Below are 72,089 nucleotides of genomic sequence, written 5' to 3'. Positions count from 1 at the left end.
GCACTTAAACAGAAACAGAGGACACAAGGTGTGTGTTTTATCGATAGATTGTTAGAATATCTGTATCTGTGCAGTTCTTTGTCATATAAAAACAGTTTACAAAAGGTCACGAGGGAGCAGTCGGTTTCTGTAAAGTTTTCGCTTGTCACCGCTCATCACACCACAGCTGTTTCCTCCAGCGACAATCTAGCCCTTAACACATATAAACGAACGCATACTTCAATTGTACTTATTTAAATATACTGAATTAAATCATACGTACTTTATACATACACTACTGTGTAAAAGTCTTAGGCACGTTAGTGTTTTCACCCCAAAGAATGGTGTTCGGACAGTTATTTATATATTTTGCTGTAGTGTGTCAGTAGAAAATCAGTTTACATTTCCAAACATTCATTTTGCCGTTGTCAGACTGCTTGTGCATTCAAAATCACACTAGATTATTATTTAAAATTAATGGCAAACTGATATTTCCTACTGACACACTACAGCAAAAGATATAAATAAATGGCTTAAACCCCTTTTTGGTTTTTGAAAATACTTATGTGCCTAAGACTTTTGCACAGTACTGTACTTTACAAACGACATTGTTGCTACTTTATAAAGAATGACCATACAGTCATTCACAGAACTGCTTAAAGACAGTGACAGACACCACTCATTTTAACTAAATATCAGAGTGATTGACAGAGATACAGTAGAAACATTATGTGTGCTTTTGTATTAAATAATGACCCAGATTGTGAAATACATTTATTAGCCTTAGAGTAAGGGTAAGCACAACTTGGCAAATGAGAGCATCCAAGGTGAAAGCTATGGATTTATTTTAAATATTTGTAATGTTCTTTATTGTTAATCCAGTTTTTTTTTTGTGCTTTTTTTTTAAGTATCGTTTCAGGCACCGTTTAGGCACCGGTACCATTTTAAAAGTATCAAAATGGCACCGGACCCTACTTAAAAGTTATTATTTCTCAACTACTGGCTCATTTATCAAATGGGTGCTTTCTCTTCATCCTCCGCAAATTAAGCTACTGTAGATAGTCCGGTAACTAGACGTTTGAATAAATTAGCGTTTGCGATTGACAACGCGATTGACAATGTGAAAGTCGTGACATTTGCCAAGTATGGTAACCCATACTCGGAATTGGTCCTCTGCATTTAACCCATCTAAGTGCACACACACAGCAGTGAGAAGTGAACACACCGTGAACACACACCCGGAGCAGTGGGCAGCTATATATCCAGTGCCTGGGGAGCAACTGGGGGTTCAGTGCCTTGCTCAAGGGCACTTCAGCTATGGGTATTGAGGGTGGAAGACAGCGCTGTTCATTCACTCCTTCCCACCTACAACTCCTGCCAGCACCGAGACTCGAACCTGCGACCTTCTGGTTACAAGTCCAAATCTCTAACCATGTAGCGAATACAGGGAAGCTATCAATCAAGAAGGTATTAGGATTATGAATTATTTTTCATTTTTTTTATTTTTGATTAATCACTTGGATTAATCATTCATTTTGACAGCAATAATGTTTATTGTAAAGAGACAACCATACAAGGGTAATTGTTACTAAGCCTGCCCTGGGTACACCAATTTTCTTGTTCATTGCCCTCGCAGATTCCTGCAGCTAAGCTTGGATGTACATTAAATACATTCCATTAAAGGTTATTGATGACATGCCTCTGAAGTTTGACTTTTTGCACCATTACAATACTTATAGGCAACTAGTCATCATATCTCTAGTTCTTTAATGTATTTGCATTGTACTAAAGTGCGTTCATTTCAATGGGCATATATGCGGCTGAAACAGGTAATCTAGTGCATCCCAAATTTTTCAACATGAATATTTTAATATAACATTATAGTCATAATGGCCTATAGCCTTTAGAAAAATGTTTTTTTGAGGAGGTGGGGTAGTGCACAATAGGCCCCTGTGGCGTGGCCTAAGCTTTTGTTCTTAATGGCCAATTTTTTTTTTTCCTTACATAACTTTTACTTTTATACTTTAAGTAGTTTTGAAACCAGTACTTTTACACTTTTACTTGAGTAAAAAGCTTGAGTTGATACTTCAACTTCTACAAAAGTCTTTTTAAACCCTAGTATCTATACTTCTACTTGAGTAATGAATGTGAATACTTTTGACACCACTGAGAATTTATAATAGATAATCTGTTAACGAATACACAGCTATATTGTTTCTAAATGTGCAGGCTGTTTTTTTTTTTTTCATAACAAATGCTAGGCCTAAATTTATAATAGGCCTAATATATATATATATATATATTATATATATAACTTTTTTTTTTTTACCGTGTATTGTTAAAAATAACTGGAGGTGAAGAAAATACAAAAATTGTCATATTCACTCAGTATTCATTTAATTCACAACTATAGGCTATATCTAAATTACAATTAAATTAATTGTATTCAGTTGTGTTTTAGGCACTAAAAACAGTCCAGTACGTTATTCTATATAAAAGTAGCTATATTTTTGAAATTTTGAAATAATGAAGGTTTCTGTGCCACCCCAGACTGTTGCTGGCCCCTTCCTGGCCCCTGTGAAAACACCACTGTTTCCGTTTGCTCTGTTTTGTGTCAATTATTATTTAATCGCTGACATGAACTTTTCTGTGAACAGTTTTGGACTGCTGTCTTGATCTGTTCTACACGCAGCTGTGCTTCGAGTCCGGTGTGCGACTATCTTCACCCATCTATTAATTAATAAATGTGCGTCCTTGAAAGCATGCCGTTTTCTAACGTATTTACTTTAACTTAATATCAATGGTATGACATATTTCAGATAAGTCCGAAATTACAAAAACATATTTAATTGTTTGATCAAAATTATTGCTAGGAACAATTTTGTAGATACTGTTAGGATATTCTATGCCCCTGCTGTAAAAAAAAAAAAAAAAAAAATAAAAAAAAAAAAAAAACTGTTTGCTTTATTCTATATAAAGTATATTTTTGTGTTGGTTTTATGAAGTTTTACTCTGAATCCCCATGTGCAAGAATGAACCGTTTTTTTATGCATTTAAATATGGTTTAATTTCGTACTTTACAAATGAACGAAAAATGTGCTTCAGTGTTACTTTAACTCTCTGTAGATTGGGACAATATGTACTCCGAGCAGAGCTGATTTTGCTGTGTATGCTCATAGTTTCTTGTGTGCTTTATTTAGGGTGCGATTTCTGAAAAAAAGCAGGGGGAGAGGATGTGCTTTTGAAAAAAAAAAAAAGAGAAAATCTCTCTCCATAGGTGGAGGGTAAGGATAGTCTAGGTAACCTAATGGAGGTTCTATTAAAACTTTGTAAGTTAAGCCTATTATATTGTAATGATTTCATTTCCACGGTTATTCAAGCAACGAATTAATTGTATAGAGAAAGCGAGCAAAGAACAGTTTCCATCCACCTATTTTTCTGGATTTTGGATTATCGCATTAAAAACGCTGGATGAAAAAGCCAAGATGCCCATCAATTCTAAAAATTCTAAAAATGCGCATAAAATTGAGTACGATAAACTTTTTATCCGGTAAGAAAAAATGCGCATAAACTAAGATGGAAACACGTTTACCGAATAAATTCCTCATGCGCATTAAGTCATGTGTCTTTGCGCTATGAGACTGAATAACTTGACTAACAGCGGACTGATTTCGTTCCCAGCATCTATATGTTGTGTTGGTCGTTCTGCAATGACCGCATTTATTGTGTTATGTCTGCACTCTCTCTGAAGCGCAAGTAATTTATTACATATGAAAATTATGATATTCAGTGGCTTCTGCTAGTTTTCTTATAGTGCCAGTTTATCAGGAAGTGACGGTTTTGTTCTCTTTGACTCGTTGCATGGAAACGGTGCTTTATTCGCAAATGTTTTATGCGACATTCGAGTTTTGCGCATGAATTAAATGCGCATGTTTTGATGGAAACATGGAGCTTTTTGAAATTCCTAATCAGTTAAACCATTGAGTCGCAAAATGATTCACTGTTTTGAAGCGCGGTAAAACCGCTGACAGGACAGGAAAGTTTGTTTTTCTAAGTTTTACTAACATTTAGCCTAAAAACATCTCACCAGAGCGCGGTTCACTGTTGTTTGAAGCTCATGTGGCAGTTGGCACCTGTTTTCTCACCGAGTGAAAAACTGTAGTTTGCAGTGGTCGAGATACAGAGGCCCCAGGTCTTCATATAAAAAATTTTTTGTTGTGATGATAAAGAGAGATGTGGTGTTTTTAGTGTTTTGGTATAGTGTGGAAAAAGAAAGCGCGATAGTTTATGGCTATAATTATCTTATAAACAGAATGTATAAAGATAACTAGCTGAGAAAAAAAACCCACAACCCTGAAATAAGAGCGAGCAGTTTATCTGTCAGTCAGAGGTGTGAAAGTCGTGCTCGTTCCTGTGTAACTATAGCAAGAGTTGTGACCATACCATTAACACAGTTCATGTTGTTTTCACACAATATTCAGTCAATTAACACGTTTCTAAAATGCTTACATTTTCTTTTCACACAAGCATACCCCATACCAAAATAAAGGGTCTTTCTTCACAAATGCTTAAATACAGCATGACAGAAATGAAGACCTAATGTTCCAAACTTTAAATAGTGTTAAGCCTCTATACTTTTGCAACAACAGCAGCTAAAAGTATTGAAAAAAAATCTCTGCATATAAAATAATGTAACAACTGTTAAGCATGCTTTAAGGAGCAGATCACTGCAATATTTAGAAATAGCTGATTGGAGTTTGAGTAAGGTTTTGTTGATATTTAATTTTGTTAAACATAGAGTAAAAAAGACCTCTTTGAATTGGTTTTGTGGATGCAGAACAACACAACGAATCAGAGAGAGAGAAAAAAGAGAATAATAATGCCTGGAGAGGGAGAGGAATAATTGTAGGAGGGAGAGGAGTAGTTGGATAAGAAAAGGGAGAAAGTAAGAAGAGTAATCTGGACTATGCAATTTTACGTTTGTTTGTTTGTTTTCCCTCTTACACATGTGGAACCTATTTAAGCTTATTTCTGCCATGGAATATAAAGGGTTATGGGTAATTGTGACTTTTTTATCTCACAATTCTTAATTTTTATTTTTCTTGCTATTGTGAATTTATCTCACTATTTTGATAAAGTCTGAATTGCACGATGTAAACTCACAATTCCAAGAATAGAAGTTCAAATTGTGAGATAAAAAGGTCACATTTACAGTTTTTACTTTTTTTTTTTATTCTGTGACAGAAACTAGCTTGCATAGAAACCAAAGTCCATGTATGGTGGATTTTTTGTTGATCTCTGGCATCAGCTTCCATGGGGCACCACCCACATCCAACCCCTACCCACTGGAGAGCAATTTCAAGGTTTCAAGGTTCTGACTAAATTTCTACATAGGGGACCCTTTTTTTTCTATTGTACATTTTATAAAGTAGTCACTCATTCAGTTTTAGGCAGTATGTTGCTAAGAATTAACAAATTACAGTTTTTTACAATTGCTTACACACTAAAATTAAACTTTTCCCACAATTAGCAAAACCTTACACTCAAGGAGCAAAACACAAGGCTAGATTTGCACAACTGTAAGAACATTGTCAGCTTCGCACTATTTGCAAAACATTACACACATTGTTTTGCAAAAAACTAAACACACTTGTATACATTAGACACAGAAATCTAACATTATGTCACTTTGCTATTTCAAGACACTGCTTTCCAAAATACTCCACATATGAACCTATTAATCAAACACAGCCATCTGGTGTGCAGACACTTATGTGGTTAACTGTAAACTTGTATATCGTGGTGTAAGTTATATAGGGAGTTTTTAGGTAATTTTTTTTTTTTTAATCAACATGAAAGTATTGAAGTGTTTTAGGGAGAGGAAAAGGGAGAAACATCTTTGGCCAGAGAGCTCTTTTGACTGTCCCGGGTCAGTGTGGTGGTAACATCACAATATATGCTGCAATAACACAGAATGGGGTCCTCCACTGCCATGCCAAAATAGGTCCTTACAACACCGACCACATACCTTTTTAGACAGACTATCCAGTGGACAGAATAGGTGTCTGGTTCCATTATTCCAGAACCTCCCACAACACTCTCCCTTAGTTTGATTTTCCAGTTGTGAGTGTCAGTGGAAGGTTTATGATCTCTGACCCTATGTTATACCCCTCATTCAAGCAATGGAGGAGGCCTGTGACCAAGTCGACGCCGCAGCTGTGCAAGGATGGATTCGACATTCAAGACAGTTCTTCCTGCGTTGTCTTGCTAATGAGGATATTGCTTGTGATGTTGATGAAACTCTCTGGCCAGATCCAGCTAGGCGAAGAGATAATGTATAGTATGTTTACTGTAGTATTTTCTGTACAATATTGTCATTTTTTTCAGATTTTTTTATGTTTGTTATTGTTATTTACTGTAATTGTAACCTGTACTGAATACAGTATTTTACGTTTGTCTGTTGTTTGCTGAGCTAACAGTGTTATGCACACTACTGTAGTAGCATGACAACTGGGACATGTTTTGTTGTGATACTCCATGTTGACTGATTTGGGTATATGGAGAGAAATCAATGATATTTTCCTCAGTCTGCAGCATTGGTCTTGTGTAGTGTTTGGTGAACTATTGTATAGTTGCACTTTCTCTGTGTACTTCATTTACAGTACTCTAATCACTGAGAATTAGACTTGCTAAAAGTGTTTTAGGTTAGCAACAGCAGTGTGTAACTGGTTCAAAAAGATTAAAGTTATATGAAATGTGTGTGTTTCGTATGGTAACAAAATATTGTTTTTATAAAGTTGTTTTTTGTTTTTTTGAAAGTGTTGTTTTTTTTTGATGATGTTATGTGTTGTTGTGCTTTTTTGTTGGGTTGTGTTAATTGTGTGTAGTGTTTTAACAAACCGGGTCCTGTTTTCAAAATTGTGCTTAAGCAATCATGAAAAACTGTAAACACTTAAAAATGTAAAATGGGTTTCAGTTGAAGGTAACCAAATTACAGAAAACAATGGATTTTTATATTGTCTAGAACTGAAACATGACAAGAAGCAGATTTTGTAAAGTTAACAACTGTTAGTATTTTGACAGTCACTGTGCTATGATTGACTATCTAGTGCTAATGTTTTGACTGAATTACTCGATTCGATTCGATTCAGGTTTGCTGTGTTTTGATAGAGATAGCGTACATATGTAGAAAAAGGTATACAGCATTTTGAAATGTAGAGTTTGTATTTATTTAACAAAATGTGGTTTTGGCCAGAAAATTAACCTGTTGGGTAATTGTGTGATGTATTAAACATTACATTAACATTAATTAGGCTATATGTTTTATCATCTTTCTTCTATTTTGTAACCAATTCAAGTGTAACCGTAATGAAATACTGTTATTAAACCAATTCAGTAATGTGCTTACTGTTCTTGATTCAACATTAATCTATTGCACAATATAGTCACTCAATAGCAACACCCACATATTTCTTTATTCTAACTGTACTTATTTCTGTCATTGATATAAGTGGCGGTGGGGGGTAATAGACAAGAAATGTACAGTTTGTCATGTTAATCTGAGTTTTTGTTCTAAGCGGATTCTATTTTAGAAACAGGTACGTCACATCTGGAACAACAACATACAGAATGTGACAGTGATAAACTCATGAAACTGATCATGTGCTTCATTTAATGTTAAAAGCATTCATTGTGAGGTTGAATATCATATCGCATAAACTTTATAACCATAATGAATGCAATTGCAATAGATAGTTATGATATATCATTTAGATACTACTGTCATTTTCTTTTTCTTTTTTTTTTGTATATTTAGCTTTTTCATTAAAGTTTATTTTTGTCTAGTCTGTCATTTTATTATATATAGTTTTTAATATATATAACTATAACTATATATATATACATATATATATATATTTTTATTATATATAGTTTTTATTTTAATATATATATATATATAATATTCACTGTGAAGGTAAAATGACATAAATGTTAAAATGGCCTCATATTTACCATCAACTTTACTGTTACAGTTTTTCTTGATTGCTTAAACACATTTCTTGAAACTATGCCTTGTATTCTCAAAACAGTAAACACGAATCCATAACTTCTAACTCAATTCCCCAAACGTCCTATATTCAGTTCAAAATGAAGCTCTCCACTCAAAACAACTCAATCTTGCTGAAAAACCAAACTTTGCTCTCAGATATGACACACAAACAGACAAAAACACACACACTTCAACACAGTTTTACACACCGATGAGATCAATTCAAAACAATACTACAAAAAACGGTAATAAGTGTGGTACTCCCCAAATGTTTTATTCCTTAATTTAATGTACTGTAGAGTACAGTACAATACAGAAAACAACAACGACATAATTATTCTGCCCCAGTATCCCGTTTTTGGTCCGGAACAGGCCAAAGAACCTCTTCAACATCACAGACTTTACTGGGCTTGGACAGCCAGCGGGGGTAAAATCCTCTCGCATGTCTGATGTCCTTGTGTCATTGTTCACAAACAAGAGAGTCAATGCTTAGTCATGTTGTCAGTATGACACTGCACTCTGTAACTATTACCTGATGTAAACTGTGACAACAGTCTGGATGACAGTTACTGTACTGAAATGCAGAAGGCTGCACTTCTTATGAATTTGATTTTTTTATTTATTAAGTTTTATTATTTATTGTTGTAATGTACACATTACTGTATGTGGGATATTGATTGAAAAAGACGGATATGATTCACAGTTACACTTTTACTAGCGGCCTGAACACACACACACAAAAACCTATTACAATGTCATTGTGAAATAGAAAAGAGAAAGAAATATGTGCACAAAATAAAGGCAAAAATAAAAATAAGAAAGTCCTCTGTCAGAATTTGTAACTCTTGTGTTGTCCTCTGTCTATATATGCTTTCCAATTGAAGGTTCATGAGATGTACCTTTGAGCTATTTCATAGAATTATATAATACATTTTGAGCAACATGACAATATAGCGGCTGATAATGTAGGAAACCACAGACAAATGTACATAATCAGTTGCATGAATAAGCAGTCGCAACTTGATCAAAAAATCTAAACGTTTTATGATGTGCACAAGTGACTAAATAAAATGGAGGTTGAAAAAGTAGTTCTGAGAATTTACAGTTTTTCTCGATTGCTTAAACACATTTCTTGAAACTATGCCTCATATACTCAAAACAGTAAACACAAATCCATAACGTCTCACCCAATTTCCCAAAAAACCTATTTTCAGGTCAGAATGAAGCTCTACACTCTAAACCATTCACTCTTTCTGAAAATCCAAACTTTGCTCTCAGACATCACACACAAGCCCTCAAAAACACACACACTACAACATAGTCTTACACACTGGTGAGATAAGTTCAAGACAATACTACAATAACCAGTAATAAGTTGTTGCTTGTGGTTCTCCCCCTCAAGGAACATTTCACATGATGAACGCATGTGTACACATTTGCACATTTTCTATTCCTTAATGTACTGTACAGTACAATACACCAAACAACAACAAAAACATATTCTGCCCCAGCATCACATCTTTGGTCTGGGACAGACATCACAGGCTATACTGGCCCGAGCCGGGCAGCGGGGGGGAAATCTGTCACACATCAAGTGTAATGTCTAGTCAGGCTTCTTCCGTTCCATCGTCTCTGTGTCCTACAATAATAGAAGTACTGATTTTACAAAAGTACTTTTTACAAAATGGAAGCAGACAGAAACTCTTTCTGTATGTAAGGCAATTTGATGCATGTGTTGTTAAAGAGTACAGCTCTCAAAAGTTACAGTAGAGTACACTGAGGTACACCTCCCTGAATGTTTCTATGATTGAGGCGACGGTGAAGCAACTTAAGTTTAGCTGAACTCATTGCCCAGCCTCGCTCACAGTCATACCATGGACAAGGACATGGTCAACTAGTGGCACAAATTTCATCTGAGACTCCTTGTCTCCTTGCCCTTCATCCTCGTCCTCGTCCTCCTCCTCTTTCTCTTCCTTCACCTCTTCCTCCACTCCTTACTGCTCTTGCTCATCCTCTTCCTCCTCTTCCTCCTCTCTGGTGTCCTCTACCTTTTCAATCATGTCTCTCTGGATCCATTGTTTCAAAACTAAATGAACTGAATGGGGCTGTTTTATCTATCTATTGAAGGTTCTGATCGGTGTGTGATAAATTTTGACTCTTGGTGTCTCCACGTGGGTATCTGTGTGCTAACTGAGCTCAAGCTGTGCAGACTTGAGTGAATAATATTGAATGCTAGCGCTTTCTAAATGACCACATGATGTAAGCACTGAGAAATGAAAGTAAGAGTTCAGTAAATCTGACTCATGTGTTTAAGCAGGGGAACGGTGTTTATAGTTTACACTTGGGTGTGCTTTTTGAAAAATGGCGTTATGGTTTTGAAATTTTAGTTCAAAAGCCTGGTTATAGTGTTTTAGCAATCGAGAAAAACTGTAATTCCCTTCAGATCACTGTTATGAGGTTATGACAGAATTAATCATTTCACTTACTCGTGCAGGACAAACAACACTTCATAACCAAACAAACATAAAACAAGGTGATTTCCAGGTCATTCTCAGTGAGAGCTTTAAGACTCATGCTTGACACTGTGTTGTATCACACATCTTTGTGATGTAAAGAGCTTTTTTTATTATTAACTCTGGACACTATGATACTTCATATTATATCCATTTATATTATCTTCATTTTTTCAACAGATAATGAAAAAAACTAAAAGAAATTCATTCATGGGAGGAGATCTGTGGAGCATCACAAACCGAAGGAGAATTAAACGAAGAGAAAAAGAAAAATGCCAAACAAAGAGAGCAAGAGACAATCTACTGAACCAGGAGAGAAACAGACACAGAGACTAACCAGAACAAACAGCATTAATAGTGGAAAACCAAACTGTGAGTGTTTATGATATTAAATATAAAACAATATAACATGTCTTTCATCAATACATAATCTACAATAGCTTTAATATTTATCCACTTTATGAAAACTACAAGGATAATCAGATGATTGTGTTTTTAATGTCTAGTTTCTGATGATCCAGACAGTTTTATTCAGAGAGACTCACAGACGAGGTGAGATTCTCACTGATCACACACACACACACACACACACACACACACACACACACACACACACACACACACACACTAATAACACTCAGTCCTTACACTGACAGTGTGTGTGCTGTATTATACCGACAGTTACTGTATGTGTGTGTTATAGTTCTGAGAGTGTGTTTTCTCTTCAAACAGGAGCAGCTTCTTTCACCGGACCAGCAGAATATACTTTATATTCACTGATTACAGTTCTTTACAATCATTTTGCAATGATAACAGAACCATCTTGTAATTTTTCAAAAGACACAAAACATTATTTGTAACACAGGCTGCCCAGTATCCAAAACTTTACATATTGTGTTCATATCTTTAAAGAAGCCTTTTATTTGCAGAAGAAAAAAAATAAATAAATTGTTTTGGTTAGATACCCATAGTTTCACTGTATTTGTTATTACAATCATTAAATAGAGTTGAACAAAATATGTGATTCAGGTTTCATTATTGTACTGTAGATTAGGGAGAATAGTACAGACACAGTGGTATCATTGAATTACTGTAATGTGAAATTTACAGATGAAATAAAAAAATCACAACATAGGTTTTCCAAATTAAAAAAAAAATTGATAAAAAAGAAAAAAAAAAAACAATGATGTACTGTAAACTTAAGTGTTCCATTAGAGGATGATGAAACTGAACATTATCCCAAACTATTACGTAGGTCACACCATCAGCTCTACAGACCTGATTTAGCTCCTCAAGGAAGGCTATGAGGTGAGCTGCATTATATGACCCAACACGAGGTCTGCGTCCAGCCACTCCATCTTCTGATATAACTGCACACATGGTGACCTCTCCTCCACGTCTTGGCCAGATTAAAGCCTGCCTTATCCAAAAATATGAATTTGCGATGGTTTTCCTCAGCATCCAGCTCCATCACCCTCTAAAAAGACAAAGACAAGTCGTCACCTTTATTTATATAGCACTTTTAACAGTACAGATTGTGTCAAAGCAACTGTACAGCATTAATTAGGAAAATAGTGTGTCAATGCAGAAGGACAATATTAAACACTACTTTTTCAGTTAAAGGCAGTTCATCATTGAATTCAGTGATGTCATCATGCAGCTCAGTTCAGTTTAAATAGTATCTGTGCAATCATTTGCAATCAAGTCAACGATATTGCTGTAAATGAAGTGTCCCCAACTAAGCAAGCCAGAGGCGACAGCGGCAAGGAACCAAAACTCCATCGGTGACAGAATGGAGAGAAAAAAAAAAACCTGGGGGAGAAAACAGGCTCAGTCGGGGCGTCAGTTCTCCTCTGACCAGACGAAACCAGCAGTTCAATTCCAGGCTGCAGCAAAGTCAGATTGTGTAGAAGAATCATCTGTTTCCTGTGGTCTTGTCCCGGTGGTCATCTGAGACAAGGTCTTTACAGGGGATCTGTCTCTGGGGCTCTAGTCCTGGTCTCCGCTGTCTTTCAGGGCTGTAGAGGTCCTTTCTAGGTGCTGATCCACCATCTGGGCTGGATACATACTGGATCCGGGTGACTGCAGTGACCCTATGACCTGGATACAGACTGGATCTGGTGGCTACGGTGACCTCTAAATAAGAGAGAAACAGACTAATATTAGCGTAGATGCCATTCTTCTAATGATGTAGCAAGTATATCGGGTGTTATGGGAAGTGTTCCCGGTTCCGATTGTAATAATTAATGCAGCCTAAAAATCCTTTAACCACGTTCCTGGAGGCCCCCCAACACAGCAGGTTTTCTATGTCTCCTTAATCAAACACACCTGATTCAGATCATCAGCTCATTAATAGAGACTCCAATCAGTTTTCATAAAAGCTGTGCATCAAGACTAATGCAACAGTTACTCATCATTTTCAGCAATTGTATCAATTGATAGTTAGATCTTTGTAAAGAAATTAATAGACACTCCACTAAATTGTAAATGAGTTACATTAGCCTACATTACAAATTACAAATTATATTACAAATGATATTTGGCTTAAATGTATCCAAGCATTTGAAAAAAAGTGTTAAGTGTTTTGAAAAATGTGCATTTTAATCATTGGTTGTGAATTATGTGTCTAAAGTTTAAAAAAATTACATGAAGGTTCTGTTATTAGTGCAAACATGATTGTAAAAAACCTGTAAGCATTGTATATTTTATATTGTTTATATTTTATTGTTATTATATAATAAGAAATTTTAGACCTGTGTAATCAAGCCTTATCAGTTTTATTCACTGTAAAAAAAAAAAAAAAAAAATTTCAATGTTGTCACATGGGCTTTTGTATTTTATAACAGATCGGCTCATTGAACCGGTTCAAAAAGCAGATTCATCGGTTCCTGACGTCATCAAGCAATAACGTCACTAAGCATTTCTTTTCTAACATCTCTCAGTGCCATGTTGTATCAATGAAAATTTCAAATAAGTAATTTGTGTAAACACATATTGAAACATTAAAAAAAATATAAAGTTATTTGTGTTAAAGCATAATGCTGATTATTGCCATAATTCATGGTGTTTGTGGTCACAGTTTCATTCGCGGATCATTTGTCAGATATGACTGACTGACCAGTATTGACTAGCCTACGACTTGGATATGATTCCTATAAGTTTCACACCTACAGCACACATTACAGATTCACAAACGCGGATACATGTCTACAGTATAAAGAATGAATAAACCAGTCTTATAAACTCGATTTCGCTGAAGCAACTATATACTATATATAATATATATAATACAATACTATATATAATATACATGCACAATAAACTATTGTAAAATTTATTTACATCACTCGACAGAAAGGTCATAATAAGCATATTTCCAGGCTTGCACAGTGCCGTCAACTCACTCATCAGAATCTTCGGTAATCCTCGGCAAACTTCGCCACGGCTCATTCGGATCTTATTGAGTCCTCGGTAATCCTCGGCAAACTTCGCCACGGCTCATTCGGTTCTTATTGAGTCCTCGGTAATCCTCGGCAAACTTCGCCACGGCTCATTCGGTTCTTTTTGAGTCCTCGGTAATCCTCGGCAAACTTCGCCACGGCTCATTCGGTTCTTGTTGAGTCCTCGGTAATCCTCGGCAAACTTCGACAGTTGGTTGAACCGGCTCATTCGGTTCTTTTGAACTGGACGTGCTACTTCGGATGTGTGTCCTACGTCATCAACCCGGAACTAAAGTTCGATTCAGTTCAATTTCTGAGTGAAAATTGTTCTACTCTAATTGTTTTTCAGTGCAGATATGACTGACAGTAGCTTATAAAATAAATGTGTAAAAATGGGTTTTGTGTTTTCTGAAATAATCTTATTGCTGATATCATAGCTTTTTACTCTACAATGTAATACATAATACAAACATATTTTTGCTTTTTACTCTATTATGCAATACATATAACAAAAAGAACTTATTTTTTTTTTATGCTTTATATTTTTTACCAGTATGTGTGTTCCCTGGGAATCGAACCCACAACCTTTTGCGCTGCTAACGCAATGCTCTACCACTGAGCCACAATTATTACACTTCATATTGATAAAAATGACTTTTGGAAAATTGGCTTTTACTGTAACAAATTCACAGTTCTTATAAAAATATTTTTCTTATCGATTTTTGATTTTTGCTGTATTGTCTATTTTAATAGACAAGTGAGAGGGAGTTCATCATCATGCACGAGCTTGAGCGCAGAATGGCTATTAAAGTATGGTTAATATATTATTATATTAATCAATTTTAATAAATCTTGCGACTATTTAACTAGAAAAATCTTTAGTAGAGAGCAGGCCTACTTAGCACAAGGAAGCGCTCCATTTTTATGCTCCATAAAATGCATAATGACATTGCGAAAAGTGCGACAGCAGCAAATCACGTCATTGTACTGCATGGGTTATGCATGCATAAGGAGTCAAATGTTTTGTTTTTTTTGTTTTTGTTTTTTTATCACCCCAAATATATTATGAAGAATGATTTGTTGATCATGTTTTCCCTTTAATTCATGCCTTCCGCAATATATTTTTCAATTAGGCTACTTTCAAAAAGTGGTAGGGACAATATCGACCCTGGCAAAAAGTGGTGGGGACATGTCCCACCCATCCCACCCGCATATTATGATCGTTAGTATTTAATAAATTACCAGTACTGTTCTCACTGATTAACTAATATTCTTATAGAAGTTCAAACTGTTGAAATGATTTATACACACACACTCAAACACACCACCCATATCTGTAAATGTATTTCATCTGTGTTGCTGTGACTTATACATTTGTGGATAATTGAATTCAAAATCATTTATAGGCATCCATTGATCAGTTTATGTAATCAAACCCACAGCCTTGGTGCTTCTGACACATGATCTAGTCGAGCTGTAGAAATACTGTGATGTTGGAGATGGTTGTACAGGTGAAGCTCACAGATGTGATCCATCACACAAACCTGCTGTAATTCTGATGATCACCTGTAGAGGGAGACTCCTCACTGTGTTACAAGGCTCAGAGAGGGATCATCACACTTTATCTTCTTTAGTACAGGATGTCCTTTAACATTTATTCTTGTGATCCTGCTTGTTAAAAATAAATAAATAAATAAATAAAAACGTGGAATAGCTCTTTATTTATTTGAATTGCTAAGATGCTCTAAATTTTAAGAACACATTCTTAAAACATTCCCAGTATAAACTCAGTTATGGACATTAAATATGAAACACTTGTAACAGTACAATGTAAAATAACATGCACTATAAAACCAAACATTATTTTGCCAAGAGAACTAACTGTAATTAATACTGAACATTGAATAAGAAAAAAAAGAAACTTAGCAAGATACTGTTATCCTACAAACACAGTTCATCTCTGCACAGTTCATCATCATGCGCGAAAAATTAATATATTAATATAATAATATATTAACCATACTTTAATAGCCATTCTGCGCTCAAGCATATTTATTAATAATAAAGTGCTTTCTGAGTCAGTGTAGGGTGCAAAGATGAGGTTGCCGAATGCTGACGCTGACTAGCCATCTCCACATGGACGTGCCTTTAAATGCACCTTGTCATACGGACTACAAAATTAAAGAATATTACAAAATCGAGTTTTCCTTACATTTATTTTATTATTCATATATTAATTGTAATTTTTATTATGATTACATGTTTTGGTTGTATTTAGATATTGTTTTTTGCAGGTCTCCAGACTGCGACCGACTAAGTTTTGTGAGCAGTGTCGCTGATCCTGACTGGCCCTCTCCTCTTTAGACGCGCCTTTAGAGAGAAGTGCATCTTTACGGATTTTTATTATAATGAAAGAGGTTTTAATTTTGATTAGTTTTATTTCGTTAAGTAGTAATTTAAAGCTTTCTATATATAAATCATATTTATCATGTCTGTGAGGCATCTATTCGCTGAGTTTTTGTTCATTTTTGTGAAGTGCTCCTGTTCAAGACTAGACGCAGAATGTCTCCGCACAATATATAGATATAGCGCACAATTACCTTGGTTTAAAGTTTAAACAATGTTATATGCTTGAACTGTTTTATATCAATAGATTTTATTTTAGGCAAGCCGTGATGATTTGAGAAAGCTAAATTGATCAAACATAGGCTCACTGTCTGCGGCTGGCCGTTTGGTCATTACTTTAAAAAAAAACAAAAACAAAAAAACTTATATTTAACAAACAAAAATGCTCCAAACATTTTTGTAAATTAATTTAATAAAATAAATTAAACGAAATATAATCACGTTGCAGTTACATACAAAACTGTCGCACTGGCGCGATCACCAAGTTGTTCAAGGCATAAAAGCTGCGATTTCTGTTGCATATGAGAAACATCAAAGGACAGCTCCTGTGAACTGTGCAGCGCTTGGAGTGTAGAGCCTGGTTTATACTCGCCGCGTCAGCAGGAGCGCAAAGGCGCGGGCAGCAAAAATGACGCGAATATTGATGGTTTTCACGCTAAAGTAAAGTAAAAGACCACTTCTTAAATGAGAAGGTGAACATGATGGTATTCATGATGGTATTCTGTCACCAGCAGCAAGTTTTGTGAAAAAAGTGAAGGTGACGTGACATACAGTCAAGTATGGTGACCCATACTCAGAATTCGTGCTCTGCATTTTACCCATCCAAAGTACACACACACAGCAGTGAACACACACACACACACACACACACACACCGTGAACAGCCATTTATGCTGCGGCGCCCGGGGAGCAGCTGGGGGTTCGGTGTCTTGCTCAAGGGCACCTCAGTCGTGGTATTGTCGGCCCGAGACTTCAACCCACAACCTTAGGGTTAGGAGACAAACTCTCTAACCACTAGGCCACGACTTCCCCAGTTGTACTTTTAGTTTTCTGATTTGTTTTCATTTTGAAAAGCTTATCTTTGCTGCGTACCTCACATTACGCTATGGATGCTCTCTTTTATTTATTTATTTGTATTTGATTCCTCAGTGTTTGCTAAACGTTCTGTAAATTATTAGTCATTAGGCTATATAGCACATAGCCTACAGCATGTAGTGTAGGCCCTGCCTCATCTTATTCGTCTTTGTTAATAAACGTTGTGATGGCTAGTTTGTCATTGAATCTGACTTTTTTTATTGTTGTTGTGCATTTTAATTTAAAATGACAATGAAGGCAGCTTTTTTTTTTCTTAAAAGGTGTATACGTGTAAGCAAAACAGACAATTATCTTTTATTGCAAAACGTGACAAGATCGCGAAATCGAAAGTGAAAGCATCCGAAGCCGGGCTTATAACATAGAAAAAGAGGGACTCCCATTCACAAAATTCAAATCACAAATAATACTACTGATGAAAAAAAACGGGTTGAATGTTAACCACATTCGTTTCCATATAACTATTAACTATGATAAAAGTTCATCAGCATGCATTGATTAATAGCATGTTGTAGCAAAAAAAAAAAAAAAAAAAACACAGCTGTGCTCTTGCGACCAACTGAGAAATTATTTGCAAAAGAGCGACCAATGGGAAGAATGAGTCTCCAGCCCTGAATTGCCCAGCTCCCCGTAAAAATCTAGCACCCCCTCATCACCTCCGTTCAAAATTCTCTGGCACCGCCCCTTGTAAAGGCAAAGGTTCTTTAAAGAAGCATCGCTTTCTAATCTTTTTATAATCTGAAGAACCTTCTTTCACCACAAAGAAGCGTTTGTGAAACAGAAAGGTTCATCGGATGTTAAAGGTTCGAATCATTTAGACACAAAGGTTCTTCTATAGCATCGTGAAGCACCTTTATTTTAAGAGTGTATTGAGTAATTTGAAAAACTTGACAGTATTTTAAAAAAAGATAATAGGCATGAAAACTGGGATTAATATCTCATGCATTTGTACAGCAAAATGGCTTATAATTAATATATTTTTAACATGTACAGTTAAAGTAACACACTATGAACTTAATGTAAAAGTTCTGGTGAATAAAGATGCACCAAATCTATTATGTTAAATAGAGAAACAACAGCGAAATAGGCCTAGAAATAAAAACAAAGCATCCACAGAATCTCTTAAAGGGTTAGTTCACCCACAAATGAAAATTCTGTCATTAATTACTCACCCTCATATCCTTCCAAACCTGTGTGACCTCCGTTCATCTTCAGAACACAAATTAAGATATTTCTAAAGAAATCTAAGAGCTCTCTGCCCCTTCTTAGACAGCAACACAACTGCAATGTTCCCAGACCCAGAAACATAGCAAGGACATCATTAAAACTGTCCATGTGACTTCAGGAGTTCAACTAATGTTATGAAGAATGAGAATACATTTTGTGTGCAAAGAAAACAAAAATAACAACTTTATACAGCAACTGAAGGTCTGAGAGCCCTTGGATTCCATCAAAAATATTTAAATTTGTGTTCTGAAGATGAACAAAGGTCTTACTGTCATGGTCCTGCCATCATGTCCTGACTTTTCTCTAGTCTAGAGGCAGGATCATGACAGACCCGTGTTTTGTGTACAAGCACATGGCCTTGTCTTTGGGCCATGTGCTTGTGTTGTCTCGTTCCCTTGCCCCGCCCCCCTTGTTATCCTAGTCTTGTCGTGATTGTCCTATCTGTGCCACCTGTCGTGTCTTGATTAGTTCCCCTATTTAGATCTCCTAGTGTGCTCTGTCTTTGGTCGGTTCATTGTGATTGTTTCCTCAAACTGCCCCTCATATATGTTGCTACCTGTCAGCCTCGTGAGTTTATCCTTGTCATCCCTGAAGAAGTCTTTGTAATACCGTGAGTGTTTGTTTATAGTTAGTGTTTAGTGTCTTTATCTGGTCAGCCCTGTCTTGTTTGGTTATTTAGTCCTTACCCTAGCTATTGTTTTCCCCCTCGTGGGTTTTGTTTTCCCCTGTTGTCATCAATAAACCCTTTGTGTTGAGAATCCTGTCTGCACTTGAGTTCCTCCCTTACCAACCCATAACAGAATGAACCGACCCCACCCTGGGGGATCAGGCAAGTCCCTCCCAAAATCCTGAGGCACCTCCCACTACCTTCAGTCTCCCCAACAAGCGAGGGAGACGGTTGTCGTGGGAGTCAGCTTCAGAGTCTTCGGCGTCCGAGTCTGCCCTGCCCGAGACCAAACTCCCCCAACCCGCCTCTGACCCAGCTGTGGCCTCTGCACCGTGCCCAAGGAGGAAGAGGAAGAAGAAGGGGCCTGCCGGTCCTGTGACCCTGTCTCCTCCCGTGCCAGCAGCGGAGAGCGCTGGCGTGCCCGAGCCAGCAGCGGTGAGCGTGCCCGTGCCAGCAGCGGTGAGCGTGCCCGTGCCAGCAGCGGTGAGCGTGCCCGAGCCAGCAGCGGTGAGCGTGCCCGAGCCAGCAGCCTTGAGCGCTGGCGTGCCCGTGCCAGCAGCGGTGAGCGTGCCCGTGCCAGCAGCGGAGAGCGTGCCCGAGCGCGAGCAGCGGAGAGCGCTGGCGTGCCCGAGCGAGCAGCGGAGAGCGCTGGCGTGCCCGAGCGAGCAGCGGAGAGCGCTGGCGTGCCCGAGCGAGCAGCGGAGAGCGCTGGCGTGCCCGAGCGAGCAGCGGAGAGCGCTGGCGTGCCCCGAGCCAGCAGCGGAGAGCGCTGGCGTGCCCGAGCCAGCAGCGGAGAGCGCTGGCGTGCCCGAGCCAGCAGCGGAGAGCGCTGGCGTGCCCGAGCCAGCAGCGGAGAGCGCTGGCGTGCCCGAGCCAGCAGCGGAGAGCGCTGGCGTGCCCGAGCCAGTGAATAAGAGAACAGGTTTCAAGTCTGCTGTCGTGAGGGCGGATGAGAGAGCCGCGGCCGACTCTGCAGCAGAAACTTTGATACAGTCTGTCTCGTCTCGTAAGGAGATGCCGGTTATTATAGCCGCCAAAGCCTTGTCTGATTATTTGTCCCGTCTTGTCCAGATCCTGGAAATCCCCGCCAGGTCTGGGTGGTCTAGGGTGGGGAGTGGTCTCAGGACCATTTACAACAGAGGACATGACAGGAGAACTCACGAGGCTGACAGGTAGCAACATATATGAGGGGCAGTTTGAGGAAACAATCACAATGAACCGACCAAAGACAGAGCACACTAGGAGATCTAAATAGGGGAACTAATCAAGACACGACAGGTGGCACAGATAGGACAATCACGACAAGACTAGGATAACAAGGGGGGGCGGGGCAAGGGAACGAGACAACACAAGCACATGGCCCAAAGACAAGGCCATGTGCTTGTACACAAAACACGGGTCTGTCATGATCCTGCCTCTAGACTAGAGAAAAGTCAGGACATGATGGCAGGACCATGACACTTACAGGTTTGGAAGGACATGAGGGTTACTAATGACAGAATTTTCATTTTAAGGTGAACTAACCCTTTACATCTTCACAGCAGATCTCTCTCTCTCTCTCTCTCTCTCTCTCTCTCTCTCTCTCTCTCTCGTTTTTTAGTAAATAGGTTCATGTCTCTGTTCTTTCACTGCAGCAGAGTACTGCTCTTTCTGAAAGTAAGGAACGCATTTATAGTGATTTTTCATGTCACCGCTCAAAAATAAATAATTTCCACATGAGCATACAGCACCAGCAACATGTCCTTTCTTCTCTACCTGTTTTTTCACTTTCCAGTCTGAGTAAAATCTCTTTTTTTGGGGGCTAATTTTATCTGTAAAAGAAACCTAGTTAATAATTATGCACACCTGAATATAAGGAGTTTTTTTTACTTCCAGCCTTCATGGACAATTATATCTCACTTATAAATGATTATATACAAAGTCAGTAGTAGTTATAAAGATTGATGTGGTTTGGAATTGGTAAAATGTGCTTGGGAAAAAAAATATGATCAGAATATCAGTGTGATATATAATAATTGTGCACGCACTGTAGTTAGTTGCACTTGTGTTATCAACCAGCTTTGCATGTGTGGATGATAAGAAAACTACCACAAAAGATTATTTTGCATAAATAAATTAAAATGACTTTTAAAGTTATCAAATGAAGGAAGCATGTCTTGGGGCAGGGGTTCTCATCTCTGGCCTTCAAGGTCCACTTTCCTGCAGAGTTTAGCTCCATCCCTGATCAAACTCACCTGAACAAGCTCATCAGGGTCTTCAGGATCACTAGAAAGTTACAGTCAGGTAAGTTTGAGCAAAATTGGAGCAAAACTCTACAGAAAAGAAACCCTGTACAGGGCATACTCCTTCATTAAAACTATTAAAATTCATTTATTTATTTATGCAAAATGATCTTTTGTGGTAGTTTTCCTATCATCCACACATGCAAAGTTGGTTGATAACACAAGTGCAATTAACTGTTTACAATTACTTGTTTGCATAGAATATATTAGGTAAAAACATAAATATACAAACTGACATTGTGTTGGTGTTGAATGGATTTGTCTGATTCTAAAATATATTGGTTTGTTTAGATGTTAAACTTGATCTGAAACTCATTTACACTTTCACTTCTCGTGCACTTTCACTGGATACATCCTGAATAACAGCAGGTTTATTTTGCTCCGTCAATCATTGTGTCACACCATCACTCTGTTTGGATTTTTGTTGCCTGTCTTGTTCTTTGACCTAGTTTCTGTCTCCCCTTTGATTACTCGAGTTAGTTCACCTGTGTCTTGTCAATCATCCTTATTTGACTGTGTACTTAAGTTCCTGTCAGTTCAGTGTGTGTTTGTCAGATCTTAAATGTCCATACCTTGTGTGTCTCCACCTGTCCTGTCTGGATTATACCTGTGTGGATTATTAAAACCGTCTCGTTATCTTCATCTTCATGTCTGTTCCTTCTGCACGCTCGTGTGACATTCCTTTTGTGGGACATTTATAGACTAAGTGATGACTACAGAAATTAGTTTTTTTTTTTTTTTAGGAAATTAATATTTACAAAAGATGGAAAAGCATGAAAGTAATGTACTTAAATATGAAATGTTGCATGAATTGCATCAAACTGCTAATGTCACATTTCCTTAGATTTTGGCCACTTGATTAAAAGATCTGTTCATCCTCATTCTTGTGCTGTTTCAAATCTGTGTTATTTTTCATGTGGTACAAATTTATTTTCTTATTTTCATACAACAACTGTTTATAGTGAGCATGTCTGTGGTCAGACACAGACTTGATCTGTTTTCCAACTGCAAAATAGTTCTGCTTTTCTGACTTTCTCCTACTTTTGTTTTCAGACAAGAATTCTCACAAACACTTAAACACTTCCCCTAACGGCCGGTTATCCTAAACCTCTGAACACACACAAGGATCCCCTTTAACTTTCCCACTTCTGCTCGAATGTTCCTGGTCATGGAGTAAACAAACTATCATTGTGTTTGTGTGTGAATGTTTTTAGATGAAAACATAATGGCTCATACATTTAATCTGCATGTCATGCTGATCTGGTCACTGAATCAATTTCTGTAACAAAACCTACTGGGAGAACATTAATGCTTTATATAAGATTTGTGTCTGGATAAACAAGGAAGAAATGTCCCTTTGAATGAATTATTGCATGATGATTGTACCCTGTGTTTATATTTATGTTGTAGTTTAGACTAGAGCTAGTTGTCACAGAGTTCTCACAAGGTTTTTGTATCTCAGTAACTCACACTAAAGGCTTTGAAACAAATGTATAATTACTCAAGATAACAATATAACTCTTATTAAAATGTAATGTTTTGAAGGAAAACATTGCTGTGTGAGCCAAGAATACAAAACACACATCAAACCAACATTATGTGTGTTGTGTGTCTTCCAGATCACTTTCAGTCTGTATTCATGATGTCCAGAAATGAACTCACTGAAACGAAGATGCAGTCTCTTGTGAAAACAGCGTAGCATGTGATGTTTAAAATGTTTTATATGTGATCCAGAGAAATATACACTGAGGAACACGGTTTCTAGAAAAAAAGTAGATTAATGTGTATTTCTTTTTTCTGTTTAGTCAATGAATCTGCAAAAACATGGGCACAAAAATATTTAAAAAAGAGTCTTTTCACTATCAGTGTTTAGTATCACTGACAACTTTTAGTAATTTTTTGTTTTTGTATTTTTTTTTTTTTATTCATTTTTTTTTTTTTTTTTTTGTTTTTTTTTTTGTAGATAGTTTTATTATATGTGAGTGATACATATTTCCTTGGCAACTCTATGAAACTAAACAAGTTTAGGTTTTTTATACACTTCATTTTATTACAGTTTATTACAAGGTTTCAGTTTTAGTTATCTATAATAACCCTGCTAACTGTGAAGATGAATAAACATCGAACATTACAATGGCCTCATATTTACTGCTTACAGTCTGTGTATGTAATTTTACACTACCTCACCCTTGAGGAACATTTCTGCTGTTAACTCATGCAAATACAACCACAAGACAAAGAGTCACGATTGGGGAAGGTGTACACTACAGTTTTATATAATGTTTTGTGAGTGCTTAGAAGTAAAGACAAAGCACTCATCAGAGTGCTAAAGAAAAGCCCTCATCTTATTGAGGGGCAGTCGTGGCCTAATGGATAGAGTCTCTGACTTATAACCCAAAGGTCGGGGATTCAAGTCTCAGTTTATATTAGTTAGCATTGGTTACCCACTGCTCCGGGTGTGTGTTCACGGTGTGTGTTTGTTTACTACTCACTACTGTGTGTGTGGACATGGATGGGTTAAATGCAGAGAACAAATTCCAAGTATGGGACCCCACACGTCACATCCTTTCCTTTCCTTATTGATGCTCATGATCAATAGTCACCAGTTCAAAGAATACCACCAACACACACTAGTTCTGTCTTTGTTTAGGCTCAGTGCCAGAAGAGACGTCACCAGTGCACACTGTACTTCTCTAAACCTCTTAACCTCAGACACTTCAACATCAGACATCAGAGCTGCACCGGAGATTCACTAGATTCAGATCATCACAAGGTAATGACACCATTAACTTTATTTGTGTTAGATGAAAGACTTTTATTATTAATTCTGGATATTGTATTATAATGAAACTAAACTGAAAGTGTATTTATTTATGTAAGAGATAGTGGAAAAAAAATGTTTAAGAGAAATAAATTCATTGGAGAAGATCTTTGCTGCAACACAAACTGTAGGAGAATTAAACAGAGAGAAAAAGAAAATTGGCAAACAATATAATGTAATGAAACAGGAGAGAAACAGACACTGAACCGAGTCTGATGGAGCAGTATTAAATTCGTATATCCTCTGTAGAAATCACAGATCAGACCAAAAGTTTATTTTCACGTCTGTGATCAAAGGGGCAGGGGCTTTTGTATGTATAATCTTTTATCTCTTCTCCCGAACCAAATTAATCAGTTATGTCTATCTAGAAACAGGAGCACAATGGCAGAGGGAGAGTGCCACAAAAAAAAAAAAAGTATAAGACACATTTTACGGCAGACTACACGAAAGTGTACCCCTGTCTTATAAGTGTCAAACATAATGACAGTCTTGCTCGCTGCACTATTTGTAACAGCGACTTCAGCATTTCCCATGGTGGGTTAAATGATTGCAAAAGGCATGTTGAGATGAGTTGACAAGTTTCATCTCATGTGCATATTATTCAGGCTAGTTCCCAAGGCTACATGAAAACAACAAACTGCACTTTTGCAATATAGCCCAGCAGAGAGTACAAAAGCACTGTCCAACATGTTGGATTTCTTTGGGAAAAGGTTTGGACCATCTGCTCAACCAATGGCCAGCCTTTAGTTCTTATTTTGAATCACATAGTGAGAATCAGAAGTCCTGTTACATTCAGAAGAGGCTGACAGACCCCACTATGAAACTTTACACTTGTTTTCTGCACAGTGTCACACAGTGCTTTGATAAATTTAATTTGATATTTCAAAACAAGACACCAGTTCTTTTCAAGTTAAATGACAGTGTAGAAGAACTCCTGCATGACATGGCAAGCAGATTTATTGTGCCAAAGGTATTGAGAGAACTGAAATTGCAGGAGATAGATGTGAGCAACCCTGAAATTCACTGTCCAGATGAGGAACTTTTTGTTGGGTTCTTGACGAGGAGGCATTTGCTAAGTGAGGAAGCACTCTCCACTCACAAAACGAAGCAGTTCTTCAAAGATGCCAGAGCATTCTATGTCAGAAGCTTTCAAAAAGTAAAAGAAAAGTTCCCAATGAGAGACCAAATCTTGACAAATCTGTCAGTGGTCAATCCAGAGAACCAAGATGATGTGAAACCAGAGCAAATTTTGACTTTGGCAGAGAGATTTCCAAATGTGATGAAGGTAGATGCTAGAGAACAACTCAATTTGGAAATCATGGATTATGTCTCAACTAACCTGGAAGCACTGGTGCCAATTTACAAGAATTTACCAGTCGATGAGTTCTGGGGGAAGCTGTCCAAAGTAAGATCTGTAAGCTCGGGGCAGTTGAGATTTAGGGAGATCAGTCAGCTGATGAAGGTGCTATTGGTGCTGCCAAATTCTAACTGTGATGTGAAAAGGGCATTCAGCATTGTGCGTCACATCAAGACAGAATTTAGGAGTCAGATGTCTCACCAAACACTTGTGAATCTGATGTCTTGCAAGATAAACAAATTTATTGACAGAGTGCTATGAGGTTGAGGTTTCTGGAAAGTTGCTTAAATCTGCGAAGCAAGCATCAACAAAGTACAACGAAAGCTTGCAACAAAAGTAAAAGGCATAGGAAATAGGCCTAGGCCTATATGTAGGCTACATTTGGCGTGTATGCAAATAGTTACTTCATTGTTCTGTTATACTCAGCTGTATTTCGGGATACAAGTAAAGTCATGCTCTGTGGTGAAATGGCATATCCTTGTCCTCCTTCCTCTTTTTTTTTTTTGGGGGGGGGGGGGGGGGGGGGGGGGGGGGGGGTGGCTTCGTGATACCTCCCTGAAATGACTTTTTGCAGGTTGGGATGTCTGATGTTGCATGAGTCTGAAACAGTAATGAAGCAAATGAATCAGCATCGAGTGCATTTCATCAGTGATTTACATTATATCTTGGAATATCTGAAGGCATGTTTTTAATAATATATCTCATCATTAAAACAACAGATTTTACAGTAACACTTTACAATAAGGTTCATTAGTTAACAGTAGTTAACTACTTTAGTTAACGAACTAAGAATGAATAATAGTTCTTCAGCATTTATTAATCTTAGTTCATGTTTATTTCAGCATTTACTAATGCATTATTAAAATCAACAGTTGTGTCTGACAGTTAATACAATCTGAACTAACAGTGAATAACTGTATCCTCATTAACTAACATTAAGAAAGATTAATAAATACTGTAATAAATGTATTGTTCACTGTTTGTTCATGTTAGTTAATACATTAACTAATGGAACCTATTTTACACATGGGGAAAAATACTGTACATTGTAGTTTTAAAAACATTTATAGGGAGTCGGGATTCTATACAAGAAGCAGCAAAGCACTTCATTATCACAGTGATCAAGAAAAGCCCCTATGTTAATGATTTTGATGATCATGATCAGTGGTCACTAATTCAAAGAACGGAGCATCACAGACTAAAGATGATAGTCTCAGTTACCATGGTTTTAAATTTGTAACAGATAATATAAAGAACTAGAAGCTCAAAATGATTAATCAGGATGTTGAAATGTGTTTACTTAAAGACAATTTTATGTCATATTATTAGGATACCAATTAGTACAGAAAAATGTGCACGTAAATCCCAATACATGACTGTTTAAACAAATCCACAATTATCAGTTATATTTCTCTAGGCTCAGTGCTCAGCCTCTGACTCCTCAACATCAGAGATCTTTTTGCTTTGAGAAAGCCTGTTTAGAAAGTTTGAAAAGTTTAAGAAGTTTAAAAAGTTTAAAAAAGCAAGTGATTAGCATATTGCTAGCATTACTAGCAAGTGACTAGCATGTCATTAGCATGATTAGCAAAGTTACTAGCATGTTTCTAGCATGATTAGCATGTCGTTAGCATGATTAGCAAGTTATTAGCATGGTGCAAGCACATTTCTAGCATGATTAGCATCAGTCTGAAGATCTGGGCTGAGTTTGGAGTCTGTAGAGTTAAAGCTCTAGGAGGAGTTAGTTTAAATTGTTTCTCAAGCCAACTTAATAAGTAATAATGCGTTGTTTCAACTTTAAAAAAGTAAGTGTTCCTGCTGACTTAAGTTGGATATTTACTGTAATCTCAACCAATTTTAAGTAATCTAAACTAAAGTTCATTTTAATTTTAAGTTGATAACTAATTGCAGCAGTATTTTTTACAGTATAAATATTACAGCATATTAATTACTATATCATACTGTATAAAATTGTTAGACATGACACAATGTGACTTTTTATTAAGTTGACACTGTTTTTATCTACAGTGTAAAAAACCTGTAGATGACATCTATGGCTGCCATTTGTGATTATACTTCATTGAAAATCTTGAATTTATATAGTATTTTTATTTTTTTATTAATTTTCTCTGAAATTTAGATATTTTCAGCGTTCTATTAGCTTCTCATAGTTGGTTTAAGACGGTCACCGTGATTTTGCCAAGTAAGACATGTTCCTGAACTCCAAAAAGTGATAGTGAAACATAAACCTGTATTACACAAAAATCCCTGATAAATGTCAAACTTCACTTGAACTCTAAATTGTAGATTTTGCTGTATAAATGAATGGCAGAACATCAGTGGAGCGTCACAAACAACATGAGCAGCAAAGAGAACAAGAGTCAATCTACTGAAGCAGGAGAGAAACAGAGCAAGACACGAGTCAGACTGAACAGCTCTGGAATACACAGACCAAACTGTGAATGTTTATGATCTTTATGAGAAAACACTGTTACATGTATTTATTTAATCCTCAACTCTGTTTCATCTTCTGTTATCTGAACACATAAAATTAATCCTAAACTTCAACATTCATCCACTGCTAATAAACTGTCTGAAAATAATCAGATGTTTGTGATTTGCAGTTTGTCATGATGCAGACAGACCTGCAGAGCTTCATTCTGATGATACAAAGACAGACGCTCACAGATGAGGTGAGATATTAATAACATACAGAGAAACCTGAAATACAGTGTTATACTGACAGTCCTGACAGATGTTTTCTCTTTTTTAGAAAGCAGCAAATATTGTATCTTACTTAAGATTGTAAGCTTAGATTTAATCCAAAGTTTGACTGAGTGTTTAAGAAAAATTAAAATTTTATAGTACAGCTAAATACAATGCTAATAGTTATATCTTCATCTCTTCACTTTCAGATAATATAAACCATCACACTTTTATTTTGGAGAAAGCAGCAAGAAAGCCCTTAAAGCTTTTCTTTTGTTGGCAGCAGCTTTTTAAGAGTTTATGGAGAAACAGAGCATGGTGTGCATCACAGACTGACTGAGAGACAGGACTTTTATTCTGACAAGGACAACATTGGGCATGAAACACAAAACTGATGGAACAATATCCCATCTTGGTGTGTTTTATCTTACGATTCAGTCATAAGCTCACAGAAGGTGGTAATGCACAAGACTTGATCTGAAAAAATGAAGATAATGAAGAAGAAAGAAATGATGACGAAAAAGATGATGTGGAACATGTTTGGAGATTTTAGGATTATGATTTTTTTGGGGGACTGTATATTTGCACACTTTTTTTCGCCTTGATGAATAAGTCAGTCTGTTGTCTGACCGGTTTATCCTAACATTTTGTTTTCAGATGCATTTTAAGTGTCTCAAACTGAGCCACACACAAAGAAAAGGATGACTTTTGTGTTAAAATACCGGCAGCTGCGGCTGCTAGAACTTCACCGGAAAAAAAATATGGTAGCAACATTTTAGGTTTTAGAGGCTTAAAAAAAGATGCATTCCATTAACTGATAATGTTAATATACCTACCTACTTAAGTAGTAATATGTGTATTGAACTATTATAATAAACTGATAACAACCAACAACAGGTGGTGATGAGAAAGTCACATGATGAACCAAAGCTCATAACAAACAGCTTTTTCCACAAGCTGAGGAGAATAATACTAACGTATAGAGAAGCTGCACACACACTCACTAAACACCGTCATGGTAACACACACACAATACTAAAATAGTGGAATAAACATTCATTTTACAACATTAGATGTAAGATAACCCTACACATCTGATAAGAGAGAAAAAAAGAAGAAGAAATTGTTATTTCAATCAAAAACATCTAATAAGAAGTGTCATTCAGGGAATTCCTGGAGTGTCAGTTTATGTTTTTTTTTTCACTTTCAAAAACTCTAACTACAGTTATTCAGCATATATAGTGTGGAAACTTACCGTTAACTAATTAACCGTTTTTTACTGCATTTTTAGTCTTTCAATGTTACAATCAGGATTATAATGTTATAATCAGGTTGCCAAAAGAATAAATAATATTTAGAACTTGACTTTAACTCATGTTTCTAATTGATATATCTTTTGTATTTAAAGGTGAATATTGTTGATACGGTCTCGTTTGGTACTAAAATATACATTGATTAATTCTAGGAAGGTAATTAAAAAGAATTGGGGATTGTTTGGGTGTTGTCTCACAATGTTTTGAGGTGTTGTTTTAATGTGATATACTGTAGCTGCTCACTTGATTGATTTTGATTGTTAAAGGTGTCATCAAATGAAAATGTTTGAATCTTTGAGTACTTACTGAACTATTACCTTTGCTTGTGTGTGTGTTTGTCTGACGTTGCTATTTTTAACTTTTTGAATAAAGGGAGTGTAACAGTGTGCAGATAATTTCTTTTTTTCCATTTTTTTTCTTACAGAGTTTAGCTCCAACCCTGATCAAACTCACCTGAACAAGCTCAGCAGGGTAAATTTGAGCAAAATTGGAGCAAATCTCTGCAGGAAAGAAAACCCCATATAGGGCATACTGTACTCCCTCATTAGAACTATTAAAAGTCATTTTAATTGATTTATGCAAAATGATCTTTTGTGGTAGTTTTCCTATCATCAGTTGGTTGATAACACAGGTGTAGTTAACTATGTTTACAATTACTTGTTTGCATAGAATATATGAATATAGAAATTTGTTTTGAGCAGTAGAGCATGCTTGTTTGTTATTTCTCCGATCACAAATGCAGACATGGTTTTATGTTTACGTGTCGCGATATGCAACGCACTGCATAAAAGACAGTATAAATCATTATAATCAGTAATTATGTCCCCACTGGATGCAACAAATGCCTTGTTTGTAATGGGTTTTATTGATTTTGTGTCTCGTTGTGCTGGGAGACATCATAGTTTGTTGCAAGTTTTTCGTAACATTTCCGTCACATGCTTGAGGTATTCGGCCAATCACAACACACTGGATAGCTGGCCAATCAGAGCACACCTCGCTTTTTCAGAACGATGAGCTTTGTAAAAATCGCCGTGTTTCAGAAGGCGGGGCATAGAGGAGCAACAATAATATACATTATGTGGAAAAAACTCTGAGTTCTTGTCATATTTGATTACAATTTTCTAAACTATAGCAAATACACTGTGATAATGTGAGAAATGTTGAAGGTGTCTGAATAAATTTTGGTTTGACTGTATACTTAATTTTTACATTGAAGACTATGCAGTGCTATTTTACATTTGATTATTCGGCTTCTGTACCTGGACACCTACAAACTTGAAAAAACTTAAACATTGTGTAAATAGCACAAATAAATAAATAAAACGAACAATCAAATTAAACAATTTCAAGCAGGGCCCACTAGTACAACCTGCACCGGGGCCCCGCAAACCCCAGCTACGGCCCTGACTGCTGCTCATGAAAATGTGTGATTGAAACACACCTGATTCACATCAGCAGCTCATCAATGACTTTAACAGAAACACAAGACTCCAGACTTTTACACCAGACTTCTACTGTTTACACAACAGACTCATTAGAGAAGAAGGTGATCAAAGATTGCTACAAGTTATGATGCTTTACACAAACGTGTGAGTTGATAACTAAATGACATTTAGTGAACTGACCTGGAAGAATGTCACATGTATTAAATACAATTTAAGGCATTATAAATCAAATATGTATCAGTGTGTTTTGTGTAGAATATAGACTGCAGTTATCATCTTTGTCCACTAGATGGAAGTAGATCTTCAGTCTCAAAGGTGTTTAGTTTCAGGTTCCAGTATGAGAAGAATCTGATCTGCAGCTGAATGAGGATCATAATGACACACATGGAGCATAAAGAGACTCTCATCACACACATCTGATGAATCTGAATCATATTACAGCATCAGTGATATGCTATTTAAACTGCAAATAGCTCAATTGTATTTATACACATAGGCGTAGCTTGACGCTTGTCAGTCAAATTTTTAAATACATTTTAGCATTTCTGTAGTAAACGTACAAAGTCACAATCCATGTGAGTTACCATTAAAAGCGGTTTTACTGTGATTAGCGCAGCAGCAAGCGCGTGAGGCTGTCATGGCAACCAGATACATTGCATGCGAATTACTTGTAAAGGCTGCGATGTCTATTTCTGCTTCAGCAATAAACATTTTGAATAGAATGCACCATAAACATGTTCGCCAACAGAATCGCAAAGTAGATTTTAAGCAAATCAACAGTGAATTATCCACTGCTTTAAAATAGATATCTGTTGGACATTATTCAAGTTAAACGCACAGGCATACAAACACATTTAGTAACGTTAAATCTTACTGAAAATGGCCGATTAAGCAGTTTATATTCTGAAATATATTGAAAGATTGGCCCTTATGACTGGTTTTGTTCTCCAGGGTCACATTCATGATTATTGTCTGAGTTCATAGAGTTCTGTGTTTTCTAGTGGATGAATATTTTAACAGGCTCTGTCACATCTGTCCAGGTGAGAACGGCTCTTGTGCAGTGCATCAGTCTGTTAGTTGATCAGATGAGTCTGGAGGAGATCTGTCAACTCATCTCAGATGTATTAAAGTATGAAGAACAGATCTCTGAAAGAGTCCAAGATCTGAACAGACTGTAGTCTGGAGCGATGGAGTCTGAGATTTGTGTGTTCTTTAGAACATGCTGAAGATCTTTTGACATCAGAATGAAACTTTACAGGTCTGTCTGGATCATCTGAGACTAGATTAGTATCTTGAGGCCATGAGTTTCTTATTTTGAGGCCACGAGTTAGTATCTTGAGGCCATGAGTTTCTTATTTTGAGGCCACGAGTTACTTATCACAAAGAAGCGTTTGTGAAACAGAAAGGTTCTTCAGATGTTGAAGGTTCTTTATGGAATCATTTAGACACAAAGGTTCTTCTATAGCATCGTGAAGCACCTTTATTTTAAGAGTGTATTGAGTAATTCGTATAAGCAGAAGTGTGTGTTGTCACACAGTTACAGTGTTACCACATCCTAGACTACAGGACCATGGCAGAATTATGAAATATCCATGATAAGGATGCAACACTCTAGATATTTCTAAATGAAAGCGTGATCAACAGACAATTAATTTCTCACTGGAGCAGCAGGGCCTTGAAAACAGTTTGAGAAGAAAGACACACATTAACTGTGAAAAACTTGAAATATGTCATGAAATACATGAAGACCGATTCTTTAAACGTTTATGTATGAATAACTCTTGAGGGATGAGCACCAGTTCAAGATATGACTTTCTCTTGGGCATTTCATCATTTTTGACAGTTGTCTCACTTAAATCTCTTGTTGGCCATTTTACTTATTAACTATAATAATTATGCACAGCTGTATATAATATTTTTCATTTTAAGATACTCATGAATTACCGATCACCTGAATGACCACACAGAAATCCTAATCCTAAACTGTCATTTCATGTTATATAAACTGTATGAAGATTATCATATGTTTGTATTTGTGATTTTTTATACTCATGATCCATGCTGACTCACAGACAAGGTCAGATATTACACATCATATGCAGACAATCAAATTAATTCAAATAGATTAGACGCAGTAACTTGTAATATCGACAGCTGGGTGTGTTATAGTTCTGAGAGTGTTTTCTCTCTTTAGAAAGCAGTGGTTCATTTTGTCTAACCAGCAGAACATTCATCAGATTCAGTCCCTGATCAAGCAGTGCATGTCTTGTAATAATAATTCATTTATACACACAGTTTAGACAGGATGAATGAGTTGTACTGTACTACTCTTTTCATATAATGCATGTTTTTTTATAAATGAGCAATAACAATGATTATGTATTATTAGAACACAATGTAGCATACCTCTCAGAAATCACAGAAATATGAACTGTAATGAAGTAAGTTTTTTAAATGAATTTCACTGTATTTAATCAGTACTACTGAATGACATTCAGTTCACACACTGCTTCAAATAAATATGAATAATACTTCTGTTAACTTTTTGTGTTATTTTCCATGTTGTACGTTGTGATTTTAAAAAAAGAATGTTACTGTAATATTGTATGCATTCATAAAAAAAAACAATACATGAGAAAAATAGCAGCAGGCAACAAAGCACATTGCAAACCTTTAAAACAGCTGAGATTACACTTTTCAATAAATTATTGAATTTAAAAGGTTGTAGATCAGTATATATTTATTTTTATTTCAATTTTTTTAAAGGTGTTTGGTTTGATAACTGTTATATATATATAGAAGAGAAAGAGAATAATGTGTCTACACACACTCACACACACATGATCTTAATCACTTTTATAATATCAGAGGTCAAAACTAGCAGAAAAATAAGTAATTGAACTAATGATTTTTATTTTATTTATTTATTTATTTATTTATTTTTTTTGCCAAAAAAAAAAAAAACAAAACAAAAAAAAACCTTTAAGCATAAAAGGTGGGTTCATTTCCACATATTCTAGTGATATTTTGACAATCAAACGTTCTCTAACCTGTTGCATGTCTTAATTAGCGTAATGAAAAACTTCTAAAGGGTTCACAAAGGTTCAAGCAGCACTGTTTCAGTAAGCAGAGGAATATGTGTATTATAATATACTCTGAGAGCATGTAGCAGCTGTTCCTTTACTCCACTGTGTAGTAACTTTACTGTGCAGCTGATGACGATGTACTAACTGTGTAAAAACAGCATCATGCTCCAGTTCCTTCTTTTCTTTTCGGCTCAGTGTCAGAAGAGGCATTAACCCGTGCTTCTCTGTAACACTTACAGACACTTCAACACAGACAGCTCATCACAAGGTAATGACTCCCTTATCTTTAATTGTGTTGAAGATGAAAGACTTTCATCATTAAATCAGATTTATATTATAATGAAATTAAACTTTCAATTGTATGTTTTCTTGTCCAACTAAATTGCTCACATCTTAAAGGGGTTGTCTAAAGGCTTGCTTGTGTTTATGGGGTGCACTGTAACATGGATTCATGCTTCTTGTTATTTAACTTTTAAAAAAAAAACAAAAAAAAAAAACATTATTTTTCACATACTGAGACCCAGAGAATATTAGTGAAGCGGACTGCGCAGAACTTGTGCAATCACGGCTCTTACAGGATGTTTCAGAATAGTATGGTTTTTTTTGTAGTTATCTCATTTTTAAGATACACTGTTATTTGTAAATGCTATTGTTGTTTCTGTTATCTTTTGATATACGGTTTTATCCGTACTAAAGCTTTATCCATACTACAAATTATGATGGAGATATTAACAGAAAACAACTTAAAGAACATACAACAATTCTTCCTCTTCTCTAAAGCAGCCCGACATGGCCCCTCCCACTCTGTTGCATGTTCCAGGGGGCGGGGTATATTTAAATTTCATGGTTTATGATGTCACTAATCCAGGAAGTAGCTCACTGTAGTCCGTACCAGCAGTTTGTTGTAGGCCTTAAAAAGCGAATTCTGAAAAAGACAATTTCTCACTTTGCATTGAACTTTGAGCATCATAACTTTGCAGATGTTGTTTATGCTCTAACAGCAACATTACACACTAACTAATATAAAAAAAGTGAAATCGTAATCTATGACTCCTTTAAAAATAAATATTAGTGGTTTTTCAACTTAAGTGTTCATGCTTGACTTAAAATTGTAAGTTCATTATTTTAATTTCCTTTACTTAAGTTTTTTTAAGTTATCTCAAAAATTTTGAAGCTGTTATAACTAACTGAAGCAGTATATTTTTACAGTATTTTACTGTATAATTATGTATACAGTAGTTAGTTTAAGAATAAATCAAACTTTACACAGATTTTACAGATTCTTAAATATGATGCTATATGTATTTTATAAGTTGACACTGTTTTTATCCAGAATTATTGCAGTCAATGTATAAACCTGAAGACAAACATACATACAAGATCAGACATGGCCTCCATAAATATATTCCAAAATAAAAAATGTAAAACAGTTATATGTAACTAAACACCTTCACAGGTGTTAGTCTCTCAATTTCATTCCCATCTACAAAGAGGAATAATGTTGAACTGCAATGAAGCATCCTGTAGTGAATTCTGAACACTAGAGTCTCGTTCTTGTTTTCTAAACACATTTTATGATAGAAATCATTGTATAATGCTATCTGTTAGTGTTTGTCATGTCATTGTTTTATCTGTGAGAAAGTGTGTTTGTTTGGTGAAAACCTTTGCTTGTGTTATAAAGAATGAGCTGATTTGAGACTGTATGAAGTGTTTTTGTAGTTTTAATGCATTTTGAGTGTGAAATTACTGCTGTGTCAAACTTAAGTTAGTTAGGAGTAAGGCTTTAGATCTGATTTTATCATCGTATACTGTACATACAGTAACAGCACACAAGCCTAAGGTGAAAGTGAAACATAAACCAGTATTACACAATAATCACTGATACATGCCAAACTTCATTTTAACTCTAACTGTACATTTTGCAATACAAATTAAAGGCTGAACCTCACTGGAGCTTCAGAATCTGCAGCAATCACAAAATGATCAGCAAAGAAGACGAGAGTCAATCAACTGAAGCAGGAGAGAAACAGACACGGAGACAAGTTACACGGAACAGCATTTATGGAGACAGACCAAACTGTGAGTGTTTATTATCTTTATGATAAATCACTGTTACATGTATCTATTTCACCATCAGCTCTGTTTCGTCTTCTGAATGCATACGATGAATCCTGAGCTTTAACATTCATCCATTGTAAATGAAGATGTGATTTCTATAGTTTGTCATGATTCGTGATTTCTATAGTTTGTCATATTCAAAGACAGACGCTCACAGATGAGGTGAGATATTAATAACATACAGAGAATAAATATCTAAAACTGAAATACAGTTCTGACAGAAGGTTTTCTCTTTTTAGTAAGCAGCAAAAAAACTAATATTGGACTTAAGAACTGTAAACTTAGTCAAACGTTTGACTGTTTAATACAAATAATTGTATTTTATATTACAGCTGTAGAAATACAATACTATTTGTTATATCTTACTTTCTTCACTTTCAGATGATAAACTATCAAGCTCTGCTCTGAAAACACTGGATCATGATCTGCTCTTATGTCACTGAACACAGATCAATGAAGTGTAAATATTCACAGCCTTTGCCATTTCATAATCAAACTAAGCAATATTGTGATTTAGATTTTATTTTGATTTAGAATGCTGCCCTAGAAAAAAAAAAGTTTTTTTTTACAACACAAATTTGTCACACACACACACACACACACACACCACACACACACACACACACACACACAATAATGCATAAAGATTGATTTATACTGTGAAAAAAAAATACACTATAAAAATTTAAAATATTATCTGGCGAAGCATTGCCATTTATGACGTTGATACTGCTTTTATCCAGCATTAGAGTTACTGCTTGATGTATAAACCTGAAGATCTGAGCATCTGTGGTTGTCAACAGAATAAAGCAATTGCAATTAATCTGCATTTCTGTATATTACATCTTTTAAGCAATTTTCAAGCCACTATTACATTTTTACAGTAAAGCACAATTCAAATGTTGTGTAATGCACAACATAGTACAACTGTCTTATCATCTGTGCAAACTGAAAGTGTTTCTGAGACTTAGTTCTCTTTTTTTCTTTTTCTTTCTTTTTTTTTCCACTGTTGATTTTGTAATTTGTGCTTTAAGTTGTGAAGTTTTCATGGTCAAACTCCCACACTCACTATCACAATAAAGCAGTTAAATGATTAATGTTAATGCATAGTACATCTTTTTCCCTTTGAATTTAGTATATAATTAAACCTAGGGCCAGCTGGACAAATATAGCCACTAAGTTAAGACTGTGTCTCAAGAACTAGTTTAACCAACTAAGTTTACCAAGAGTTAATCAGTCTTACCTTTCAGGTCCAGATTGGGTCAGTCTACCTTTTATAACTGACTTTAAAAAGTTATGACCAGTCTTTAATAAAAATTAAGTAATCAATTTATAAGTATTATACCTTGGCTATAGATGTCTTTTTTTTTCCGATACATTATTATTAGTATTAGTATTATTAATAATTTATATTCACTTTATATTTAAGGGTTACAATTTACAGTGTTTAAAATGTCCAAAAAACAACAACATCACTGAAACATCTAAAGATAGACCCCCCTAAGAGTTAAAGGGATCTACAAATGCAAATGAAAGTTAATGTTAAATGAAAGTAACTTAGACTTTATCCACTTAATTTTGTTGTATTTAAAGCGTTTCTTAGAAATCGTTGAACAGGGACAGAACATTTTGGGAAACAGCATTTAAGTCAAACAAAGATGTGAAATTTAAGTCAAACAGCTCACTAATATATATATATATATATATATATATATATATATATATATATATATATATATATATATATATATATATACATTTCACTGGATTCTGTGTGTATTTTGTTAAAGACTCAATCAGACGTTTGGTTTTGTAGCTGATGGTGCTCATGGTTCAATGGGTCTGATCTCATTATGCAGATTTATCTCCAGTTTCACTCAACAATGTAAAATATCTGTTTCTGAATGTCACTTTCTTTAAAAAAATAAAATAGGAAACAGTAAATTATTTCTGTTCTAACCAGAGACTCTTTCTGGATTCATCTGTCAGCTGATGATGTCTTTCTGGATTCATCTGTCAGCTGATGATGATGTTTTATATCTAGCAAATCTCCATAATCTAAGAATTTGTGTAAAATCACCTGTTCAGAGAATATCTGATTTCAGACGCAGTCAGATCATCTTTAATATAAACTGACATGCATTAAACAAAAAAATCTACTGTAGGAAAATCACCTTGACATGATGACCTGATCCACATCAGCAGCTCATCAATGACTTTAACAGAAACACAAGACTCACCTGATCCACATCAGCAGCTCATCAATGACTTTAACAGAAACACAAGACTCACTCAATCCTATACATATAATTTAAGGCATTATAAATCAAATATGCATCAGTTGATGTGTTTTGTGTAGAATATTGACTGCAGTTATCATCTTTGTCCACTAGATGGAAGTAGATCTTCAGTCTCAAAGGTGTTTAGTTTCAGGTTCCAGTATGAGAAGAATCTGATCTGCAGCTGAATGAGGATCATAATGACACACATGGAGCATAAAGAGACTCATCACACACATCTGATGAACCTGAATCATATTACAGCATCAGTGTTATAATTAGCTTCATCACACTGCTTGAGAAAGGAGATGACAAGCTTGACAATATTTTAAAAAAGATAATAGGCAAGAAAACTGGGATTAATATCTGATGCGTTTGTATGGCAAAATGGCTCATAATTAAGACATTTTTAACATGTACAAATAAAGTATCACACTATTAACTTAAAAGTTCTGGTGAATAAAGATGCATCAAAACTATTATGATAAATAGAGAAACAACAGCGAAATAGGCCTAGAAATAAAAACAAAGCATCCACAGAATTTCTTTTTTTTTTGTTTTTTGATGTGTGTGTTTTACTCTAAATATATATAGTGTATATTTTGGTGTGGGTGTTTGTTGATTGCATTTTGAGACACAAAGTTAGATATTTCAAGATGTTTTAGATGTTTTTGATGAAATCCGAGAGCTCTCTGACCCTCCTTAGACAGCAACACAACTGTAAACAATGTAATCAAAAATATCTTAATTTGTGTGACTTCAGGAGTTCAACTAATGTTATGAAGCTACGAGAATACTTATGAGAATACAAAGAAAACAAAAATAACAACTTTATACAACAATTGAGGGTCAGAAAAATCCCTTGGATTTCATCAGAAATATCTTAATTTGTGTTCTGAAGATGAAAAAGGTCTTACAGGTTTGGAACGACATGAGGGTTACTAATGACAGGATTTTAATTTTAAGGTGAATTATCTCTTTACATCTTCACAGCAGATCTCTCTCTCTTTTTTTTTTTTAGTAAATAGGTTCATGTCTTTGTTCTTTCACTGCAGCAGAGTACTGCTCTTTCTGAAAGTAAGGAATGCATTTATAGTGATTTTTCATGTCACCGCTCAAAAATAAATAATTTCCACATGAGCATACAGCACCAGCAACATGTCCTTTCTTCTCTACCTGTTTTTTCACTTTCCAGTCTGAGTAAAATCTCTTTTTTTTGGGGGCTAATTTTATCTGTAAAAGAAACCTAGTTAATAATTATGCACACCTGAAAACAAGGATCCCCTTTAACTTTCCCACTTCTGCTAGAATGTTCCTGGTCATGGAGTAAACAAACTATCATTGTGTTTTGTGTGTGAATGTTATTAGATGAAAACACAACGGCTCATACATTTAATCTGCATGTCCTGCTGATCTGGTCACTGAATCAATTTCTGCAGCAAAACCTACTGGATGAATATTAAACTCATTTAATGCTTTATATAAGATGTGTGTCTAGATAAAAAGTGAAGAAATGTCCCTTTGAATGAATTATTGCATGATGATTGTACCCTGTGTTTATATTTATGTTGTAGTTTAGACTGTAGTTGAGACCAGGGCTAGTTGTCACAGGGATCTCACAAAGCTTTTATCTCAATATCTCACATGAGACAAACGTATAATTACTCAAAAGCTTCTTTTAGCTCATTTTAACCCTTCTTAAATTAGGACATAATTGTTTGTTTGTTTGTTTTTTAATCTCAATTACATAGTTGAGTTTGTCAGTCTACCTATTGTCCATATAAGCTATACGGAACTTCAGTGTTGGAAAAATGTTGTCTAAGATAACAATAAAAATATAAGTACTGGTATTAAAATTTCATGTTTAGAAGGAAAACATTGCTGTGTAAGCCAAGCATACGAAACACACATCAAACCAACATTATGTGTGTTGTGTGTCTTCCAGATCACTTTCAGTCTGTATTCATGATGTCCAGTTTAATCTGATAGCAGATTGTGTAGTTTTTATCTAGAAAACACAAGCAGATCATTGATAGAGGGAAAAAAAGCACTAGCTTATTTATGAGTACTGCACAGTATGCACTATTCTCTATTTTAAAAACAACAACAAGTAATTATTTTTAACATCACCTTAACTTATTATTGACCAGGGCTGTGTTTCACAAAAGCATCGTAAGCTTAAGAACATCGTAGACCCACTGAACCCAATGGAGCTACGATCAACTTAGACTCACAATGCTTTTTGGAAACGCAGCTCAGACTGTTCTGATCTGATCAAAGCTCTGACATTTTCACAGAAAACTGCATTACAAAGGCACAGTCCTGATTTGTTTTTAATTACTGAAGTGAAAACAGCGTAGCATGTGATGTTTAAAATGTGAGATATTAGCCTTCAGAATAACTGCAGTGTTATGAATACAGTGTATTTATTTTGTGGATTAATGTGTATTTCTTTTTTCTGTTTAGTCAATGAATCTGCAAAAACATGGGCACAAAAAAAGATTAGGAAAAAGAGAGTCTTTCCACTATCAGTGTTATTTTAGTATCACTGACAACTTTTAGTAATTTTTTGTTTTTGTATTTTTTTTTTTTTATTCATTTTTGTTTCATTTTAAGTTTCTTTTAGTACATCAAGTTATACTAAATGAAAGTGATACATATTTCCTTGGCAACTCTATGAAACTAAACAAGCAGTTAATGTTAATTTTCTTTCAAGGTTTCAGTTTTGATTTTAGTTTACTATAATAACCCTGCTGACTGTGAAGATGAATTGACATTGAACATTACAATGGCCTCATATTTACTGCTTACAGTCTGTGTATGTAATTTTACACTACCTCACCCTTGAGGAACATTTCTGCTGTTTACTCATGCAAATACAACCACAAGACAAAGAGTCACGATTGGGGAAGGTGGTTATTTTACCTCGACTGTCTGTCTCACTGATAGCTTTCAGACAGGTGTGATGCAAGATCCTCAAGTAAAGCTGTTTTTTTTAAACATGGGCCCTTTGCAAACATGATTGGATAAATGAATGACGTGATACATTATGACGTGCCCTAGTATAATATCAAGTACAAATAATGAAATACAAAAGGAAACAAAGTGAGAAAATACTGAGCGGTGAGTCAAACTCAGGATCCTACAGACCTGGAGATCCGGTTTATCTTCAGCAGGATTCTGTGAAAGAGCTGTTTGTGCTGCAGTCGTGTTTAGAAGTATTGTTTGTAAGGGCTTTTTGTTCTGGTTTATTTTAGTCTGGTTTATGTGTCACTTTATTTAACCTAAACATTGAATGTGTAACAAATAAAGAGCCCTCATCTTATTGAGGGGCAGTCGTGGCCTAATGGATAGAGTCTCTGACTTATAACCCAAAGGTCTGGGATTCAAGTCTCAGTTTATATTAGTTGTGTGGCGGCTTGGGACTAGAGGTACACCAAAAATTTAGGAGAGTCACAGACTACGCCACCCCGGGGCCTCTTTCCGGGGAAATGCCCTTTAAACAAGAACAAGGCTCAGAGGTTTGTTATATCAGAGTCAAGTATCAGACATGGGTTGAGTGTAAAAAAAAAAAAAAACAAAAAAACTACTTTCATTAATGAGAAAAGTATCAAATTTTATTTAACACGACAACAATAAATCAAAAGAATCTACACACAAAATGACACACAAACACTCACTTCAGAATGGGGCGCTGGCTCTCCTTGGCAGAAATGATACAGCAATCATACGTGCACACTCACTGCACAACGCTCACACACTCACGTGAGACTGGAGCGCTTGCGCAGAAATGATGCAGCAGTACAATCGGGAAGAGACGCTGCAACCAGCTGCCCCAATTCTGAAAGTAAGAGGAACAAAAAATAACAAAACACACGCAGTAAACCAATCATATCCACAACAATAAACAGAGCCCCAGACAATCTAAAACGATTTTAAGAGTTCACCACATCAGTTTTACTCGTCGAATCAAGGTGCCGCGTCCGGTCACCAGACAATGCTAGGATGGACAGAAATGGGCAAACACCACTAACAATATCACAGGGAAGTCATGGCCTAATGGTTAGAGAGTCAGACTCCCAATCGAAGGGTTGTGAGTTTGAGTCTCGGGCCGGCAGGAATTGTGGGTAGGGGGGAGTGCATGTACAGTTCTCTCTCCACCTTCAATACCACGACTGAGGTGTCCTTGAGCAAGGCATCGAACCCCCAACTGCTCCCCGAGCACCGCAGCATAAATGATACCCACTGCTCCGGGTGTGTGTTCACAGTGTGTGTGTGTGTGTTCACTGCTGTGTGTGTGTGCACTTCAGATGGGTTAAATGTTTAGCACGAATTCTGAGTATGGGTCACCATACTTTGCTGAATGTCACGTCACTTTCAAAGAAAAACACATTCTATAGGCTGCCCTTAGGTTGCCCGCACATAAGAAATAAACAAACAAAAATAAACTTGAATCACACAAAATCTATATATGGATAATATACCCAGCACAACTCAAGTCAATAGGAAAAATATAAACCACACAACAACAATCAACTCACAAGAAAATCAAATAATGTTTAAAAAACAAACTGCCGAAAGGAATGGTGTAAGTTAGTTGGCTGATCTAATATGTGGACGCCACTGGAGGCTTTTGATTCAAATTGGTTACTCACAGCACAGAATCGATGATACAAGCACCACGCCAACGGCTGCAATCATCGGTCCAGCTGATGTAGTGGGTTCAACACCATGAACATGACCAATGGACGAGAGATCAAGCACAGCGCGTCAACACGCGAGCGGAAAGAGTTAATGCTCGTCTGCCGGTTCAATCATGCAGACAAACTAGTACAGTCCCGTCTCACTTTAGATCCTGAAAACAGGATATAATCACTGCGACAAATCCGATGATGTCGAAATCGGCAGCAAAAAACAATGCAGACAGCACAAGGAACATCTGCATAGAGGTTTAGATGAACCAAGAGCCCCACTGTAATGTCCCTTTCACATTGGCCCGCACCTTAAATATAAAAATATAACAAAATATGAATTTGGCCAGCCCGGCTACTAGCAATCATATATTCGTTAATGGTTAAAACATACCTGTAGTGCGATCCACACGGCACCAAAACTGCGGTGTACTAAACACACATTAAATTGACGACATCCCACACATTTCCCCTGTCCAACCTTTAATAAGAAAACCCATGTAATCCCTGTGAGACAAGCCCACGAGCAAATCATGCTACAGTCACTGCCAACAGCTCTTACCATTGTTGGGGGTAATGCATACAGGTAACGCGAGTTACGTAATCAGATTACTTTTTTCAAGTAACTAGTAAAGTAACGCATTACTTTTTAATTTACAAGAAAATATCTGAGTTACTTTTTCAAAAAAGTAATGCCAGTTACTTTGTATTCCCATTTTTTGACTGACAAGCCTCCTGTTCCCATATTGGGAGAAATCGGAAGTATGGAGGCGTTGTGTGCGCTGTGTGAACATGATGTTACTGTAGTTCTAGACTAAATGTGAATGTGCATTAATTCATCCCACTCACAAAAAAAAAAAAAAACGTGAAATGCAAACTCAGAATATGACGCAAACCTGCAATAATTAAATATATTAAATAACACAAATGTATCTATTCCCATTTTATTAACAGTGTCTTTGCTGCTGACCTTTAATGATCCAGTTCAACCATACTAATAATCAAAAATGACTTTAGATAAACTAACAATTGTGCTTCATTGTTTTTTTTTTTATTGCTGAAGAGTGTTGAACCTTCTTCTCCTGTGTTCTACTGTACAGACGTGAATTTACTTCTCCTTCAGCCTGAGGTTTATTCATTACACTTTTTGGTGTGAAAGGGCTTTTACATTTGCTATAAATAGAACTTCTTATATTAAAAACAATCAAGCCCTGCTCATATTTAAAAAGGAACGTGAAAGTATCGAGAAATTATTGTATTTAATTATTTTCAATTAAAGGTAAATTAGTAACGTATTTAGTTACTTTTTTAGGGAGTAACGCAATATTGTAAGGCATTACTTTTAAAAGTAACTTTCCCCAACACTGGCACTTACCATACAAACATTCAAGCGTCCCGCCGGAAACACGGTGTCGTGCTCAAATGACGCAGACAGAACACACACTCATAGCGACACCCCTATATGCGTAAGGGAGGAAACACGGTGTCGTGCTCAAATGACGCAGACAGACCCGGCAGAAATAAACAGTACTGCTACAGTCAGAATTGGTTGCCCACTGCTCCGGGTGTGTGTTCACAGTATGTGTTTGTTTACTGTGTGTGTGGACATGGATGGGTTAAATGCATAGAACAAATTCCAAGTATGGGACCCCACATGTCACAACCTTTCCTTTCCTTATTGATGCTCATGATCAATAGTCACCAGTTCAAAGAATGGAGCAGGACATCAAGAGCACCACAGACAAAAGCCTGTAGCTTCAGTTACCGTGTTTTTAAATCTGTATTCCCACAGACAATATGAAGAACTTGGAAGATCACAGATTAATCAGGATTCATGAAACAATCAGACCCAAGGGAAAACTAGGTCACAATGAGCACATGGAGATGAAAACACACAAAACAGTTCATGGGTATGACAACTACTATATCAGCATTATATCAGCTATTGGCTTTTTAGCTATCAAGGGTAGTGTATTTTTTATGCGAATATGTAATGGAAACGTGTTTAATGTTATATTAGTTATGTAGTGTAAGATAATTTTCTTTTTTTTAATGTTTGCCACTGATCTAATGGGTGAATGAACCATGCAGTTAATGTCGATAGATAGCCGAACTGTGCAAACACCACCAACACACACTAGTTCTGTCTTTGTTTAGATTCAGTGCCAGAAGAGACGTCACCAGTGCACACTGTACTTCTCTAAACCTCTTAACCTCAGACACTTCAACATCAGACATCAGAGCTGCACCGGAGATTCACTAGATTCAGATCATCACAAGGTAATGAGATTCACTAGATTCAGATCATCACAAGGTGTTGACACTGTTACTTTCAGCTGTGTTGTAGATGAAAGCTTTCATTATTAATTCTGGACATAAATCTGATGCTTGTGTTAAAAAAAAAAGTTTAAGAGAAATTAATTCATGGGGAGAAGATCTGTGCAGCATCACAAACTGTAGGAGAATTAAACAGAGAGAAAAAGACAATTGGCAAACAATATAATGTAATGAAACAGGAGAGAAGCAGACACTGAACCGAGTCTGATGGACCAGTATTAAATTCGTATATCCTCTGTAGAAATCACAGATCAGACCAAAAGTTTATTTTCACGTCTGTGATCAAAGGGGCAGGGGCTTTTGTATGTATATGTATAATACATATACATATTACATATTTTATGCAGAAGTAATATACATACTAATTGATATAATATTTGCCTGTTGTGTCAGATTTAAATATTAATGTTGCATGAGTCTGAAACAGTAATGAAGCAAATGAATCAGCATCGAGTGCATTTCATCAGTGATTTACATTATATCTTGGAATATCTGAAGGCAGGTTTTTAATAATATATCTCATCATTAAAACAACAGATTTTACAGTAACACTTTACAATAAGGTTCATTAGTTAACATTATTTAACTACTTTATTTAACAAACTAAGAATGAATTATAGTTCTTCAGCATTTATTAATCTTAGTTCATGTTTATTTCAGCATTTACTAATGCATTATTAAAATCAACAGTTGTGTCTGACAGTTAATACACTCTGAATTATTATGAATTAACAATGAACAACTATTAACCATCATTAATAAATATTAATAAATACTGTAATGAATGTATTGTTCACTGTTTGTTCAGGTTACTTAATACATTAACTAATGGAACCTATTTTACACATGGGGAAAAATACTGTACATTGTAGTTTTAAAAACATTTATAGGGAGTCGGGATTCTATACAAGAAGCAGCAAAGCACTTCATTATCACAGTGATCAAGAAAAGCCCCTATGTTAAGGATTTTGATGATCATGATCAGTGGTCACTAATTCAAAGAACGGAGGATCACAGACTAAAGATGATAGTCTCAGTTACCATGGTTTTAAATTTGTAACAGATAATATAAAGAACTAGAAGCTCAAAATGATTAATCAGGATGTTGAAACTTGTTTACTTAAAGACAATTTTATGTCATATTATTAGGATACCAATTAGTACAGAAAAATGTGCACGTAAATCCCAATACATGACTGTTTAAACAAATCCACAATTATCAGTTATATTTCTCTAGGCTCAGTGCTCAGCCTCTGACTCCTCAACATCAGAGAGCTTTTTGCTTTGAGAAAGCCTGTTTAAAACGTTTGAAAAGTTTAAGAAGTTTAAAAAGTTTGAAAAAAAAAGCCAGTGATTAGCATATTGCTAGCATTAATAGCAAGTGACTAGCATGTCATTAGCATGATTAGCAGAGTTACTAGCATGTTGCTAGCATAATTAGCAAGATACTAGTATGCTCATGTCGCTATCTAGCATGATTAGCATGTCGTTAGCATGATTAGCAAGTTATTAGCATGGTGCAAGCACATTTCTAGCATGATTAGCATCAGTCTGAAGATCTGGGCTGAGTTTGGAGTCTGTAGAGTTAAAGCTCTAGGAGGAGTTAGTTTAAATTGTTTCTCAAGCCAACTTAATAATAAGTAATAATGCGTTGTTTCAACTTTAAAAAAGTAAGTGTTCCTGCTGACTTAAGTTGGATATTTACTGTAATCTCAACCAATTTTAAGTAATCTAAACTAAAGTTCATTTTAATTTTATGTTGATAACTAATTGCAGCAGTATTTTTTACAGTATAAATATTACAGCATATTAATTACTATATCATACTGTATAAAATTGTTAGACATGACACAATGTGACTTTTTATTAAGTTGACACTGTTTTTATCTACAGTGTAAAAACCTGTAGATGAACATCTATGGCTGCCATTTGTGATTATACTTCATTTAAAATCTTGAATTTATATAGTATTTTTATTTTTAAATTAATTTTCTCTGAAATGTAGATATTTTCAGCGTTCTATTAGCTTCTCATAGTTGGTTTAAGACGGTCGCTGTGATTTTGCCAAGTAAGACATGTTCCTGAACTCCAAAAAGTGATAGTGAAACATAAACCTGTATTACACAAAAATCCCTGATAAATGTCAAACTTCAACTTGAACTCTAAATTGTAGATTTTGCTGTATAAATGAATGGCAGAACATCAGTGGAGCGTCACAAACAACATGAGCAGCAAAGAGAACAAGAGTCAGTCTACTGAAGCAGGAGAGAAACAGAGCAAGACACGAGTCAGACTGAACAGCTCTGGAATACACAGACCAAACTGTGAGTGTTTATGATCTTTATGAGAAAAACACTGTTACATGTATTTATTTAATCCTCAACTCTGTTTCATCTTCTGTTATCTGAACACATAAAAGTCATCCTAAACTTCAACATTCATCCACTGCTAATAAACTGTCTGAAAATAATCAGATGTTTGTGATTTGCAGTTTGTCATGATGCAGACAGACCTGCAGAGCTTCATTCTGATGATACAAAGACAGACGCTCACAGATGAGGTGAGATATTAATAACATACAGAGAAACCTGAAATACAGTGTTATACTGACAGTCCTGACAGATGTTTTCTCTTTTTTAGAAAGCAGCAAATATTGTATCTTACTTAAGAATTGTAAGCTTAGATTTAATCCAAAGTTTGACTGAGTGTTTAAGAAAAATTAAAATTTTATAGTACAGCCAAATACAATGCTAATAGTAATATCTTCATTTCTTCACTTTTAGATGATATAAAGCATCACATGTTTATTTTTGGAGAAAGCAGCAGGAAGCTCTTAAAGGTTTAGTTTGCAGCAGCTTTATAAGAGTTTCTGGAGAAACAGAGCATGATGTGCATCACAGACTGACTGAGAGACAGGACTTTTATTCTGACAAGGACAACATTGGGCATGAAACACAAAACTGATGGAACAATATCCCATCTTGGTGTGTTTTATCTTACGATTCAGTCATAAGCTCACAGAAGGTGGTAATGCACAAGACTTGATCTGAAAAAATGAAGATAATGAAGAAGAAAGAAATGATGACGAAAAAGATGATGTGGAACATGTTTGGAGATTTTAGGATTATGATTTTTTTGGGGGACTGTATATTTGCACACTTTTTTTCGCCTTGATGAATAAGTCAGTCTGTTGTCTGACCGGTTTATCCTAACATTTTGTTTTCAGATGCATTTTAAGTGTCTCAAACTGAGCCACACACAAAGAAAAGGATGACTTTTGTGTTAAAATACCGGCAGCTGCGGCTGCTAGAACTTCACCGGAAAAAAATATGGTAGCAACATTTTAGGTTTTAGAGGCTTAAAAAAAGATGCATTCCATTAACTGATAATGTTAATATACCTACCTACTTAAGTAGTAATATGTGTATTGAACTATTATAATACACTGATAACCACCAACAACAGGTGGTGATGAGAAAGTCACATGATGAACCAAAGCTCATCACAAACAGCTTTTCCACAAGCTGAGGAGAATAATACTAACGTATAGAGAAGCTGCACACACACTCACTAAAAACACCGTCATGGTAAACACACACACAATACTAAAATAGTGGAATAAACATTCATTTTACAACATTAGATGTAAGATAACCCTACACATCTGATAAGAGAGAAAAAAAGAAGAAGAAATTGTTATTTCAATCAAAAACATCTAATAAGAAGTGTCATTCAGGGAATTCCTGGAGTGTCAGTTTATGTTTTTTTTTCACTTTTAAAAACTCTAACTACAGTTATTCAGCATATATAGTGTGGAAACTTACCGTTAACTAATTAACCGTTTTTTACTGCATTTTTAGTCTTTCAATGTTACAATCAGGATTATAATGTTATAATCAGGTTGCCAAAAGAATAAATAATATTTAGAACTTGACTTTAACTCATGTTTCTAATTGATATATCTTTTGTATTTAAAGGTGAATATTGTTGATACGGTCTCGTTTGGTACTAAAATATACATTGATTAATTCTAGGAAGGTAATTAAAAAGAATGGGGGAGTGTTTGGGTGTTGTCTCACAATGTTTTGAGGTGTTGTTTTAATGTGATATACTGTAGCTGCTCACTTGATTGATTTTGATTGTTAAAGGTGTCATCAAATGAAAATGTTTGAATCTTTGAGTACTTACTGAACTATTACCTTTGCTTGTGTGTGTGTTTGTCTGACGTTGCTATTTTTAACTTTTTGAATAAAGGGAGTGTAACAGTGTGCAGATCTTTTTTTCCACTTTCTTACAGAGTTTAGCTCCAACCCTGATCAAACTCACCTGAACAAGCTCAGCAGGGTAAATTTGAGCAAAATTGGAGCAAATCTCTGCAGGAAAGAAACCCCATATAGGGCATACTGTACTCCCTCATTAGAACTATTAAAAGTCATTTTAATTGATTTATGCAAAATGATCTTTTGTGGTAGTTTTCCTATCATCAGTTGGTTGATAACACAGGTGCAGTTAACTATTTTTACAATTACTTGTTTGCATAGAATATATGAATATAGAAATTTGTTTTGAGCAGTAGAGCATGCTTGTTTGTTATTTCTCCGATCACAAATGCAGACATGGTTTTATGTTTACGTGTCGCGATATGCAACGCACTGCATAAAAGACAGTATAAATCATTATAATCAGTAATTATGTCCCCACTGGATGCAACAAATGCCTTGTTTGTAATGGGTTTTATTGGTTTTGTCTCGTTGTGCTGGGAGACATCATAGTTTTTTAAGGGGCGTAACATTTCCGTCACATGCTTGAGGTATTCGGCCAATCACAACACACTGGATAGCTGGCCAATCAGAGCACACCTCGCTTTTTCAGAACGATGAGCTTTGTAAAAATCGCCGTGTTTCAGAAGGCGGGGCATAGAGGAGCAACAATAATATACATTATGTGGAAAAAAACTCTGAGTTCTTGTTATATTTTATTACAATTTTCTAAACTATAGCAAATAAACTGTGATAATGTGAGAAATGTTGAAGGTGTCTGAATAAATTTTGGTTTGACTGTATATTTTATTTTATTATTATCTATTTTTCATTTGATTATTCAGTTTCTGTACCTGGACACCTACAAACTTGAAAAAAACTTAAACATTGTGTAAATAGCACAAATAAATAAATAAAACGAACAATCAAATTAAACAATTTCAAGCAGGGCCCACTAGTACAACCTGCACCGGGGCCCCGCAAACCCCAGCTACGGCCCTGACTGCTGCTCATGAAAATGTGTGATGAAACACACCTGATTCACATCAGCAGCTCATCAATGACTTTAACAGAAACACAAGACTCCAGACTTTACACCAGACTTCTACTGTTTACACAACAGACTCATTAGAGAAGAAGGTGATCAAAGATTGCTACAAGTTATGATGCTTTACACAAACGTGTGAGTTGATAACTAAATGACATTTAGTGAATTGACCTGGAAGAATGTCACATGTATTAAATATAATTTAAGGCATTATAAATCAAATATGTATCAGTGTGTTTTGTGTAGAATATTGACTGCAGTTATCATCTTTGTCCACTAGATGGAAGTAGATCTTCAGTCTCAAAGGTGTTTAGTTTCAGGTTCCAGTATGAGAAGAATCTGATCTGCAGCTGAATGAGGATCATAATGACACACATGGAGCATAAAGAGACTCTCATCACACACATCTGATGAATCTGAATCATATTACAGCATCAGTGATATGCTATTTAAACTGCAAATAGCTCAATTCTATTTATACACATAGGCGTAGCTTGACGCTTGTCAGTCAAATTTTTAAATACATTTTAGCATTTCTGTAGTAAACGTACAAAGTCACAATCCATGTGAGTTACCATTAAAAGCGGTTTTACTGTGATTAGCGCAGCAGCAAGCGCGTGAGGCTGTCATGGCAACCAGATACTTTGCATGCGAATTACTTGTAAAGGCTGCGATGTCTATTTCTGCTTCAGCAATAAACATTTTGATTACCATGCAGTAGGTACTCAAGTTGTTACCAAAATTAACTAGGCAGCTATGCCCGCTACACAGTGAATTATCCACTGCTTTAAAATAGATATCTGTTGGACATTATTCAAGTTAAACGCACAGGCATACAAACACATTTAGTAACGTTAAATCTTACTGAAAATGGCCGATTAAGCAGTTTATATTCTGAAATATATTGAAAGATTGGCCCTTATGACTGGTTTTGTTCTCCAGGGTCACATTCATGATTATTGTCTGAGTTCATAGAGTTCTGTGTTTTCTAGTGGATGAATATTTTAACAGGCTCTGTCACATCTGTCCAGGTGAGAACGGCTCTTGTGCAGTGCATCAGTCTGTTAGTGATCAGATGAGTCTGGAGGAGCTGAAGGAGTCCAGGATCTGAACACACTGTAGTCTGGAGTGATGGAGTCTTTGATGATGATGATGATGAAGATGATCAGGACTTCAGCTGATGGTGTCACAGGGATGTTGTGTGTTCTTTAGAACATGCTGAAGATCTTTTGACATCAGAATGAAACTTTACAGGTCTGTCTGGATCATCTGAGACTAGATTAGTATCTTGAGGCCATGAGTTTCTTATTTTGAGGCCACGAGTTAGTATCTTGAGGCCATGAGTTTCTTATTTTGAGGCCACGAGTTAGTATCTTGAGGCCACGAGTTACTTATCACAAAGAAGCGTTTGTGAAACAGAAAGGTTCTTCAGATGTTGAAGGTTCTTTATGGAATCATTTAGACACAAAGGTTCTTCTATAGCATCGTGAAGCACCTTTATTTTAAGAGTGTATTGAGATAATTCGTATAAGCAGAAGTGTGTGTTGTCACACAGTTACAGTGTTACCACATCCTAGACTACAGGACCATGGCAGAATTATGAAATATCCATGATAAGGATGCAACACTCTCTAGATATTTCTAAATGAAAGCGTGATCAACAGACAATTAATTTCTCACTGGAGCAGCAGGGCCTTGAAAACAGTTTGAGAAGAAAGACACACATTAACTGTGAAAAAACTTGAAATATGTCATGAAATACATGAAGACCGATTCTTTAAACGTTTATGTATGAATAACTCTTGAGGGATGAGCACCAGTTCAAGATATGACTTTCTCTTGGGCATTTCATCATTTTTGACAGTTGTCTCACTTAAATCTCTTGTTGGCCATTTTACTTATTAACTATAATAATTATGCACAGCTGTATATAATATTTTTCATTTTAAGATACTCATGAATTACCGATCACCTGAATGACCCACAGAAATCCTAATCCTAAACTGTCATTTCATGTTATATAAACTGTATGAAGATTATCATATGTTTGTATTTGTGATTTTTTATACTCATGATCCATGCTGACTCACAGACAAGGTCAGATATTACACATCATATGCAGACAATCAAATTAATTCAAATAGATTAGACGCAGTAACTTGTAATATCGACAGCTGGGTGTGTTATAGTTCTGAGAGTGTTTTCTCTCTTTAGAAAGCAGTGGTTCATTTTGTCTAACCAGCAGAACATTCATCAGATTCAGTCCCTGATCAAGCAGTGCATGTCTTGTAATAATAATTCATTTATACACACAGTTTAGACAGGATGAATGAGTTGTACTGTACTACTCTTTTCATATAATGCATGTTTTTATAAATGAGCAATAACAATGATTATGTATTATTAGAACACAATGTAGCATACCTCTCAGAAATCACAGAAATATGAACTGTAATGAAGTAAGTTTTTTAAATGAATTTCACTGTATTTAATCAGTACTACTGAATGACATTCAGTTCACACACTGCTTCAAATAAATATGAATAATACTTCTGTTAACTTTTTGTGTTATTTTCCATGTTGTACGTTGTGATTTTAAAAAAAGAATGTTACTGTAATATTGTATGCATTCATAAAAAAACAATACATGAGAAAAATAGCAGCAGGCAACAAAGCACATTGCAAACCTTTAAAACAGCTGAGATTACACTTTTCAATAAATTATTGAATTTAAAAGGTTGTAGATCAGTATATATTTATTTTTATTTCAATTTTTTTAAAGGTGTTTGGTTTGATAACTGTTATATATATATAGAAGAGAAAGAGAATAATGTGTCTACACACACTCACACACACATGATCTTAATCACTTTTATAATATCAGAGGTCAAAACTAGCAGAAAAATAAGTAATTGAACTAATGATTTTTATTTTATTTATTTATTTATTTATTTATTTTTTTTGCCAAAAAAAAACAAAACAAAAAAAACCTTTAAGCATAAAAGGTGGGTTCATTTCCACATATTCTAGTGATATTTTGACAATCAAACGTTCTCTAACCTGTTGCATGTCTTAATTAGCGTAATGAAAAACTTCTAAAGGGTTCACAAAGGTTCAAGCAGCACTGTTTCAGTAAGCAGAGGAATATGTGTATTATAATATACTCTGAGAGCATGTAGCAGCTGTTCCTTTACTCCACTGTGTAGTAACTTTACTGTGCAGCTGATGACGATGTACTAACTGTGTAAAAACAGCATCATGCTCCAGTTCCTTCTTTTCTTTTCGGCTCAGTGTCAGAAGAGGCATTAACCCGTGCTTCTCTGTAACACTTACAGACACTTCAACACAGACAGCTCATCACAAGGTAATGACTCCCTTATCTTTAATTGTGTTGAAGATGAAAGACTTTCATCATTAAATCAGATTTATATTATAATGAAATTAAACTTTCAATTGTATGTTTCTTGTCCAACTAAATTGCTCACATCTTAAAGGGGTTGTCTAAAGGCTTGCTTGTGTTTATGGGGTGCACTGTAACATGGATTCATGCTTCTTGTTATTTATTATTTAAAAAAAAAAAAAAAAAAAAAAAACATTATTTTTCACATATTGAGACCCAGAGAATATTAGTGAAGCGGACTGCGCAGAACTTGTGCAATCACGGCTCTTACAGGATGTTTCAGAATAGTATGGTTTTTTTTTGTAGTTATCTCATTTTTAAGATACACTGTTATTTGTAAATGCTATTGTTGTTTCTGTTATCTTTTGATATACGGTTTTATCCGTACTAAAGCTTTATCCATACTACAAATTATGATGGAGATATTAACAGAAAACAACTTAAAGAACATACAACAATTCTTCCTCTTCTCTAAAGCAGCCCGACATGGCCCCTCCCACTCTGTTGCATGTTCCAGGGGGCGGGGTATATTTAAATTTCATGGTTTATGATGTCACTAATCCAGGAAGTAGCTCACTGTAGTCCGTACCAGCAGTTTGTTGTAGGCCTTAAAAAGCGAATTCTGAAAAAGACAATTTCTCCCTTTCCATTGAACTTTGAGCATCATAACTTTGCAGATGTTGTTTATGCTCTAACAGCAAACATTACACACTAACTAATATAAAAAAAGTGAAATCGTAATCTATGACTCCTTTTAAAAATAAATATTAGTGGTTTTTCAACTTAAGTGTTCATGCTTGACTTAAAAAATTGTAAGTTCATTATTTTAATTTCCTTTACTTAGTTTTTTAAGTTATCTCAAAAATTTTGAAGCTGTTATAACTAACTGAAGCAGTATATTTTTACAGTATTTTACTGTATAATTATGTATACAGTAGTTAGTTTAAGAATAAATCAAACTTTACACAGATTTTACAGATTCTTAAATATGATGCTATATGTATTTTATAAGTTGACACTGTTTTTATCCAGAATTATTGCAGTCAATGTATAAACCTGAAGACAAAACATACATACAAGATCAGACATGGCCTCCATAAATATATTCCAAAATAAAAAAAAATGTAAAACAGTTATATGTAACTAAACACCTTCACAGGTGTTAGTCTCTCAATTTCATTCCCATCTACAAAGAGGAATAATGTTGAACTGCAATGAAGCATCCTGTAGTGAATTCTGAACACTAGAGTCTCGTTCTTGTTTTCTAAACACATTTTATGATAGAAATCATTGTATAATGCTATCTGTTAGTGTTTGTCATGTCATTGTTTTATCTGTGAGAAAGTGTGTTTGTTTGGTGAAAACCTTTGCTTGTGTTATAAAGAATGAGCTGATTTGAGACTGTATGAAGTGTTTTTTGTAGTTTTAATGCATTTTTGAGTGTGAAATTACTGCTGTGTCAAACTTAAGTTAGTTAGGAGTAAGGCTTTAGATCTGATTTTATCATCGTATACTGTACATACAGTAACAGCACACAAGCCTAAGGTGAAAGTGAAACATAAACCAGTATTACACAATAATCACTGATACATGCCAAACTTCATTTTAACTCTAACTGTACATTTTGCAATACAAATTAAAGGCTGAACCTCACTGGAGCTTCAGAATCTGCAGCAATCACAAAATGATCAGCAAAGAAGACGAGAGTCAATCAACTGAAGCAGGAGAGAAACAGACACGGAGACAAGTTACACGGAACAGCATTTATGGAGACAGACCAAACTGTGAGTGTTTATTATCTTTATGATAAATCACTGTTACATGTATCTATTTCACCATCAGCTCTGTTTCGTCTTCTGAATGCATACGATGAATCCTGAGCTTTAACATTCATCCATTGTAAATGAAGATGTTTTGTCATGATTCAGACTGACCTGCAGAGATTCATTCTGAGGATTCAAAGACAGACGCTGTGGTTATTAGATTTGATTGTTCACAGAGAGACATTCACAGATGAGGTGTGAAGAGATTCACTTTGATGGTTCACAGAGAGACATTCACAGATGAGGTGAAATATAACTAATATTGGACTTAAGAACTGTAAACTTAGTCAAACGTTTGACTGTTGTTTAATACAAAATAATTGTATTTTATATTACAGCTGTAGAAAATACAATACTATTTGTTATATCTTACTTTCTTCACTTTCAGATGATAAAACTATCAAGCTCTGCTCTGAAAACACTGGATCATGATCTGCTCTTATGTCACTGAACACAGATCAATGAAGTGTAAATATTCACAGCCTTTGCCATTTCATAATCAAACTAAGCAATATTGTGATTTAGATTTTATTTTGATTTAGAATGCTGCCCTAGAAAAAAAAAAGTTTTTTTTTACAACACAAATTTGTCACACACACACACACACACACACACACACACACACACACACACACACACAATAATGCATACACATTGATTTATACTGTGAAAAAAAAAAAATACACTATAAAAATTTAAAATATTATCTGGCGAAGCATTGCCATTTATGACGTTGATACTGCTTTTATCCAGCATTAGAGTTACTGCTTGATGTATAAACCTGAAGATCTGAGCATCTGTGGTTGTCAACAGAATAAAGCAATTGCAATTAATCTGCATTTCTGTATATTACATCTTTTAAGCAATTTTTCAAGCCACTATTACATTTTTACAGTAAAGCACAATTCAAATGTTGTGTAATGCACAACATAGTACAACTGTCTTATCATCTGTGCAAACTGAAAGTGTTTCTGAGACTTAGTTCTGTTTTTTCTTTTTCTTTCTTTTTTCCACTGTTGATTTTGTAATTTGTGCTTTAAGTTGTGAAGTTTTCATGGTCAAACTCCCACACTCACTATCACAATAAAGCAGTTAAATGATTAATGTTAATGCATAGTACATCTTTTCCCTTTGAATTTAGTATATAATTAAACCTAGGGCCAGCTGGACAAATATAGCCACTAAGTTAAGACTGTGTCTCAAGAACTAGTTTAACCAACTAAGTTTACCAAGAGTTAATCAGTCTTACCTTTCAGGTCCAGATTGGGTCAGTCTACCTTTTATGCAACTGACTTTAAAAAAGTTATGACCAGTCTTTAATAAAAATTAAGTAATCAATTTATAAGTATTATACCTTGGCTATAGATGTCTTTTTTTCCGATACATTATTATTAGTATTAGTATTATTAATAATTTATATTCACTTTATATTTAAGGGTTACAATTTACAGTGTTTAAAATGTCCAAAAAACAACAACATCACTGAAACATCTAAAGATAGACCCCCCTAAGAGTTAAAGGGATCTACAAATGCAAATGAAAGTTAATGTTAAATGAAAGTAACTTAGACTTTATCCACTTAATTTGTTGTATTTAAAGCGTTTCTTAGAAATCGTTGAACAGGGACAGAACATTTTGGGGAAACAGCATTTAAGTCAAACAAAAGATGTGAAATTTAAGTCAAACAGCTCACTAATATATATATATATATATATATATATATATATATATATATATATATATATATATATATATATATATACATTTCACTGGATTCTGTGTGTATTTTGTTAAAGACTCAATCAGACGTTTGGTTTTGTAGCTGATGGTGCTCATGGTTCAATGGGTCTGATCTCATTATGCAGATTTATCTCCAGTTTCACTCAACAATGTAAAATATCTGTTTCTGAATGTCACTTTCTTTAAAAAAATAAAATAGGAAACAGTAAATTATTTCTGTTCTAACCCAGACTCTTTCTGGATTCATCTGTCAGCTGATGATGAATTTTTTGTTTATTCTTTTGTCTGATGATGATGTTTTTTTTTTTGTAGATATTCTTAATATTATAATTTTTTTTGTATAATCTTTTAAGGGAATTTTTGATTTAATATGTGGTTAGACATCTTTAATATAAACTGACATGCATTAAACAAAAAAATCTACTGTAGGAAAATCACCTTGACATGATGACCTGATTCACATCAGCAGCTCATCAATGACTTTAACAGAAACACAAGACTCAAGACTTTAGACTAGACTTCTACTGTTTACACACAACAGAGCCAAAAATAAATAAATAATTATAATACATATAATTTAAGGCATTATAAATCAAATATGCATCAGTTGATGTGTTTTGTGTAGAATATTGACTGCAGTTATCGTCTTTGTCCACTAGATGGAAGTAGATCTTTCAGTCTCAAAGGTGTTTAGTTTCAGGTTCCAGTATGAGAAGAATCTGATTCTGCAGCTGAATGAGGATCATAATGACACACATGGAGCATAAAGAGACTCATCACACACATCTGATGAATCTGAATCATATTACAGCATCAGTGTTATAATTAGCTTCATCACACTGCTTGAGAAAGGAGATGACAAGCTTGACAATATTTTAAAAAAGATAATAGGCAAGAAAAACTGGGATTAATATCTGATGCGTTTGTATGGCAAAATGGCTCATAATTAAGACATTTTTAACATGTACAAATAAAGTATCACACTATTAACTTAAAAGTTCTGGTGAATAAAGATGCATCAAAACTATTATGATAAACAGAGAAATAACAGCGAAATAGGCCTAGAAATAAAAAACAAAGCATCCATAGAATTTCAGTTGTTGTTTGTTTTTTGAGATGTTATTTTTTTAATTAATATACATAATGTATTTATTAAGGTGTTGGTTTTGTTGATTGTTTTTTGATTAATTACTCACTATTTCTGATGAAATCCGAGAGCTCTCTGACCCTCCTTAGACAGCAACACAACTGCGATGTTCCCAGACCCAGAAACATAGCAAGGACATCATTAAAACTGTCCATGTGACTTCAGGAGTTCAACTGTATTGTTATGATGCTAAGATATTACATTTTGTTTTCAAAGAAAACAAAAATAAAATATTTATACAACAATTGAGGGTCAGAAAAATCCCTTGGATTTCATCAGAAATATCTTAATTTGTGTTCTGAAGATGAAAAAGGTCTTACAGGTTTGGAACGACATGAGGGTTACTAATGACAGGATTTTAATTTTAAGGTGAATTATCTCTTTACATCTTCACAGCAGATCTCTCTCTATTTTTATCTCTTTTTTTTTTTTTGTATTTTTTTTCATGTCTTTGTTCTTTCACTGCAGCAGAGTACTGCTCTTTCTGAAAGTAAGGAACGCATTTATAGTGATTTTTTCATGTCACCGCTCAAAAATAAATAATTTCCACATGAGCATACAGCACCAGCAACATGTCCTTTCTTCTCTACCTGTTTTTTCACTTTCCAGTCTGAGTAAAATCTCTTTTTTTTTGGCTAATTTTATCTGTAAAAGAAACCTAGTTAATAATTATGCACACCTGAAAACAAGGATCCCCTTTAACTTTCCCCACTTCTGCTAGAATGTTCCTGGTCATGGAGTGTAAACAAACTATCATTGTGTTTGTGTGTGAATGTTATTAGATGAAAACACAACGGCTCATACATTTAATCTGCATGTCCTGCTGATCTGGTCACTGAATCAATTTCTGCAGCAAAACCTACTGGATGAATATTAAACTCATTTAATGCTTTATATAAGATGTGTGTCTAGATAAAAAGTGAAGAAATGTCCCTTTGAATGAATTATTGCATGATGATTGTACCCTGTGTTTATATTTATGTTGTAGTTTAGACTAGAGCTAGTTGTCACAGAGTTCTCACAAAGTTTTTGTATCTCAGTAACTCACACTAAAGGCTTTGAGACAAACGTATAATTACTCAAAAGCTTCTTTTAGCTCATTTTAACCCTTCTTAAATTAGGACATAATGTTTGTTTGTTTGTTTTTTAATCTCAATTACATAGTTGAGTTTGTCAGTCTACCTATTGTCCATATAAGCTATACGGAACTTCAGTGTTGGAAAAATGTTGTCTAAGATAACAATAAAAATATAAGTACTGGTATTAAAATTTCATGTTTAGAAGGAAAACATTGCTGTGTAAGCCAAGCATACGAAACACACATCAAACCAACATTATGTGTGTTGTGTGTCTTCCAGATCACTTTCAGTCTGTATTCATGATGTCCAGTTTAATCTGATAGCAGATTGTGTAGTTTTTATCTAGAAAACACAAGCAGATCATTGATAGAGAAAAAAAAAAAAAGCACTAGCTTATTTATGAGTACTGCACAGTATGCACTATTCTCTATTTAAAAAACAACAACAACAAGTAATTATTTTTTAACATCACCTTAACTTATTATTGACCAGGGCTGTGTTTCACAAAAGCATCGTAAGCTTAAGAACATCGTAGACCCACTGAACCCAATGGAGCTACGATCAACTTAGACTCACAATGCTTTTTGGAAACGCAGCTCAGACTGTTCTGATCTGATCAAAGCTCTGACATTTTCACAGAAAACTGCATTACAAAGGCACAGTCCTGATTTGTTTTTAATTACTGAAATGAAAACAGCGTAGCATGTGATGTTTAAAATGTGAGATATTAGCCTTCAGAATAACTGCAGTGTTATGAATACACAGTGTATTTATTTTGTGGCTTAATGTGTTTTTCTTTTTTCTGTGTAGTCAGTGTATCTGCAAAACTGGGCACAAAAAAAGATTAGGAAAAAGAGAGTCTTTCCACTATCAGTGTTATTTTAGTATCACTGACAACTTTTAGTCATTTTTTTTGTTTTTGTCAGTTTCTATTCATTTTTGTGTCATTTTTAGTTTATTGTAGTACATCAAGTTTATACTAAATGAAAGTGATAAATAGTTCCTTAGTAACTCTCTGAAACTATACAAGCAGTTAATGTTAATTTTCTTTCAAGGTTTCAGTTTTGATTTTAGTTTACTATAATAACCCTGCTGACTGTGAAGATTAATTGATATTGAACATTAAAATGGCCTCATATTTACTGCTTACAGTCTGTGCATGTAATTTTACACTACCCTCACCCTTGAGGAACATTTCTGCTGTTAACTCATGCAAATACAACCACAAGACAAAGAGTCACGATTGGGGAAGGTGGTTATTTTACCTCGACTGTCTGTCTCACTGATAGCTTTAAGATGCAGACAGGTGTGATGCAAGATCATTTTTTTTTTTGTTCTTTAAAGCTTTTAAGACTTGCGTGATGCTTCTCAGTTATTGTCTTTAGAAATGTTTTTTTTAAATGTTATGATGTGATATATTATTGATTTAATAAAAATTTAAATAAAGTGAGAAAATACTGAGCGGTGAGTCATTATTGGGTTCCTACAGACCAGGAGATCCGGTTTATCTTCAGCAGGATTCTGTGAAAGAGCTGTTTGTGCTGCAGTATCTTCAGCAGGATTCTGTGAAAGAGCTGTTTGTGCTGCAGTCATCAAGTCTGATTCAGGAATCACTTTATTTAACCTAAACATTGAATCAGAGTGCTAAAGATAAGCCCTCATCTCTATTGAGGGGCAGTCGTGGCCTAATGGATAGAGTCTCTGACTTATAACCCAAAGGTCTGGGATTCAAGTCTCAGTTTTATATTAGTTATGTGGCGGGCTTGGGACTAGAGGTACACCAAAAAATTTAGGAGAGTCACAGACTACGCCACCCGGGGGGCCTCTTTCCGGGGGGAAAATGCCCTTTAAAACAAGAACAAGGCTCAGAGGTTTGTTATATCAGAGTCAAGTATCAGACATGGGTTGAGTGTAAAAAAAACAAAAAAAACTACTTTCATTAATGAGAAAAGTATCAAATTTTATTTAACACGATAAACACCAATAAATCAAAAGAATCTTCACACAAAATGACACACAAACGCTCACTTCAGAATGGGGCGCTGGCTCTCCTTGGCAGATATGATACAGCAATCATACGTGCACACTCACTGCACACGATAAATTAAGTGTGGGGCGAACGCTCACTTCAGAATGGGGCGCTGGCTCACCAACAATCGGGAAGAGACGCTAATCTTCTGCAACCAGCTGCCCCAATTCTGAAAGTAAGAGGAACACAAAAAATAACAAAACACACGCAGTAAACCAATCATATCCACAACATTAAACAGAGCCCCAGACAATCTAAAACAATTTTAAAAGAGTTCACCACATCAGTTTGACTCGTCGAATCAAGGTGCCGCGTCCGGTCACCCGACAATGCTAGGATGGACAGAAATGGGCGAACACCACTAACAATATCACAGGGAAGTCGTGGCCTAATGGTTAGAGAGTCAGACTCCCAATCGAAGGGTTGTGAGTTCGAGTCTCGGGCCGGCAGGAATTGTAGGTGGGGGGGAGTGCATGTACAGTTCTCTCTCCACCTTCAATACCACGACTGAGGTGTCCTTGAGCAAGGCACCGAACCCCCAACTGCTCCCCGGGCACCGCAGCATAAATGATACCCACTGCTCTGGGTGTGTGTGTGTGTGTGTGTGTGTGTTCACTGCTCTGTGTGTGTGCACTTCAGATGGGTTAAATGCAGAGCACGAATTCTGAGTATGGGTCACCATACTTTGCTGAATGTCACGTCACTTTCAAAGAAAAACACATTCTATAGGCTGCCCTTAGGTTGCCCGCACATAAGAAATAAACAAACAAAAAATAAACTTGAATCACACAAAATCTATATATGGATAATATACCCAGCACAACTCAAGTCAATAGGAAAAATATAAACCACACAACAACAATCAACTCACAAGAAAATCAAATAATGTTTAAAAAACAAACTGCCGAAAGGAATGGTGACAGTTAGGTGGCTGATCTAATATGTGGACGCCACTGGAGGCTTTTGATTCAAATTGGTTACGCACAGCACAGAATCGATGATACAAGCACCACGCCAACGGCTGCAATCATCGGTCCAGCTGATGTAGTGCGTTCAACACCATGAACATGACCAATGGACGAGAGATCAAGCACAGCGCGTCAACACGCGAGCGGAAAGAGTTAATGCTCGTCTGCCGGTTCAATCATGCAGACAAACTAGTCCAGTCCCGTCTCACTTAGATCCTGAAAACAGGATATAATCACTGCGACAAATCCGATGATGTCGAAATCGGCAGCAAAAAACAATGCAGACAGCACAAGGAACATCCGCATAGAGGTTTAGATGAACCCAGAGCCCACTGTAATGTCCCTTGCACATTGGCCCGCACCTTAAATATAAAAATATAACAAAATATGAATTTGGCCAGCCCGGCTACTAGCAATCATATATTCGTCAACGGTTAAAACATACCTGTAGTGCGATCCACACGGCAGCAAAACTGCTGTGTACTAAACACGCATCAAATCGACGGCATCCCACAAAATTTCCCCTGTCCAACCTTTAATAAGAAAACCCATATAATCCCTGTGAGACAAGCCCACGAGCAAATCATGCTACAGTCACTGCCAACAGCTCTTACCAGTGTTGGGGGTAATGCATACAAGTAACGCGAGTTACGTAATCAGATTACTTTTTTCAAGTAACCTCTAGCCTTTAGACTTGGTTTTTTGATTTGTATGTTGTTGTCTGTGTTTCTTTTAACGTGTTACAACTAACATTACTTTAAAGTTAGTAGTAAGGTAACACATTACTCTATTCCCATATTGGGAGAAATCGGAAGTATGGAGGCGTTTGTGTGCGCTGTGTGAACATGATGTTACTGTAGTTCTAGACTAAATGTGAATTTTCATTAATTCATCCCACTCACAAAAAAAAAAAAAAAAAAAAACAGATTTAGTATTCATCAAAATTAATCAAAACAGTGAAATAATAAACTCAGAATATGACGCAAACCTGCAATAATTAAATATATTAAATAACACAAATGTATCTATTCCCATTTTATTAACAGTGTCTTTGCTGCTGACCTTTAATGATCCAGTTCAACCATACTAATAATCAAAAATGACTTTAGATAAACTAACAATTGTGCTTCATTGTTTTTTTTTTTTATTGCTGAAGAGTGTTGAACCTTCTTCTCCTGTGTTCTACTGTACAGACGTGAATTTACTTCTCCTTCAGCCTGAGATTTATTCATTACACTTTTTGGCTTTAACATTTGCTATAAATAGAACTTCTTATATTAATTACATATAACAATCAAGCCCTGCTCATATTTAAAAAGTAACGTGAAAGTAACGCAAAAGTAATGTAATGCATTACTTTCCATAAAAAGTAACTAAGTAACGTATTTAGTTACTTTTTTAGGGAGTAATGCAATATTGTAAGGCATTACTTTTAAAAGTAACTTTCCCCAACACTGGCTCTTACCGTACAAACATTCACGCGTCCCGCCGGAAACACGGTGTCTCGCTCAAATGATGCAGACAGAACACACACCCATAGTGACACCCCTATATACATGAAGGATATGGTGACATAGTTGTTGGAATGGATTATAGGGTGATATACAGAAGGGACGCAATTAAAGGGCACTCCCCTACATATTAAATAAAAACGGGTGTGTGTTCACGGTATGTGTTTGTTTTTTGTTTACTGTGTGTGTGGACATGGATGGGTTAAATGCATAGAACAAATTCCAAGTATGGGACCCCACATGTCACAACCTTTCCTTTCCTTATTGATGCTCATGATCAATAGTCACCAGTTCAAAGAATGGAGCAGGACATCAAGAGCACCACAGACAAAAGCCTGTAGCTTCAGTTACCGTGTTTTTAAATCTGTATTCCCACAGACAATATGAAGAACTTGGAAGATCACAGATTAATCAGGATTCATGAAACAATCAGACCCAAGGGAAAACTAGGTCACAATGAGCACATGGAGATGAAAACACACAAAACAGTTCATGGGTATGACAACTACTATATCAGCATTATATCAGCTATTGGCTTTTTAGCTATCAAGGGTTGTCACTGAAAAACACACATTAGTTATGTACATGTATTGAATGTTCTCTCACAGCAGCAGTATAAGATCATTTTCTATCTGTTACTATTTGCCACTGAGCCACTGAGTAAATGAACCATGCAGTTAATGTCGATAGATAGCCGAACTGTGCAAACACCACCAACACACACTAGTTCTGTCTTTGTTTAGGCTCAGTGCCAGAAGAGGCGTCACCAGTGCACACTGTACTTCTCTAAACCTCTTAACCTCAGACACTTCAACATCAGACATCAGAGATGCACCGGAGATTCACTAGATTCAGATCATCACAAGGTATTGACAATTCACTAGATTCAGATCATAGATGGGTGTTTTTCATTATTAATTCTGGACATAAATCTGATGCTTGTGTTATAACGAAACTAAACTTAATGTATTTATTTATTTTCCCAAGAGATGATGGAAAATAGTTTAAAAGAAATTAATTCATGGGAGAAGATCTGTGCAGCATCACAAACTGCAGGAGAATTAAACAGAGAGGAAAAGATGGGTGTGTGTATGTTTAGAATCTGAAGATGAATTAGAATTAGAGAGAGAGGGAATTGAGGATGACAAATATTATTGACGTATTACGATTGTAGAAATCACAGATCAGACCAAAAGTTTATTTTCACGTCTGTGATCAAAGGGGCAGGGGCTTTTGTATGTATATGTATAATACATATACATATTACATATTTTATGCAGAAGTAATATACATACTAATTGATATAATATTTGCCTGTTGTGTCAGATTTAAATATTAATGTTGCATGAGTCTGAAACAGTAATGAAGCAAATGAATCAGCATCGAGTGCATTTCATCAGTGATTTACATTATATCTTGGAATATCTGAAGGCAGGTTTTTAATAATATATCTCATCATTAAAACAACAGATTTTACAGTAACACTTTACAATAAGGTTCATTAGTTAACATTAGTTAACTACTTTAGTTAACGAACTAAGAATGAATTATAGTTCTTCAGCATTTATTAATCTTAGTTCATGTTTATTTCAGCATTTACTAATGCATTATTAAAATCAACAGTTGTGTCTGACAGTTAATACACTCTGAATTAATATGAATAACAGTGAACAACTGTATTCTCATTAACTAACATTAAGAAAGATTAATAAATACTGTAATAAATGTATTGTTCATTGTTTGTTCATGTTAGTTAATACATTAACTAATGGAACCTATTTTACACATGGGGAAAAAATACTGTACATTGTAGTTTTAAAAACATTTATAGGGAGTCGGGATTCTATACAAGAAGCAGCAAAGCACTTCATTATCACAGTGATCAAGAAAAGCCCCTATGTTAATGATTTTGATGATCATGATCAGTATTCACTAATTCAAAGAACGGAGCATCACAGACTAAAGATGATAGTCTCAGTTACCATGGTTTTAAATTTGTAACAGATAATATAAAGAACTAGAAGCTCAAAATGATTAATCAGGATGTTGGAACTTGTTTACTTAAAGAGCAATTTTATGTCATATTATTAGGATACCAATTAGTACAGAAAAATGTGCACGTAAATCCCAATACATGACTGTTTAAAACAAATCCACATTATATCTATTTTATATTTCTCTAGGCTCAGTGCTCAGCCTCTGACTCCTCAACATCAGAGAGCTTTTTGCTTTGAGAAAGCCTGTTTAGAACGTTTGAAAAGTTTAAGAAGTTTTTTAAAAAGTTTTAAAAAAGCAAGTGATTAGCATATTGCTAGCATTAATAGCAAGTGACTAGCATGTCATTAGCATGATTAGCAGAGTTACTAGCATGTTTCTAGCATGATTAGCATGTAACTAGCATGTCGCTAGCATGTTTCTAGCATGATTAGCATGTCGTTAGCATTATTAGCAAGTTACTAGCATGGGTGCAAGCACATTTCTAGCATGATTAGCATCAGTCCCTGAAGATCTGGGCTGAGTTTGGAGTCTGTAGAGTTAAAGCTCTAGGAGGAGTTAGTTTAAATTGTTTCTCAAGCCAACTTAATAATAAGTAATAATGCATTGTTTCAACTTTAAAAAAAGTAAGTGTTCCTGCTGACTTAAGTTGGATATTTACTGTAATCTCAACCAATTTTAAGTAATCTAAACTAAAGTTCATTTTAATTTTATGTTGATAACTAATTGCAGCAGTATTTTTTTACAGTATAAATATTACAGCATATTAATTACTATATCATACTGTATAAAATTGTTAGACATGACACAATGTGACTTTTTATTAAGTTGACACTGTTTTTATCTACAGTGTAAAAACCTGTAGATGACATCTATGGCTGCCATTTGTGATTATACTTCATTGAAAATCTTGAATTTATATAGTATTTTTATTTTTTTATTAATTTTCTCTGAAATGTAGATATTTTTCAGCGTTCTACTTAGCTTCTCATAGTTGGTTTTAAGACGGTCGCTGTGATTTTGCCAAGTAAGACATGTTCCTGAACTCCAAAAAGTGATAGTGAAACATAAACCTGTATTACACAAAAATCCCTGATAAATGTCAAACTTCACTTGAACTCTAAATTGTAGATTTTGCTGTATAAATGAATGGCAGAACATCAGTGGAGCGTCACAAACAACATGAGCAGCAAAGAGAACAAGAGTCAATCTACTGAAGCAGGAGAGAAACAGAGCAAGACACGAGTCAGACTGATCAGCTCTGGAATACACAGACTCAAACTGTGAATGTTTATGATCTTTATGAGAAAAACACTGTTACATGTATTTATTTAATCCTCAACTCTGTTTCATCTTCTGTTATCTGAACACATAAAAGTCATCCTAAACTTCAACATTCATCCACTGCTAATAAACTGTCTGAAAATAATCAGATGTTTGTGATTTGCAGTTTGTCATGATGCAGACAGACCTGCAGAGGTTCATTCTGATGATATACAAAGACAGACGCTCACAGATGAGGTGAGATATTAATAACATACAGAGAAACCTGAAATACAGTGTTATACTGACAGTCCTGACAGATGTTTTCTCTTTTTTAGAAAGCAGCAAATATTGTATCTTACTTAAGAATTGTAAGCTTAGATTTAATCCAAAGTTTGACTGAGTGTTTAAGAAAAATTAAAATTTTATAGTACAGCTAAATACAATGCTAATAGTAATATCTTCATTTCTTCACTTTTAGATGATATAAAGCATCACATGTTTATTTTGGAGAAAGCAGCAGGAAGCTCTTAAAGGTTTAGTTTGCAGCAGCTTTATAAGAGTTTCTGGAGAAACAGAGCATGGTGTGCATCACAGACTGACTGAGAGACAGGACTTTTATTCTGACAAGAACAAGATTGGCTATGAAACACAAAACTGATGGAAAAAAATATCCCATCTTGGTGTGTTTTATCTTACGATTCAGTCATAAGCTCACAGAAGGTGATAATGCACAAGACTTGATCTGAAAAAAATGAAGATAATGAAGAAGAAAGAAATGATGACGACGAAAAAGATGATGTGGAACATGGTTTGGAGATTTTTAGGATTATGATTTTTTTTGGGGGGGACTGTATATTTGCACACTTTTTTTTTCGCCTTGATGAATAAGTCAGTCTGTTGTCTGACCGGTTTATCCTAACATTTTGTTTTCAGATGCATTTTAAGTGTCTCAAACTGAGCCACACACAAAGAAAAGGATGAGTTTTGTGTTAAAATACCGGCAGCTGCGGCTGCTAGAACTTCACCGGACCGGAAAAAAATATGGTAGCAACATTTTAGGTTTTAGAGGCTTAAAAAAAGATGCATTCCATTAACTGATAATGTTAATATACCTACCTACTTAAGTAGTAATATGTGTATTGAACTATTATAATACACTGATAACCACCAACAACAGGTGGTGATGAGAAAGTCACATGATGAACCAAAGCTCATCACAAACAGCTTTTCCACAAGCTGAGGAGAATAATACTAACGTATAGAGAAGCTGCACACACACTCACTAAACACCGTCATGGTAACACACACACAATACTAAAATAGTGGAATAAACATTCATTTTACAACATTAGATGTAAGATAACCCTACACATCTGATAAGAGAGAAAAAAAGAAGAAGAAATTGTTATTTCAATCAAAAACATCTAATAAGAAGTGTCATTCAGGGAATTCCTGGAGTGTCAGTTTATGTTTTTTTTTTCACTTTAAAAAACTCTAACTACAGTTATTCAGCATATATAGTGTGGGAAACTTACCGTTAACTAATTAACCGTTTTTTACTGCATTTTTTAGTCTTTCAATGTTACAATCAGGATTATAATGTTATAATCAGGTTGCCAAAAGAATAAATAATATTTAGAACTTGACTTTAACTCATGTTTCTAATTGATATATCTTTTGTATTTAAAGGTGAATATTGTTGATACGGTCTCGTTTTGTACTAAAATATACATTGATTAATTCTAGGAAGGTAATTAAAAAGAATGGGGGAGTGTTTGGGTGTTGTCTCACGATGTTTTGAGGTGTTGTTTTAATGTGATATACTGTAGCTGCTCACTTGATTGATTTTGATTGTTTAAAGGTGTCATCAAATGAAAATGTTTGAATCTTTGAGTACTTACTGAACTATTACCTTTGCTTGTGTGTGTGTTTGTCTGACGTTGCTATTTTTAACTTTTTGAATAAAGGGAGTGTAACAGTGTGCAGATCTTTTTTTTTCTATTATTTGCCAAAATAATAAAGCAATGGCTTTTAATCATAATTTCTGATCAATTCTAATTAGCTCATTAAATTTTTTTTAAAAGTTATCAAATGAAGGAAGCATGTCTTGGGGGGGCAGGGGTTCTCATCTCTGGCCTTCAAGGTCCACTTTCTTACAGAGTTTAGCTCCAACCCTGATCAAACTCACCTGAACAAGCTCAGCAGGGTAAATTTGAGCAAAATTGGAGCAAATCTCTGCAGGAAAGAAACCCCATATAGGGCATACTGTACTCCCTCATTAGAACTATTAAAAGTCATTTTAATTGATTTATGCAAAATGATCTTTTTGTGGTAGTTTTCCTATCATCAGTTGGTTGATAACACAGGTGTAGTTAACTATGTTTACAATTACTTGTTTGCATAGAATATATGAATATAGAAATTCATTTTGAGCAGTAGAGCATGCTTGTTTGTTATTTCTCCGATCACAAATGCAGACATGGTTTTATGTTTACGTGTCGCGATATGCAACGCACTGCATAAAAGACAGTATAAATCATTATAATCAGTAATTATGTCCCCACTGGATGCAACAAATGCCTTGTTTGTAATGGGTTTTATTGGTTTTGTCTCGTTGTGCTGGGAGACATCATAGTTTTTTAAGGGGCATAACTTTTCCGTCACACGCTTGAGGTATTCATAACGGCCAATCACAACACACTGGATAGCTGGCCAATCAGAGCACACCTCGCTTTTTTTTTAGATCGATGAGTCTTGTAAAAATCGATACGTTTCAGAAGGTGGGGCATAGATGAGAAACAATAATGTACAGTATGTGGAAAAAAAAAAACTCTGAGTTCTTGTCATATTTTATTACCAATTTCTAAACTATAGCAAATAAACTGTGATAATGTGAGACATGTTGATGGTGTCTAAATAAATTTTGGTTTGATTGTATATTTGATTTTTGCAGTGAAGACTGTGCAGTGCTATTTTACATTTGATTATTCGTATTCGTTTCTGTACCTGGACACCTACAAACTTGAAAAAACTTAAACATTGTGTAAATAGCACAAAAAATAAATAGAACGAAACAATCAAATTAAACAATTTCAAGCAGGGCCCACTAGTACAACCTGCACCGGGGCCCCGCAAACCCCCAGCTACGGCCCTGACTGCTGCTCATGAAAAATGTGTGATGAAACACACCTGATTCACATCAGCAGCTCATCAATGACTTTAACAGAAAACACAAGACTCCAGACTTTACACCAGACTTCTACTGTTTACACAACAGACTCATTAGAGAAGAAGGTGATCAAAGATTGCTACAAGTTATGATGCTTTACACAAACGTGTGAGTTGATAACTAAATGACATTTAGTGAACTGACCTGGAAGAATGTCACATGTATTAAATACAATTTAACGGCATTATCAATCAAATATGTATCAGTGTGTTTTGTGTAGAATATTGACTGCAGTTATCATCTTTGTCCACTAGATGGAAGTAGATCTTCAGTCTCAAAGGTGTTTAGTTTCAGGTTCCAGTATGAGAAGAATCTGATCTGCAGCTGAATGAGGATCATAATGACACACATGGAGCATAAAGAGACTCTCATCACACACATCTGATGAATCTGAATCATATTACAGCATCAGTGATATGCTATTTAAACTGCAAATAGCTCAATTCTATTTATACACATAGGCGTAGCTTGACGCTTGTCAGTCAAATTTTTAAATACATTTTAGCATTTCTGTAGTAAACGTACAAAGTCACAATCCATGTGAGTTACCATTAAAAAGCGGTTTTACTGTGATTAGCGCAGCAGCAAGCGCGTGAGGCTGTCATGGCAACCAGATACATTGCATGCGAATTACTTGTAAAGGCTGCGATGTCTATTTCTGCTTCAGCAATAAACATTTTGAATAGAATGCACCATAAACATGTTCGCCAACAGAATTGCAAAGTAGATTTTAAGCAATTCATCAGTGAATTATCCACTGCTTTAAAATAGATATCTGTTGGACATTAT

General features: G+C 35.3%; 6 long non-coding RNA genes across 6 annotated transcripts; all 6 read left to right on the top strand.

The window, feature by feature from the left end:
* The first annotated feature begins 10,454 nt into the window (after window positions 1-10,454).
* On the top strand, window positions 10,455-11,559 carry LOC109096705. The gene is made up of 4 exons (XR_006157634.1): window positions 10,455-10,562; window positions 10,723-10,914; window positions 11,049-11,094; window positions 11,275-11,559. It is a non-coding gene; the product is annotated as an uncharacterized LOC109096705 (long non-coding RNA).
* A 12,736-nt stretch (window positions 11,560-24,295) lies between these two features.
* LOC122141265 lies at window positions 24,296-28,272 on the top strand. The gene is made up of 2 exons (XR_006157646.1): window positions 24,296-24,429; window positions 28,139-28,272. It is a non-coding gene; the product is annotated as an uncharacterized LOC122141265 (long non-coding RNA).
* A 6,301-nt stretch (window positions 28,273-34,573) lies between these two features.
* Window positions 34,574-36,399, top strand: LOC122141264. Its single transcript, XR_006157645.1, has 2 exons — window positions 34,574-34,649; window positions 36,319-36,399. It is a non-coding gene; the product is annotated as an uncharacterized LOC122141264 (long non-coding RNA).
* A 9,183-nt stretch (window positions 36,400-45,582) lies between these two features.
* Window positions 45,583-68,693, top strand: LOC122141266. Its single transcript, XR_006157647.1, has 3 exons — window positions 45,583-45,749; window positions 48,298-48,366; window positions 68,550-68,693. It is a non-coding gene; the product is annotated as an uncharacterized LOC122141266 (long non-coding RNA).
* LOC122141263 lies at window positions 54,402-56,485 on the top strand. Its single transcript, XR_006157644.1, has 3 exons — window positions 54,402-54,477; window positions 56,156-56,297; window positions 56,442-56,485. It is a non-coding gene; the product is annotated as an uncharacterized LOC122141263 (long non-coding RNA).
* Window positions 65,549-65,883, top strand: LOC122141268. The gene is made up of 2 exons (XR_006157649.1): window positions 65,549-65,676; window positions 65,798-65,883. It is a non-coding gene; the product is annotated as an uncharacterized LOC122141268 (long non-coding RNA).
* Window positions 68,694-72,089: the final 3,396 nt, after the last annotated feature.

This window comes from Cyprinus carpio, chromosome B21 (genome assembly GCF_018340385.1).
Source record: "Cyprinus carpio isolate SPL01 chromosome B21, ASM1834038v1, whole genome shotgun sequence".
Lineage (NCBI taxonomy): Eukaryota > Metazoa > Chordata > Actinopteri > Cypriniformes > Cyprinidae > Cyprinus > Cyprinus carpio.
This window is presented reverse-complemented; position numbering and strand designations above follow the sequence as displayed.